At 35.2% G+C, this 60948-nt stretch overlaps 4 protein-coding genes across 10 annotated transcripts in view; 3 read left to right on the top strand and 1 right to left on the bottom strand.

Annotated features, from left to right (window-relative positions):
* Positions 1–3519: 3519 nt before the first annotated feature.
* LOC131949839 (uncharacterized) lies at positions 3520–12267 on the top strand. Of its 2 annotated transcripts, none has more exons than XM_059311851.1 (13): positions 3520–3605; positions 3711–4872; positions 5527–6790; positions 7008–7092; positions 7441–7604; positions 7828–7900; positions 8518–8720; positions 9146–9657; positions 9896–10612; positions 10919–11074; positions 11444–11622; positions 11745–11812; positions 11965–12267. In XM_059311851.1, exons 2-11 carry the CDS (start codon positions 3748–3750, stop codon positions 11522–11524), a joined length of 4380 nt encoding a protein of 1459 aa, XP_059167834.1. In that variant the 5' UTR covers positions 3520–3605; positions 3711–3747; the 3' UTR covers positions 11525–11622; positions 11745–11812; positions 11965–12267. The 2 variants fall into 2 exon arrangements, with proteins under 2 accessions (XP_059167834.1, XP_059167833.1); XM_059311850.1 differs by having other exon boundaries at positions 3532–3639.
* A 4020-nt stretch (positions 12268–16287) lies between these two features.
* Positions 16288–25120, bottom strand: LOC131949838 (targeting protein for Xklp2). Of its 2 annotated transcripts, none has more exons than XM_059311847.1 (16): positions 24909–25120; positions 23151–23192; positions 22760–22825; positions 22572–22635; positions 22360–22428; positions 21676–22261; positions 21339–21524; positions 21051–21219; positions 20725–20911; positions 20207–20429; positions 19890–19988; positions 19488–19664; positions 19260–19406; positions 17628–17742; positions 17339–17531; positions 16288–17168 (listed from the first exon to the last, which is right to left on the bottom strand). In XM_059311847.1, exons 1-16 carry the CDS (start codon positions 25003–25005, stop codon positions 17063–17065), a joined length of 2526 nt encoding a protein of 841 aa, XP_059167830.1. In that variant the 5' UTR covers positions 25006–25120; the 3' UTR covers positions 16288–17062. The 2 variants fall into 2 exon arrangements, with proteins under 2 accessions (XP_059167830.1, XP_059167831.1); XM_059311848.1 differs by having other exon boundaries at positions 17628–17739.
* Positions 25121–33235: 8115 nt separating this feature from the next.
* On the top strand, positions 33236–48558 carry LOC131949821 (prolyl 4-hydroxylase subunit alpha-2-like). The gene is made up of 15 exons (XM_059311813.1): positions 33236–33751; positions 34461–34600; positions 35062–35153; positions 35406–35517; positions 36950–37134; positions 37514–37565; positions 38497–38627; positions 39026–39190; positions 39414–39478; positions 40038–40173; positions 41309–41362; positions 42785–42853; positions 47052–47120; positions 47679–47775; positions 48269–48558. Exons 1-15 carry the CDS (start codon positions 33564–33566, stop codon positions 48406–48408), a joined length of 1695 nt encoding a protein of 564 aa, XP_059167796.1. The 5' UTR covers positions 33236–33563; the 3' UTR covers positions 48409–48558.
* Positions 48559–51594: 3036 nt separating this feature from the next.
* The window catches only part of LOC131949834 (phosphorylase b kinase regulatory subunit beta), a 20070-nt gene continuing 10716 nt past the window's right edge, over positions 51595–60948 (top strand). For 2 of the 5 annotated variants that reach the window (XM_059311843.1, XM_059311842.1), the window contains exons 1-13: positions 51595–51703; positions 53072–53261; positions 53502–53646; positions 54024–54123; positions 54441–54548; positions 55487–55546; positions 55965–56101; positions 56448–56607; positions 56832–57029; positions 57207–57264; positions 57484–57561; positions 58186–58341; positions 58878–58975. In XM_059311843.1, the coding sequence (XP_059167826.1) occupies positions 53150–53261; positions 53502–53646; positions 54024–54123; positions 54441–54548; positions 55487–55546; positions 55965–56101; positions 56448–56607; positions 56832–57029; positions 57207–57264; positions 57484–57561; positions 58186–58341; positions 58878–58975 (1410 nt within the window). In that variant the 5' untranslated portion in view covers positions 51595–51703; positions 53072–53149. Of the gene's footprint in view, positions 51704–53071; positions 53262–53501; positions 53647–54023; positions 54124–54440; positions 54549–55486; positions 55547–55964; positions 56102–56447; positions 56608–56831; positions 57030–57206; positions 57265–57483; positions 57562–58185; positions 58342–58877; positions 58976–59628; positions 59644–60402; positions 60448–60876; positions 60925–60948 lie in introns of all 5 variants that reach the window. The other 3 variants (XM_059311839.1, XM_059311840.1, XM_059311841.1) reach the window with 3 other exon arrangements.

Here is a 60948-nt window from a genome sequence, read left to right as displayed (position 1 = left end):
CAGAAACGTAGGCCTTGTTGTGGAACTGGCATAGACAACTTCACTGGAACTTCTAGAAAGATCTAGATCATAGATCTCAAGATTTTTAGGGGTCATTGCCATTTTTAAGCCTATTTCTACTTTGTTTCTTTTTATTTTTGGTAATATATAACCCTTAATATAAATATTTTATTTTATAATGTTCAAAACAAGGTAGGCCTACAATACAGGATAGTCAAGCACACTGATCAACTTTTGAATCTCTTGAGAATAATACAAGTGTTTCTGTGAATTTCTGTCAGATATGTTGCGCCTGGGGAGGGGCGCTTGAAACTTTCTGTGGGAATCGGGGAGGGGAGCACTGGTTATAGTATATATTTTCTTTAGGCCTAGGACTATATAGATCTAGATCTATATATATTTGGGGGAGGGGGGTAATCTATCGTTTTAGGTACGTAAAATCGCCCGCGGCTAGTAATGTACGAAAAAGTTACCTCATTGTCAAGGCTTTAATAGAAGTATATTGTGATATATTTGTGTCAAATATTATAGATAAATGAATAATAAACCTAAATCAATGGCTAAATATATCAATATAGGCCAGAAATTGACGTTAAACAGCAGTGTTTGCGTGCAAGATTTGCTATATAAACAGCAACCATTTGTAAAATAGAGTGGCTTCCCCTGAATCTCGCGCTGTAAGTTTACAAAAAAAAACTTATACAAGATGGCTGCTATTGTTAATGAGCATCGTTGCATCTGTTGGAAACATCGCTAGTCTTCATTTATTACTGAAAAGTTTTAATTAAATTGTTTAAAAACAGGTATATAAATGAAACAAGGAAACCTTTTTTTTTTTTCAAAACATAAATCCACCTCAAAATGTGAAATAATTATTAAAATTTAAGGAGTCACCTGTTTTTCACATTACTAGATCTAGTCGCGGGCGATTTTTCGTACCTAAAACGATAGATTATCTTTTTACAAGCTTTTATTTAACTCACTTTCTCGACAGTCTGTCTGTCGTCAGTCTGTCTAGACCGAAACGCCGGAGTGAAAATTCGGACACTTCTACTTGACCGATACGATTCACACTTGGACAGTGGGTCAAGACATGAAGACAATGCAATCTGTAATTAAATTTGACTTAATTGGATGCCTAATTAATTTTTTATGAATTAATTAAAATTTGGACCGAATTAGTAGGCATGTCTATCCAACCACACCACACGCGTCATCACGTTCAATAGCTGCGCCATCACGTTCAATGGCTGCGCCATCACGTTCAGTAGGCGCGCAATGGTTTTTAGTCATGTAACTCTATTGTAAATAAAACATATAAAGTACTGAAAAAAAATTCATAAAAAACGTTTTAATAACAAGCTTTTATGTAATAATGCACTAAAAAGTAGAAAATAAATTATAGACTACTATTTAAATAACTATATAGAAAAGCGTAGGTGTCTTCCTTAAAATTAGTAAAGGTATCCAATAGATACTAAAGTGACCCACGCTTTTCTTTATAGTTATGTAAATAGTAGTCTATAATTTATTTTCTACTTTTTAGTGCATTATTACATAAAAGCTTGTTATTAAAACGTTTTTATGAATTTTTTTTACAAGCTTTTATTTAACTCACTTCCTCTGTCGTCAGTCGTCAGTCTATCTAGATCGAAACGCAGGAGTGAAAATTCGGACAGTTCTGCTTGACCGATACGATTCACATTTGGCACGTGGGTCAAGACATGAAGACAATGCAATCTGAAACAAAATTTGACTTAATTAAGTGCCTAATTAATTTTTTATGAATTAATTAAAATTCGGACCGAATTAGTAGGCATGCTTATCCAACCACACCACACGCGTCATCACGTTCAATAGCTGCGCGATCACGTTCAATGGCTGCGACATCACGTTCAGTAGGCGCGCAATATGTAACTCTATTGTAAATAAAACATGTAAAGTACTGAAAAAAATGTCATAAAAAACGTTTTAATAACAAGCTTTTATGTAATGATGCACTAAAAAGTAGAAAATAAATTATACACTACTATTTAAATTACTATAAAGAAAAGCGTGGGTCTCTTCTCAAATATTAGTAAAGGTATCCAATAGGTACTAAAGTACTAAAGTGACCCACGCTTTTCTTTATAGTTATTTAAATAGTAGTCTATAATTTATTTTCTACTTTTTAGTGCATTAGTACATAAAATCTTGTTATTAAAACGTTTTTTTATGAATTTTTTGTTTGTTTCTATTTCGTTTGAATAGATGCCTGAAAGAAGCTTTGAATAATACTTTTTAAGCACCTGATAATTTTAAAACATTGTTTTTAGGTTTAGATCTAGCTCTATATGCCATATGCTAAAAATTGGTTTTATTCTTCTTTAGAAATTCATTGAAAAATAACGCTTCTAAAAAATATGGATGTTTCTAAAATTAATTTTTTGGGTGCGGTATTTACAATAACCAAAAGGCAAAGAGCGTTCTCGATTAGTTTTTTGGAAAAAAAACCTTTTGGATAGCATAACTTATTTTAGATAATTTTTTTAGGCCTATCGGGATCGGTAGGTAACTAAACTAACTAGATTCTAGAATCTAAATCTGAGATCTACATATTCTAGATCTAGATTTATATCTCACTAGACTTGACTGAATTCGGAATTGTAAACTTTATTGTCTTTACTTTATTCAATTCACTCTTCCTGCTGATAGGCCAGGGTGATGCTGTCAGCTGTGAAACTAGACTCGAGTACTAGAGAGATCTAGATATCTAGATCTAGCTACTATAGCAGCATAGCTAGAGTTAGGGTAAAACTCCATTTTAGTATTTTAGCGTATTTTATTCTCCGCTTCTTGTTTACCTCCAGTTGATCGTATTTTATTATAACAACCGAAACACACCAACAAAACTAGGAAAACACGATTTATTATTATTTGTATTGTATTTTTGTTTTAACAAATGAATAAAAATGATTAAAAAAAACAAAGAGACAGACTTTTTTTTAGATTTTGATAATTTACATTTTTCTTAAAAGTTGAGAAAAATCCAAATTTAGAATAACATGCTGGTAATTAAAGTCAATGTGAACTCACTGTGAACCCGCGACTGTGTAAGGCGTGTAAGGATTTTTCTCGCGCTGACGATCACACGATAGTTAATTGGAACAGTTCTAATGCTTTTTTATGGTTTTTTTTTACCTTTTCTAATAAAAAATCGCATTTATAAAAAAAAAATAAGTAGATCTGTGTTTTCCTAACGTTTTTGTGTGTTTCGGTTGTGTTTACAATAAAATACGCTCAACTGGAGGTGAACGTCAAGCGGGAAATAAAATACGCTAAAATGGAGTTTTACCTAGAGTTAGTTACTGACTGTAGTAAAGCTACTATAATGATACTACTAGACTAAGAAGTTAGAACTTACCTTACTTGTGACTTTTTACTTCATTACTACTTTACTAGATCTAGATTTAAATCTATCTACTATCTACTCTATATTCCACTGGTAAAAGTAATATAGGGGCCTATAAATTCCATTTTGTTCCAGGGCGGTAGACTTTCTTTAACAAAGAGATGCCGCGAAGAAATTCTGTCTAAAAGTGTAGACCTCTCTAGTCTCAGTAAAGGTATTGTGATGTCGCCTAGCTTTTAAACTTTCAGGTTAGCAATCATTCTAATGCTCCTTAGTTTTACTCTGTCCTTTAAATTAATAAAGCATTTTTTTCTTTCAGATCATTTAATAGACAAATTTCAATTTAAGTGAACAAAATGGATGGCATATTGGATGTTCACATCTGTGGAGCCTGTCGCCTAGAATTCTCTGATATTTTTCAGTTTATAAATCATAAAAAAGAATGCTATCTCTCAAATATGAGCAGCTTACAGCCTTCTGTGAATTCACTTGATCCAGATAAAAAGATGACTCAATTTTCAGCTGCTGGTGCTAGAGGACAAATCTGTTACTCAAATCAATCTGATGTGCCCTCAGGAAAGAAATCCTCCGTTAAACAGAAAAGCAACAGGCCCAGGAATGTCACCACCACATTACCTTTGAGCTCAACCCCAGCAGGTGTAAGTCACAGCTTGTTAAGTCTCTCCAGCCACAGCACTACACAACCTGGCCATAAAAAGTCTTCGAGCAGAACACAAAATAATTTGACACAAATAACAGAACCAGGTAATGAATGTTTATATAAGAAAAGGTCTTCAACAAGACATGTTAAAGGTATTTCCACAGATGATATAGCTGTGTACGTTGTCAGTCCGAACTCTTTTGCATCTTCAATAAAAGATGAATGTGACAGGTTGGATTCCCAGAAACATTTGTGTTCCAGGAACCTGTGGTCAGTTTCTACAGTTGACCACAACAGCTGCACACAAGATTTGTACACGTCTAACTTGCCAAAGCCCCAGGGGTCTTGCATTAAGACTGAAGACTTCACTTCCCACTCACAGTTTGACACCAATCATTCATGTGGGATTGACACACCCCTCTCACAACACAGTGACAGGGTGCAAATATTCACTTCTGATGTGGATGTGACCTCAGACTCACATGGTTCAACCCCATGTCCAGAGGACTTAGAAGTAGGTCAGATATCTGCGGCCATGTTGGGTAGAAAAATCACACCAGAGATGCCGCGTTCCCTGATGGGCCTGAGCCAGAATGTCAGCACAGTCTCACAAGCCAGTGACTCCATCTCTCACAAGGTTCCTGACTACATCAGAGAGAACACAGCCAGCGCTCCCATTATGAACGTGGATGCTAAAACAAGGAGACGTGTTTCTGTGGAGAAAAGGGAAAGGCTGCAGGGTGTCTCCGATGACTTGCTGTCCTGTTCTCCATTGCTGGAGTTTATCTCAGATCCCAGCAGTAAAAAATGTGTAAGCAAGGTATGTCTTGACCTGATTCTCATTTTTTTATTAATTAACTGTTCATTTTATGTCAAAACAAACTTTTTACAAACATTCATGGTTTTAAAATGCATCTCCGATTACCAAAACAATAATTGCTATTTTTACATTTAACTGAAAATTCAATTATTCAATAAAATTATTTTTTTTTAAACAAAAAAAAATTTAATTATTAATTTTACTATTAGTTCTAAAGAAAGAAAAGCTAGTATTTCTTAATTTTACTGCTTTCTACTGATGCAAGTTTTATTTGTAACATAATTTTAATTCTCTCAAAAACAATAAGCTGGGTGGTTATCAGTAGTGTAAATATTGTGATTCAATATTGCAAAAGCATATACAATTATATCAATTAAGTTTTTTTTATTACATCTATTTATTAGGATTGTGCAGTATTTTTGTTTTTCTGTTTTTGGTGTCACCAAAAATGTTAATAACATGATTTACTAGTGAGGTGTTATCTTTTATCTGGCAAAAACTAAATTAGAATAGGTGTAGTTTGACAATGGAAGTTGTCTGTATAGTACCTTGGCACATAACCTCTCTGTCAAAGCAAGGTAAAGAGGTAACTTTTATGTAGTCTTATTATTCCTGAGACTGAGTCAGCACTAAAAAAGTTGTGTTCACTTTCAGATGTCTTCCAGCAACAGAAATTTGATTGAATCTTCTCAGCAGGCCAACCAGACTCAGCCAATGGCAGGCTACAAGGCCATCTTTACCAGTCCATCTAGTGCTGGCCATCGACTGGCTCCTACCATTGCAGATCAGCCCTCTGCTCTTGATGAGCACCCTATCATTTCTCATGCCCAGAAAAGCTCACGGCCATTGGTGTATAAAAATATTTCAGCATCTGCTAAAAGTGCCAGTTGTAGAACCAGGTTACAATCTAGTGCAGCTCTTAAACTTGAGAAAACAGAAAAGAAATCACCTTTGCATAATGAAAGTTCAACACTTGCGGAGTCAATATACATAGATAGAGATGCTTGTCCTATGTTAATACCGTCCGAAGATGTTTCTTATCAAAGTGCAGGGGTGGTTAATTCTGAAGGAAATCTTTTAATGAACTCAGTTTCATCCCTTGAATTTAACTCAGGTGCTCCAGTATACCTAGAGGCCCAGGACTTACTGAATGATGGAGGGGAGACAAGGATCAACCCATCCACAGCTTTTCATCTGGTCACCCACAAACCAGTAAGTCAGAAGATGCCAACAGCCTCATTAGTTTATCAGACAATACCAACAGATGACATCTCTAAATCTAAGTTGGCCATCCTTTCCCACGGTAATGACACAATTGGTTTGTATTCACCCACAACGTCCGCGTCATATGATGAAAATTCTGTCATAATTTTGGTTAAAAACAGCGATGGCAGTATTTTAATGCTGCCGAAATGTTCAGACCAGCCTGGTACCTTATTGAGTGAAGGAAATATCAGGGAGGGGAGTTCTCTAGATGCAGGATCTGTCTTCGCCTTTGCCACTGGTCAGAATATGTACCCCAGCAACGGGTTGACTCAGCAGCTTGGCAACGAGCCGAACACATACATCTGTGTGACTCAAAATACTGCCCCAGAAGTGGCCATACCTCAGTACCTGTTCAGAAACCTGGCCACTGTCACTCCGCCCTTCCCCCATTTTATCACAGTACCAGGAGAATCTGTGGTTGGGAATTCTACTGGAGCATATGTCATCACTCAGCCTACTCACACTGTGGTGGAGGAGAACCAGACACCTGTAGCTAAAATTAAAGAAACCAAACCACTGGTTGTGGAAAGAGAGAAATGTATTAGGAAGCCAAGGAAAGTAACTGGCAGTGCACAGCCTTCCACTGTAAAAAATAGTTCTGCAGATGTGAATGTAAAGAAACAACCTGCTCCACAAAATGTCCTTGGAGAGAGTAAGTTGTTTTATGTATTCTTATTCTTTGTTGAATTATATCAGCTTATTTCAGTTTTATTTTTGAACCTTTTGGGTGTAAGTTGATAAATGCTGGGTTATGTTTAATGGGTTGCCAGATTAAATTTTGTGTTTTTAAGTATAGGAACTGTTGTATCTTTTCACATTTCATCTGTACAATCAGGTGTAGTAAACTTTTGGTTAATTTTTACTACTAGCTCCAGAAGTTGCCAGCACAGTGTCAGAGGACAAACAGGAGATAAAGAAGGATCAAGTTTTCATATGCAAAGTTGATAAATGCAGGTATTTAACTCTCAATGGAGTTATTTTACACATTGTATTATTGTGGAAATGCAGGTATTTAACTCTCAATGGAGTTATTTTACACATTGTATTATTGTGGACATTTTGTTACTTGGGCAATATATGAGATGAAAGTTCCAATTTAAAGGAGGAAACCTACCGTAATAAATATGCTTTGTGAGTTTTTGAGTTTAATATAGCACTGTGTATAAGTACATTTGTAGTCTACTTATAAAACTACAAATACCACAATATTTTCACCTAGCTTTAAAAAAGCACTGTGTATAAATACAATATTTTCAACCAGCTATAAAAGTACTGTACAAATACCTCTATATTTTCACCTAGCTATAAAACCACTGTGTACAAAGACTTCCAGAGACACTACAGAATACACACTGGTGAGAAGCCCTTTCAGTGCAAGGATTGTGATAAAAGTTTCAACAGGTCTGACAAACTCAAGATCCACTCCAGGTTTCATGAAGGGATTAAACCTTTCAAATGTCACCTATGTAAGTTGCATCCTTTTTCTATTAATTAACCCAGTGTTAAATAATCATTAGTATTATTTTGATTTGGTAACTTTTTTTATCAAGGTGTATTTTACTTTTAACTTGTAGTTTATTAAAACCTAAGGTTATATGTTTCACTAAAGTACGCAGTGAGAAGTTGGTGTATATTGTTTATATGTTTTTTGTGTTTGAAAATAAATAAACCCTCCCTGTATTACAATAGGTAGCTATGCTACAGTGGATGGTGGCAGCCTTAAGAAACACATGAGAATACACACAGGGGAAAGACCATTTAAGTAAGTTTTGCTGTACTGTATACTAACACTAGCCTTATTTCATGGGGATAAGATCTCGATGTTGGACAAGAAAATGTCAAGTGTGGGATCAACTTTTTACGTCAACCACTAAGGGAAGAATAAAACAGGGAAGGCCAAGGGCAAAGTGGAGGCACACAGCAGTAAAAAAAAAAATTACAAAAGCAAGACTATCTTGGGGTACTGCTAAGAAAATCACCAGAGACTGGCAAAAGTAGAAAAAGCTTTTTCTGGAGGCTCCCATGTGTCATGGGCACAAAAGGGAAAAGATGATGACTAAGTTGCACAGAACGGCATGGTCATACAGTAGAGTATATGAGTGCTAACCAAAAAGTCTTGAGTCTGTAGGTCTTCCTTGAGTACACTCGATTTACATTTGGGAAAGTAAAGGCAGATAGGTGCATAGCTGACCATGCTATTCCTTCAAATATCACAGAGTAGAATACTGATGTCCTATGGACCGAGTGGTTCAAAAGGGTAACTAAGTCATAGATATGACATCATATTTCCTACAAATTTTAAGTCTTAAAATTGTGTTTCTGACTTGATTAGAATCTTCTTTTTTCTACTAAAATGTGTTATTCCCCCTGATTTTGTAGGTGCCAAATCTGCTCCCACGCCAGCAGAAACTCCAGCCAGTTGGTGGTCCACCTGCGCACACACACAGGGGATTCCCCCTTCCATTGCAACACATGCTCTGCCAAGTTCAAGATCAACTCTGACCTCAAACGCCATATGCGCATTCACACAGGAGAGAAACCTTACAAGTGTGAGTTCTGTGACTACAAGTCATCTAATGGAGGTGAGCAACCAGTGGTTTCCTACAATTTATCATATTTGTGTTAGTAATGTTTTCTTACTTTTTAATGGAATAGGTTGATTAACAACTGTCATGTATTATAATTAGGTGTTGATTTATTCAATTTTCTGTAAGAGAAACTAGATAAAAAAAATATTATTACTGTAAATAATTAATTGATTAAAAAAAAGTAATGTGCCCTTCCAAATCAGATGGTCTGATAAATTATAGCTATTTATTCTTAAGACCGATTGCCATGCCGTTTTATTTTCCCTGACTTAAGTACGCTATTCATTGGGGATGTGTTGACTGCGAGACTTCCTATAAACATGAGTCTGAATACTAACTCATTAGATTTAGGGTAAGCAATTAATTCATGTTATGATATCCCCTTATTTACATTGTCATCTCTGTTTACCTCCATGCAGGCAACCTGAAGAACCATGTGAAGTTCAACCACTCCAAGGAAAATGAAATAAGCTGCAGCGAGTGTGACTTTGTCACCTCCTCCAGGAAACGGCTGAAAGAACACTCCAAGCTGCACGACCCCAAGCAGATGATCAAGTGCCAACAGTGTGACTACACCTGCACTAGTCTCAACGCCCTGCGCAGCCATAACAGCATACACTTGTCCGTCAAACCTTACCGCTGTAACTACTGTACGTTTACGTCAAAACAAAGTGGTAGCCTGAAGAAACATGTCCAAACTCAGCACATAGACAAGATGCTGGCTGCAGCGAAGGGTAAAAAAAGCACAGCTGCAAGCTTAGGAAATAATTTACTGAAAGAAAATAAAGCAGCTAGAGAGAAAGTGGACGAGCGCAGAGCACGAGGAAACGTGTCCTGTTACAAAAGGGTGCATGTTTGCAAGGAGTGTGGATCCAGTTTTGTCAGGGAAGATTCTCTAAGGAGTCACATGAAACAACATGGTCAAGGGGAGGTAAGTCTTTATTTTCCAGAATCTCCATGCAGCTTTTACTGTTAGGTGCTCTCCCTTGAATTAACTATGTTTAATGACCAGTGTCTTTGTGAACAAGATTTTAAAAAAGAAGAGTGTAATAATGTTAAGTTTAACTGTACACACCAGAACAGTGCAATTCTAAATTGTTCAATTGTTTAATGCCGTTCTCTAAACAGGTCAAGTCAAAATATTGTTTCATATTTTTTCATCCTCCCAGAACAATGCCCCATTAGAGCAGAAACAAGACCAGTTTAGCACACATCAGGCCACTAAAACTGGTACACAGCCTGGTACTGCAAGCAAGCTACAGGGCAATCCTGATGGAAAGTTGTCTGATAACACAAATGTCAGTGTGTCCGAACCTGTGACCTTGACCCAGAAGTCAACAGGTCACGACACGTCAGGCTTCCCAGAGCTAAAAACTGAAGATGGCAGTGAGGACCTGAAGGCTTGTGTCCCTCAGGAGTCTACATCATTACCTGGAGGTCAGCAGGGAGGTCAGCAGAAGGCTGTTACCCACCTGCCCTGGGAACATAGGTCCTACACCTTGTCAGTCTCAGACAAGGAGAAAAGTTCTCCCCAGCAAGGCACATCCAGTGAAAACATGCACGCGCCGTCTCAGAAAAGAAAGTCCACCAAGTATGACATTCACGGGGTCGAACCACTTGCCAATAAAAACCAAAGTTTACATCAGAATGTGGCTCATGTTAGCCCTGGTATTAATGCCGCACATGCTCAGAAGAGGAGGAAACACACGGGTGTGTCACCCCAGATATTGTCGCCCACACCAAAAAACTACTCCACCCCTGTCATACTGTCACCTCAACAGCCAGCCTGCCAGACACAAATATTTTTGCAGCAACCTTTGACCTCCAATGCTCCAAACTGTGATTTGTCTTCAGAATTGAAGACGACATTAATTTTAACAAATCAGGTAAAATTTCCTTTTTGATTGTGGTCACTTAACACATCATACATGGCAGTACCTGATATGCATGCTAGCTGGCTAACCAGATGCTACTTGAAGGATTAATAGCTTAGTATTAAAGTTGGTACTTACCATAACAGGTGTATAATAAAAGCAATTGAATTTAGATCAATTGACAATTTGTATAATAGATGATACCCCATCTACATTGTATTACAGAGATGTCTGTTTATCTGTCAATGTCATTTAGTTTCAGTCCATAGCAAACAGTGGTTTAAATCTATGTGTGCTGTACTGTTTTTTTTTTTTCAGAATTTCTGCCATCAGTTGAGTTCACCACCCAACTCCCTTCTTCAGTTCCACCCTGGAGCTCAGATCCAGATAGTTCTTCCAAGTACCTCAATACCTGGGATGGTCCAGGATAGCAAACAACAGGTCTTCATACCACATCATGACATAGCACTTCAGGTTGGTTTAAATATAGGCCTTGTTCAAAGTCATTTAGGTGTACATCATACAAATCATGGGACGGCATGGCCTAGTGGTAGAGCGCTAGACTGCTAACCCAGAAGTATCTAGTTTGAATCCTGGTTAACATCAGTAGAACATCCACCCAGCTCTGATGGGTACCTAACTCATGTTAGGGAAAATAAAGGTGGCTAGGCATAGTTCTAACTACACTATCCCTACATATGCCGAGGTCACAGAAACAGGTGAACTCTTACTTCCCTTGTCCCATGGACCATCAGGATCGAAAAGGAAGCTTCACTTTTCTTTACATACAAATTATTTTGAAAATTTTAAATTGTACTTTGAAATTTTTGATCCTGTATTTAGGCAGCTGGTCAAGTTGAAGCACAAATGTTTACCATAACAGAGAATCATGAGGTTATGTCATCCCCTTTGGCTCAAATCTAAGTGATAGAATTATTCTGTGCCTTCTAACTCAAAGGAAAGCAATGAGCTAAAGATGTCAGTAGCTTAACACTGGCATGTGTTGAATGGATATGTTACTGGTAAATGCTATTGTAATAATTCTTTTACATACTTTAATGCACATCATATTTTTTTGTATAAATAGTCATCAGTTAACATTTAATATAAAATAAAAATTATCTCATTATTTAACCAATATCAGGTCCAACAAACAGAAGCTCTATCCATGTTCAGACATCAGTTTTCTTGCAGATAGTTGATTTTTATCTGGTAAATTCCATTATATATCAACTACCTAGTTTTTTTGTTGTTGTTTTTTTTAAATAAATATTATAGAAAATATCTTTAAAATTTAAAAATAAATCTTTAAAATAAATTTAATAATAAATCACATTCAAAATGTTAATTTATTACTTTTTCAGGTGAAGTCAGTCTTAAATGAGGGAATATTCCAAGAATCTTCATTGAGAATTATCATTTTGAATGAACATGTATTTTCAATAGCTCGGGATTTTAAAGTGTAAAATATTATTTTATGGAAAAAGGTTAAGTAGTGTCCTATAGAGTGTAAAAATACAATTTGAAACAGTGCCTCCTCCAACCATTATACAATGTCCATTTGAATATCTTGATGATGTAATTACAATATTTTATGTAATCATACTCATTATAAATGGATGTAAGCCAACAGCTGGTTGACATTTATGATCCTTTTTTTTTTTTAGCAAAGTTTTATTTAGTGTGTATGGCTTATTTAACTGTTGAGTACATTAGCACAGCAACTTAAATATTTTAAATGTTTACGTTTTGCATGCAGGATGAACTGTTTGTCAAACCAATGAGCATATTGTCACATCTTTCCCACACCCCCCCCCCCCCACCCCTGTCTTTCATTTTTAAAAATCTCAGTTGATGTTAATGACTATTAGAATAAAGTATTTTCAGACACATCAGCAGTATTTTAAAATTGAATTAAATTATTAACATTTTGTTTTTGTGTCTTTTTGTAATTTTGTAAAAATATAATTTAATGTCCTGCTCTTAATCAGTACTGTATTAATAATATCTATATATATATAATTCTCTTCTGGGATCAGTTAAAAAACAAGCTGCAAGCGCGCCTTTGCAGTCCCCTCTCTTCCTCTCTATCACTACCACCCCCACCCCACCCCCACATGATCTGGTGAGTGGTGTTCACTCTGTTTACATTTTACAATCACAGAGACGGGTTTGGTGACGGTTATTAGGGGCAGATAATTTAGTTTGAAACGATTTTAAACTTAGAGGAGGTAACTAAGAGGAGGCTGCTTTCACGTGGGGGGGGGGGGTAGTGTTTTTAAGCAAATATTTTCAATGGCAGCATTGGTACTGTCGAATTCACAAATTATAAATTACTGAAAAGTAGAAAAAAACAACTAAATAGCGGCGTATGATACGCAGCGGGTCGGCTCGTCTGGTTTATTCAAACAAAGATGCCAGCCTTGCCATAACTTATAATGGAAGTGTTTAAAATTGTACACAAACATTAAAGCATTCGGTTGCTGAAAAGGGATAGAGCTTACTTTAGCAGTGGCCACTTGTAATAAAAGTGGTGTACCTAAACCAAACTCAGGTAGAGGGCAGTGTTTCTTTCAGGAATTTCCTGACAAAACAGAAAAGTTGATATAGACCCTCCCCTCAACCCAGAAATTTTTGTCTCTTTTTCCTGCCTGAAAGAAACTAGATAGATAAATCCATTTTAAAATTCAGTTTTTTCAGCGATTGTGACAGGGTTATATCTCTGGTTACACAAGTCAGGCTGAAATAAAACAAATATAAAAAACCTTTAGAGTAACAAGCTTTTAAATACACTGAAAATGAAAGAAAATTAATTTGCTTTCTTTAACAAAAGCTTTGTAGCTAAACTGTAAAACACGGGTTCCCAACCTGGGGGTCGCGACCCCCAGGGGGGTCGCGAAGGGCTATCTGAGGGGTCGCCAACTGGTATACTAAACCCCTTAGTAATTTGATACAAAACATAAATATTTAGAAGAATTTTTGAAATTCGGCTTTACTAACATCGCTGGAAAGGGAATAGAGAAGAAGCAAAGCGTACTGTACAAAGTTTTTCTCAGACACGAGTTTATGAAATCTTCAAAACTAAAACGTCATTTCAGACGAGTCATTCGAAACACACCAAAAAAGATATGGAGTTCTTTCGTCAGTATGAAGCTAGTTGCAAACGTCAGAGACTTGATAGAACAGGAAGTTTTCACCAAGGAAACACAGCATTAGTGCAAGCATCACATGAAGTCGCGACAGAAAATGCCAAGCAAAAAAATAAACACAATAGGAGAAAATCTCATCAAACGCTGCATGTTGAAGATGGTGAAGTTAATTCTTACATGTCTGTAGATGTTAAATAACACATTTTTATTGAAATTAAGCTTTCACCATTAGTTGCTTTTCAAGTTGATAAATCAACAGACGGGAGTTCGTGTTCGCAGTTGTTGGTCTTTGTCTATATTCATTTAGATGATAGCAAAGAAGAGATGCTCTTTTGTGAAGAAAGCATGGAGAAAATAAATACGTTTTTTTTTTAAAATTGGATAATTAAAATGGGTTAAAACGGCTGTGAGGGTTTGTACGGATGGTGCACCATCTATGTTCCGTTTAGGTCAAAATCGAGCTTTCAGAAAGCAGTAAAAAAAGATTTAACTCCCTAACCACTGCCCTCACCAATCGCCATCAAGACTCCATTGCTAGTATAAGTGGTAAATTATATAAAATCTGGAGCCTTCAAAGAACTGAGCAAAGACCTGAATAAAGATCCCTAGTTTCTGCTCTTCTACACTACAGTGCGCTGGTTGTCAAACGAATTGTTGTGAATCGTGTTTTTGAATTGAAATCTGAAATCAAATTGTTCTTGGAAATGCAAAGGAAACAAGACCTTTTGGTATGCTTAAAACGACATAGAGTGGTTGGGGAGAGTATCATACCTAGCAGCATCAACATAAGCATAACCTGAAGCTTCAGGGAAAATGAACGAATATTATCACTCTCCATGATAATCTCGGGGCATTTTTATCAAAGCTGCAAAATCGGCGAAGAAAATAAATCTTGGAAATATTGTAAATTTGAGAAACTCTGCAGTGTGGTAGATGAATCTAATTGTGAGATAATTAAAATTTTGAAAGAAGAAATTTCTGGGCATCTTGAATCAAGTGAAAACGAATTGCAGCGCTATTTCTCTGAGCTGAAAAAAAAAAGAATCTGCATTTACGCATTACCCATTCTCTTCTTCCCCCGATGTTGCCAGCATTCACGATGAATTACAAGATGAATTCTTTGATTTGTAGAATGATTCCGAGAAAGATAAAAAAACTGCACACTCAATTTTGGTGTAGTATTCACCATTCATACCCAAACGTAAAATTGATTGACTTTTCGAGAATAGATTTTCAACACTATTTTTCGATTAAAAACAAAATTAAGATAATGATAATGACATAGGTTGGGGTTAACAAAAAAAAATTAATCACGAATGTTTAGTGAATAGTATGCAATTTTACTCATGTTATTAAAACAGTTATCAAGAGTAGTTCATATTGAAAGTCTACTAGAAAATGTTATTTTAGTGCTTATTAATTACCATACTAATTTCGGCTTTTTAATTCAATGGGGGTCGCGGGTCACTTAATTTTTATAAAAGGGGGTCGCCAATCGTAAAAGGTTGGGAACCACTGCTGTAAAAGATCCCACTAGCAACCAAAGCTTTTATGAAAGAAAGCAAATTTATTTTATTTAATAATTTTCAGTGCATTTAAAAGCTTGATACTATAAAGGTTGTTATATTTGCCTTAGACCGTCAAATGTCAGATATCATTAGATCTAACAAACAAAAAATCCATTCTTTTCTAGTTTACTAAATTAGAAAGCACAAAATAGGGGTTATTACTAAAATATAGGCCCCCTATGGTGATGAGGTGAGGCAACCATCTAAAATCTTAGAGCAATAATGCAGACATCCTGGACACAAAGTATGCCCACCTATTGGATGAACAATAAGGTCCAAACATCTTTTTAAAAGAAAAGGATGTTACACAATGTATTTGCAGTTTCTGTAGCTTAGTTATTTAATATAAGGCAGAGTCACTAGCACTGGGCTCAGCCCTCTTTTTTAACCCTGACTTGGGAAGACCGGCGGTTTGTGCAATATTGACCACTTGTAATTTTATACCATATTAATGTGATTGTGACAAGTCTGCCAAACTGATAAATTCTTAAGTTTTCAATTACACTTAATATAAATGAGAATGTATTTACCAGATATAAATTTTGTTGACTATCAAACACATTGAAACATTTGTTTCTGTATAATGCTGAGGTCAAATTAAACAGATTATTTTTTTATATTAAGTAGTTTTTTTTCTTTCTCAATGTTAAACTTATGTCTAACTGAGCAATTTAATGAAGTTAGGCTGTCTTGAATTTTAAATTTTTTTATTTAATTAGAATCAAGGTCTAATAATACTATCAAACTTGTCCAGTTGAATTTAGATAACTGGACCAAGGGAAGACCGGTGGTGCCTCAAAAGCCTACGAGATTACTTGACTTGAAACAATTCATTTGTCCTGTCTAGTCTAGATGGTGAGAATTAACATAACTGGTCACTCTGGTGTTATTAGAATGACCTTTCATTAATTTTAATAACTACCCATACTGTCTCATTCTTGAACATTAAAAAACAAAAGATACAAAGTCGTACAAAATGTGATACTTTTATATAAGTTGACATTTTTCTTAAAAATATTAGGCACATAATAAAATTAATATAGTAAGTAACAATACATTCCCAATGTACTAAACTTTTGCAATAATGGAAGACACTTAACCACGTGACTGAAGAAAAGGACTATGTACAGTTAACAAGAGAGAGGAAAGATTTACCGCCAACTCTAATCTTAAAATTCTAAAAACATTTTCTGAATAACCAATAGAAAAGACACATGAAAAATACTCTTATGTACAGCAATCAACAGAAACGAACAATTTTTAAAATGGGCATTAGCTGTTAGTCAATTAAAAATTGATTAAAACAAAATAGCTTGGTCCCCATTAAATAAGGTTTAGGGTAATCCTGCAATTTGGAGTGAAAATGTATACAACAGAAATCTTGATACGTTCAGTTTTAGTATGATTAATTCATTCTTTATCCTCAAGTTAGCATGTTGATGACTGTAGATATGATAGAATGATTGTGAATAGATGTCTTTACAATTTTCAACTTCATCATTATAATAAAACAGTAAAACATTCAAATTTTTTTACATGATTTACAATAGAACCAATTAAATAGCAGGCAAATAAGACAGATGACAAGCTGATGCAGGAACCAGAGGTCACATCAACACAACTGGTGGCTTGTTTCATCAGGTAACACTAATATCTGAGGGGGTTTTAATTTCAGATGTTATTAGTGTGAATCTCCATGATTCATCCTGTACAAAAATTTATAACAGGTGTAGAAAATTGTGTATTTATACATCAGTGCTCTCATATTTTGATCTGATGCGCTGTGAGAACCTTGGAGACTGAGCTTCTGTTAGTGGTTTGTCACTAGGCTTTACAACAACAGCTTTATACCTGAACAAGGAAGAATACATGTAACATTGTAAAAACACAAAGTTCAAGATTATTTAACTTTTCAGCTGATAAAAACATTTTTTACTCATGTTAACCCATTAGATTAAAATATATTAAGATAAACTTTCATTTAAAAAAAGATCCAAAAATAGTGTACACTTGTGACTTACTTTTTAATGCCTGATGCTTTATGAACAGCTTCCTGTCTCAGACGAGCCACAGCAGCCTTTTCTTCTTGTTCAATTCGCTCTTCTCTCTGCCTTTTTAAAGCTTCTATCTCTGCTTCACGTGCCTTAATGTGTTGGTCAAAAACCTCACGTTGTGAGGCCCTCTGGTCAGTGTTGAGAGCAAATCCATTGATCTCTGCAAAGTTGATTCAGTTGTTGTAAGGAGTCGTGATAGCCAAGTTTGTTTTTATTATTAACATAACATTACATGTGTAATTATGGAACAACATACCTGTAAGGGGTTTAGATGATTTCTGGGCTTGGAATGGCTCTTTGTGTATCACATCATTAGGTCTAGCCTTAAACTGAGCTGCCTCTCTGGCTGCTCGCTCTTCTTCCTCAATCTGCTTGTAAACAGAAATAATACAGGTCAATGTCTAAAAACAATGGTTTATAGACATTCAGCTTAAAAGTCTGTAAAAAACAAAATGTTATGCACCTACAGGACCTCAAACATTTTTATGCTCAGACATAAAACATTTTAAACTTATTGTATCGCAAACAATACATTTTTAAAAATTTCTATATATAATTAAAAAAATAAAACAGAGCACTGTACAAAAAATTGTCTAGGAATATTTTGTTTTAGGCTATATAGCTCATTAATTTTACAATTGCATAATACAATTATTTTAAAAAATCAACTTACTAATATTTCAATAAAACTATTTCAAATGCTAAAAAGAACTACTCTTTTCAAATGTAATTTGATCTATATTAATTAACTTAATATCAAAGTCACATTCAACAGCGTAGATATTTTAATTAATGGTACTAATTATACTAATTTTATCAAGTTAGAAATCATCTTTTAAAACTATGATCAACTTCATAAAAATTCTTGAAAATTAATCATTGGTGATGGATCAACAAGAAAACTAATTATTTCTGCCTTCAGTTGCTATCTTTTGTCAGCAGTGAGACTTCCATTACTACATGCAAATAAATGTGCTATAAATAGTTTAGGCACATTAGACAGTAAAGCATTTATCCAAATGGACACCAGCGAGAAAAGTCTCAAAGGTATTTGAGAGGTGTATAAATTCATTTAAAAATCTTGCACGGCGTAGTTACAATTAATATGGTTATAAAATCCTGTCTGTCTGGTTTTTTTCGGACTTTACTAAAGATTGGATATATTTGATGTTTTTAATATTTTCGGTAACTAAATAAAAAGAAAAAAAAAAGAAAAAACAATTTGGTTTTCACGTGTAATGGCGACATAAACAATGGCCGACATAAATTTTATTGTACACATTGTAAGCTAAAAATAGAAACAATAGGTCATGGTGTTTAAATTTGCATAGTTACTTAAAAATTTGATCTGCAAAGTTTTGTAAACAAAATAACTATAAAGTGGGGCTGTCAGAAATCGATCACGGAGTTCCTTTACAGCCAATCACTGTTTGTCTTACGAAAGTGAAACATCGGGTTATAACTTAGGCTTGATGAAAATAAATAGAAATGTAGCCTTAAACTCAACAAATTATTTTCAAGTTCTCTGGATCTGCAACTTGTATAGCATTGATTCTAAAACTATTACATTTCTGAATTAATTTTAGGCTTAAGTTTTTAATAAAATTTTATCTTTTATTAGTTTTATGGTCCTAAATCTAAAAAAGCACATTTTTATTCCATGTCAACAATATTACGGAGGGAATCTCGTCTACTCGCTGGTGTCCATTATATGTATTCTGTCTTTATCCCTAATTTAGGCCTGGGCTGTACAGAAAAGTGAGTAGTATTTTATCGATCGATGCTAAAAGAATAATTTTATCAATTGTCTAAGCAACCACATTTATTACAAAATTTAACTGGTCAGAAGACTAACTTTTAATAAAGTATCTCTTAAAAATCAACCAACCTTTGCTTTGAATTGCTCCTTGTATTTTTGCCCCCTTTCATCAGCTTCCAGATGAAAAGGTTCAGGTTGAGTAGGTGGACGGGTTTGTTTTGGTGGCAGTGTATCAGGGCTATCACTAGGTAAATCCTGGGCATGGAACTCTCTTGCCTGTAATCAACAACTTTTTTTTTAAAAACTCATCCAAGCTAAAAACTAAAGATTTGTACTAGAGTAGAAATAAACACAAACCTTGCGTTCCTCTTCCAGAATTTGTTGTATTTTTTGTTCCTTTCTAGAGAGCATTTCTCTGCTTCTCTCATCCACTGTGAAAGGTTCAGGTACTGTGCGGTGATGTGCTAGTCTTGGCTTGAAGGGGATACCAGTATATGGTACTGGATTCACTTTAATAGCATTCTTGCTATCATCCTGTGGAGGAAATTAGCAAACTGATTATCTAATTTTGTTTTTACATCCTTGTTAGCATATGATAAAAACAACTAAATACAGCTTACAAAACCTCAAATACATTTTTTTTTAGGGCAATGAAATTATGAAATTTAAACCCTGTTTGTTTATTTACATGTAAGTTGTATAGCCCAATAATTGACAAGTCTTTTATCAATAACCAGCGTCACTTCCTAGTAAACAAACCTGTTTAGGTACTTCAATAGGTATTCTAACTCGGTTTTTTAAGGCAAATGCTGGAGATTCAGGAATAGTAATGGCCTGTGGTTCAACTGGCTTCACACCCTATTAAAAAAATTAAATGCATGCAAATATTAAACAAGTGTTAGAGATTAGTGTAATACAGTGTATACCTTAAAGTAATTGGTTAACAAGAGCAAACAATCACACATAATTTATCTATTTCAACTTTAACTACTTAAATGTATTTACTAACTATGCAAGACACTACAATGGGTTGTATTTTATAAGTAAAATGCCTAGAAAAATGGAAATTCACTCACCACCGTTCCTTGCAATATCTTAGGATTGACAGGTCGTGCATGAAATTCATACTTCTCCTCCTCTTCTGCCCCTGCCCCTCTTATATCCCCAACACTCTCAGATTTCTTGTGATGAAAGCTGAACTCCTCAGCAACAGTGGTGGGTTTAGGGGTCACTTTTGGTACACCAATATTTGGCACCTCAAATATTTTGTGATTAACAGGATGAGCCTTGAACTGTTGCCTGAAATTCAGAGAGTGGTAAGTGTACTTAAGTAAAATTGAGATGTATAAGATGTGTATTTATATTTGTTTAGTGTGATTTCCTAGCTGAGTGTCAATACTATTTGATCATTAACCATTGAAGTGAGCCTCATTTTGTCAGTCAATCACAGCTTGTTTGTGGTAAAAATAAGGGCAATAAGTTGTATCCAAATATTTATTTCCTATTTGTATAGCTCTACCTCGTAAAAAAGAATGCGCCTCAAACAAACTAAATAAAGATTCTAATTACATTTACAATATAAAATGCAACTAACTTTTGATGTTCATCAAATTCTAACATTTCTTTTTCCTCTGTTGTCAATGCATGTACAGGTCTTGATCTTCCCCTTGTTGTTAAATTCGGTGTTTTTGGCACAGTTAGCTTGGGGGATTGTGATCTCAGTCGATGACCAGACCCGGAGGTGTTAGATTTTGTAGCTGAACGAGATCGTTCTTTGCTTGCTGTAATGTCAAACAGAATTTTTGTTTAAACTTGTTAATATACTTAAAGTTTTACAAATTAACTAGACATGTAAATTGTTTTTCTACAGCTGTAATAAATATTGAATGTTTCAAAAACTACAAAATAATAAAAACATACCATTAGGTCTACTTCTGAAACGATCAGGAGTCTTGTTATGAAAAGCTGACACTCTTTCAGCCATTGACTCATATTTCTGAGGTTGTACAAGTGAGCCAGTGCTCTTTTGTGTATGAAGTTTAAAAGGTTTGGGCTTTGTCAGTCCTTGGATTGTTGGTTTTGTTGGAAGCTGAAAAAAATTAACTTAGCATCAATAATGTGTTCAAAACCTGACTAGATTAGCTGAAATTTTTAAGCTAAAATTTCAAGCAACAAAAAATTTAAAGAAGCCTGATTTTAAAAAATTACAGCTGATTGTGGAAGGGCCTCTCGTAATGATTTAGCGAAATCCTTCACTCTCTGTTCACAGACTTGACCATCTGGTGCTTTTATTCTTTCATCGGTTTTAAAATGAAAGCCTAGAGGAAGAGTTGAAGGTTGATTTGATCTTATTGGTACGTATCCCTGAGCGGTCATTGCCTTCTTGTATGATTCCTATTTAGAAAAATATTAAGAATAAATATGTTTCAGGATCAAACAACAGAATAGGCCAAAAGGGTATTAAAGTAGATGATCTTATATTGTAAAGTAAGAAAATGAAATAGTACCAAAAAAAAATTCTTTTCCAAACCATAAATTAAATTACCTGTGCAAGCTTGCGTGTTTTTGCCATCTCTTTTTTTAATGCAGCAATCCTTTCCAATTCAATTTCCTCCGAAGTCTTCACTTTGCTATTAAGATTTAACATGGATCCAGAATTCTGATCAGACAATTTACCCTTAGCAGCATTACTAGCTTCAGCCTTTGCTAGAGTCCCCATGCTGTTTGATTTAGACATAGACTTGACCTTTAAGCTCTGTGATCTCCTCAAAGCAAAACCCTGAGCAGTTGAATTATGAGACTGGCCTGGAGATTTAACAAGCTTCCTTGGAGATCGCCTCACAGCTTTCTGACCTGAGCTGGTCCCTTGTTGTCTTATCACAGGTGAATTACTTCCTGCCATTCTTTTCCTTGGAGAACCATTGCGAGATCCAGAATGAATTAACTTGCTGCTATTTAATGTCTTCTGTCTAGTGTTTGCAGCTGGAGAATCTATTGGTTTATCCACATTAGGGGTGTGGGATCTTCTGACAGGGGAACTTAATTCAGCTTTGTCTACTGTTGAGGTATGAGTAGTTTCAGGCTGTTCTTCTGACATCTTCTGACGCTTGCTAGGAGATGGGCACAATTTTCTGTAAATAATAAGCATTACATTTTCACAAATTAATTAAAAGTACGAAATATTAAAATTATAAAGACTTGATTGACAAGTAAAATTTTAATTTCTTACGCAGAACTGACAGAAGAGTTATGTTTCTCTGCAACAGACATCCTAGCTGATTTTTCTTTAGATGATGAACTGTGGAATAAAAGGGGTGATGATTTACAATAATACATTATCAAATAATTTCCAACTATCAAAGTAAAAATGTGTCATGTAATATGGTTGTTTTTTGTTTCAATTTTGATAAAAAAATAAGTTTTATTTTGAGAAAAACATACCTTGGAGATTTCTCCCCAATTTCCATTGGCTCAGCCTTATTATTTTCAATGCGCACAGCATTACCTGGGTAATTAAAAAGCAATAAAAAATTAATAATTACCTATTTATATCTCCCACTATACGCAAAAAAAAAATTTAAACAATAGTCCACATTGAGCAAAAAATAAAAAAAGAAACAGAAAATTACCTGCTGTTTTTAAAATTCTAAGAGCATTTTCTCTGTGTGATTTTTTTGCACAATCGTTGCCACCACCTATATGAAAATAACAAATCTGTTAATTCAGATTGAAATGAAGAAATTGGAATTTAATGCTGCTGCGCAAATATAATAAAAGACTATATTGGGGTCCGATAAGGCCACGGAAGTAGTGGAGAGCTCTTAAAAATGAGTGTTAGGTTACTGGTAATAAGCTACATAAATACCAATACTGAATATAACTTGATAATTTCAACACAAACCCAACTCACACTAGAACCATAACCCCAACAGCTACTTTCCAAAGTCCATTGCAGAACAATGGAAGAAACGATACTCCACATTTAAAGTGAATAGATTTTAAAATGCTTAAAAAATGTACCTCCTTCCTTGCCAAGTCCATTAATTTCATCTTCTTCAAAATCTGTATTAAAAAATATAAAAAAAAAGAAAATTTAATGGTGGAACCTTGACATGACAACACATACGTCAGAATTGTGTGTGTTGCTCGTGATGAGATTAATTTTTACTTTTCTATTATGGCTTAGTAGCTGACTTGTGATTATCATGATGGGATGTCATGTGATTTCTTTCTTAATATTTAATCCCTTCAAAATATGTCAAGCACAAGAAAAAAGTGGTCGGACTAATCTGTATTGTATAGTTTCATTCACATGTTTAACAGAACTTGACGAGGGTCAGCGTCCCCAAAGTCAAACACCATCAAACTTTTATTTTTTAAATACTGTATATAGAGAAGATTTGAATCGCGCCCTGTTGGGTTGCCACCCATGCGATTTTGAAAAAAAAAAAGCGGAAGCGTCCCCAGGAGTATTCTCAACAACTTCATAAAGTTTTATTGCAATCGGATGAAAGGTGTAGTAATGCAAAAAAAAAAGACAAACACACACATTGAATTATATATATTCTATAGGCCTATAGATTTAGGCCTAGATCTACATGTAATTTGAAAAATAAAAATTCATTGTTCCTACTAGGGCCTATTACTTTTAAGAATGGTTTGGTGAATGCACCTTTCATGTCATATGAAGTAAAGTGAAGCTGGTGATTTTTGATACCTCCAAAAAGGCTAAGAATAAGAAGCAGTGCAGTGAAACTTCACCTTCAGGTATACTAGATCTAGAATGAAATCTTTGAACAAACTCACTGACTAATAAAGTCTAAATCTTCCTCTAACTCAAGAAAATTAATCAAGTCCTAGATCTACTGGTAAAACTTATTAATATTTAGAAGGACAATGCTAAAGATATGCATGCGCAATGGAGAGAAACTATGACTTTGCATCGCGGCGATGTTTTCTATGGTACTGCGCATGCGCGTGTTTACAACCGCAGAACCCTAACACCCAAACCTAATCCTATCCATAATCCTAACTAACCCTAACCCTGGGTCACTGCGCAGAGCTATCTTTTGCCGACTAAGTGGAGACATGGGGAGAAAAATCTTCCGAGTAGTCACTTTGTATTTAGAAACCTCCATAATCTATCAATTTAGTTAAGTAAATAATTCCGCTAAAGTTAGATCTAGATTAGATCTAGTAGAATAAGTAGAAAAAATATAGATATAGAATCTAAAATGTACTAGATCTAGATCTAAATAAGGTGGAGAGGTAACCAATGAATTGATGATGATTGATTGTGATTTGGTAGGCCTATTCAGGCCTATTGACTATTGAATTTTCTGCTAAATTTTGTAAAATATGCCATAACCATGCATAAGTTATCTAGAATTAGTAGAATGTAGACCTAGATCTAATTTTTCTATACAAGCAGTAGGACTAGATCTATACTATAGACTATAGAGATACGGATACAGACAGATTACATTCTTACGGAAACTCCAAACCAAATCTCTTTGGACTCCGTCACACACTCTTCCTCATTCGAATCACCCACACAAATCAAATCCCAACCCGGCCATAGGTCTACCCAATCCGTATTTTCACATTTTGAAACAAGGGAAATCTAGATCTAGATCTAGTTAACTTACTAGATTCTAGACTAGCACCAATTCTACATCTCTTGATCTATAAATCTAGATCTCTAGATTTAGATTAGATCAGTGGGAAGGTTTGGTAGGCCCACCTCACCGACTCAGTAGTACAAAATTTTCAACTTACGACGATCAAACCATGTGTCATCGTAAACACTTTCATACTCATGAGGCTGCGTAAAATCCACAAACTGCGGTGCATCAAATTCCCATTTCTTGTCCATGTTATCTATGCTATTTAAAAGTTCTTAAACTAAAATATATCGATATTTTTAAAACTAAATAAAGGAAAACACTAGTTCGCCATTTGCTAAGCAAATTTCAATCTGCCCGCACATATGAGTTGGCCAATCGGAGCCCTTGGGCAAAGGTCATGATGGATAATCTTGAATTTGATTTGTTAAAAATAAGTGTGTTTGTTATTTATTTTTTATCATTCAGTGTGTATTATGTATTATATGTTTGTCTTTATAAATAGGAAAAGCCTAAAAGACATTTAATATTGGCATATATCTATCAGTCTAAAATAAATAAACTCTGATTACATATTGTGCATGACTACAATAATAAGGCTCCTCGTTAAGGTTGACAATGGTTATGGTCCACAATATTATGTGCCATGTTGTAATCCTCGGCTGGCCCTCCCAATTTTATTTTTATGTTTGTATGTGTTGGCCTAGGTTATAATTTTTTTTAAAATTATTATCCTAATTTAAAATCGAAATTCCAATACAAAAGTTAACACAGGATTCATGCTCTAAAACTGAAATCTAACCCACCGCATTCTCTATTGTCCAAACCAAACTTAAATGAATGGCCGTAACTTGGGAGAGGGGTGGCGGGGGGGGGGGGCATCAAAACGGGATACATTTTTTAAAAAAAACATTGTGTTTATCACCTTTTGTATCAAAGACCTGGGGGGGGGTGTCCCCCACCGTCCTAAAATGGTGTGAGCTTATTGCGGTGTTCCATAAGTCGGGAAAAAATTCAGCTCATAGCAAAGAAACCACTTGTACAAATATATTGTCTAAGCAAATGCGAAAAAATGCTTTTCCTTCCACTCGCATGTATTTCGGTGTTAGTAAACCACTCAAGTAATAGTTACTAAGTGCTAAAACGTTGCAGGACAGCTTTTACTTAAATGTAGAGTGTTAATAACCAGAGTTTCTTCCCTGCACCTCTTGGGTCGCATGTACCACCAAAGATCTGGGGTAGCCTTCATGATCGCCACTGTTCAGTGGAGAAAGACTTGTTTGTTTCCAGCCATCCCCTACTTCACCTGCTACCACCTCCCACGACGAGGACGTAGGGTTGGGATTTGGGAGGCGCTAAAATATTAAAAACAATAATTAAATTTCGGCTTAGGCCTGTCCTAAGCTCCATCACGACTAGTCAAGATAGAGTTCAATCATACGAGTGCTCGTCGCTCGAAGGGCGCCGAAGAAAGTGAGTTTTTAGTTTGACATAAGTTGGCTATGGCGCACGAAGTTTGGCTTACATTCATGAGACACCAACCCAAACAAAGGCTACATTCTCTTTCGGCACCACCGAAAACGTCAAGCACTTAAGCTTTCTGCTCGCAGATCTTGAAATCATGGTTTTGGTCTCAAATTCCGAAGGAACCTATTCACCACCGGCGCAGTAGTGCAGTATTCAGCTTATTTCTTGGTGCTCTGATGAGGTCAGTTGTAGAAGTGGTTGGGAGTCGAGTCCGCACTAACTATTCTGTTTGATAAGATACCAGTCGAGGTGCCAAGGTCGTCTGTAGTTATCAAAGAGATGTTCTACCGTGCTGCCTGACAGGTCAAACCACACTCAGGCTCTACACATTCCTCGTCAGGCGTCTGGGGTCGGACCAACACCTAGGGGAACTCACTCAATTGTCACCGAGGTAGTTCCAACGGTCCCCAACTTAAGGCCAAAGTAAAAGTATGTCCATATTTATCTTGTCGTTTCCTTATCAAGGCGCGGACGGCCGAGAAATGTATTTCCTTCCTGGTTTTTGTTTTACAAACACGCCAGTGACGTCAGAGAAACTTGGAGATATCTTGAAAGTTATTTCGGTCATATAAATCAGATATATCACAGAAATGAGACAGCGTATGTATAACTGGGACTACAATTACTAAAACAAGTTAATTAAAAAAGTCTAGTGACATTTATGCGCAATTTCCTTATGTTATCTAAAAATAGCTCTGACGTATAATGCTGGGATGCGTTCAAGCTAGAAGAACGATCGGTTTGTAGGTGTTTTTGTAATTTTAAAATTTGTGACCAAACGAGAGGATATTTTTGAAAACTTTCTTCGGCAATATTGTTCTAAATTATGGCAGGAATCTATTGGTACATGTTTCAAGTCGCTAAGTTGTCTGGTTTCTGAGATATGGGCCAAAAACTGCATTTTTTCGAGGTTTTTTGGCTTTTCCGGGAAATACATGAAAGAAACCCGGAATTTTTATGGCCTATGCTTATTCTCGTAACTTGCTTAACATAATTGCTTTTGGAACTAGTCATCGATATTGCTTCGTTGAGGAGGAGATACGACTTAAAGCCCGGACACACATTCATCCATACATTCATTCATTCATTCATTCATCCATCCATTCCCAGAAATGACGCGTTAATAAACGCAATTCTCCAGAATGGAAATTGCGCTAAAAATACACAAGAAATGGACCTTGTAATTTCAGAGAGTAGTTCTTGCCCGCAATTTGGTAGCTGCCATGACGGTGTTGTTTTCCTTCAATGATACGATCTCCTGCCCGACCACACCGTCCCCACACGGCCAATGATGACCTGTGGTCTCTTGACCGACCACACCGTCCCCACACGGCCAATGATGACCTGTGGTCTCTTGACCGACCACACCGTCCCCACACGGCCAATGATGACCTGTGGTCTCTTGACCGACCACACCGTCCCCACACGGCCAATGATGACCTGTGGTCTCTTGACCGACCACACCGTCCCCACACGGCCAATGATGACCTGTGGTCTCTTGACCGACCACACCGTCCCCACACGGCCAATGATCACCTACGGCCTCCTCCCCAGGAGTATTATCACCAACTCCTCAATGTTATGGCAAATGGTTGAAAGATGTGGTAATGCATAAAATACATACTTTCATGTACATAGGCTATATATATATATATATATATATATATATATATATATATATATATATATATATATATATATATATATATATATATATATATATATACATATATATATATATATATACATATACATATATATACATGTATATATATATATATATATATATATATATATATATATATATATATATATATATATATATGTATATGTATATGTATATATATATATATATATATATATATATATATATATATATATATATATATACATATATATATATATATATACATGTATATATATGTATATGTATATATATATATATGTATATATATATATATATATATATATATATATATATATATATATATATATATATATATATCCTTAAATTGATTAAATTTCACTGCTCTAAAGATGTTTACTGAAATGTTTCTCGAATTTTTGCGGTTTAATTTGAGGACTTGCGATAGTATGGGTTATGACAACAGAAAATATATTACAATTTGATCTTTTCTTATTTTAGGCCGGAAATTTCTATTTACTTGTATTAATTGCTGAGTAGTGTGTAAAAGGATTAAGATACAAGCTTATTAAAAACAATACTAATATAAAAGTATTTAATGAATGTAAAGACGAAAAAATATTTTCTTGTGAACCTTTTCCTTTTTTAAGATGATTAGAACCACGATATGCGGTTGTTTTTTTTTTTTATTTCTCTTAGGAAATATTTCGTATATATTATTTTTTTTTAATCTTTTCAGCTCCTCTATATTTCCTATGTTTATTATTTTATACTATTAATATGTAATTAAACTTTAAACTCCTGATTATAATTAAATAATTAAAATACTAAATGAGCTACACGATCTTCTCCAGGCGGACGTCCGGGTAGTACATCATCTTCTTTAGACGCGCTTCCAGCAACTGCTTTAGCTGAATGCGTCGTGTATAGGCTAGTCTAAAACAATTAAATTTCACAACTCAGGGTCACAACATGGGTCTTTAAGAGGGAGGGGGGCAGTCAAAACATGGTAAATAAATTTTTCTTTGTTTTTTTTAATTCATTCACCAACTTGGCTGATCCCATTGTACTTATCTTTAATGGCTGAGTAGTTGTCTCCGTTGTTTACAATATTCTTTTACTTTCTGGTCATCATCATTCCTATGTGGCCCCTGGGGAGTAAAGGGCTGCAACCACACATCTCCATCGGACTCGGTTTTGGGCTGCCCCCTTTATCTGTGCCCATGTGTGCCCAGCTGCTTTAGCCTCTTCTTCAACCGTTCTTCTCCATGTCTTCCTTGGCCGGCCCACCCTCCTTTTTCCCCTGGGGATTCCAGTATAAAGTATGCCTTGCGATGTTTTCTTTTTCCTTTCTTAATGTGTGTCCGATCCATCCCCATTTTCGGGCCTTGACACATGTCTCTATTGGCTGTTGCTTTAAAGTTCGCCACAGGTCTTTGATATTTTGTCTGGCCATTTTAAGTATATGTCGTAAGCATTTGTTTACGAATGCCTGTAGCTTATCAGTATTTGTCTTCGTGACCCTCCAAGTGTCCGAGCCATAGAGCAGCACTGCTTTGACATTTGAGTTGAAAATCCCAATTTTGCTCCGGAGCGACAGGGCCGTGGACCTCCACATCGGGCGCAGTGAGTTGAAGGCCCATCTAGCCTTGTTGATACAACATTTTATGTCCTCGTCTGCTCCCCCGTCCTTATTGATCACGCTTCCCAGATATGTGAATGTGTTTGTTTCACGTAAATCTTCTCCATTTAGCTGTATGGGCAGGTCCTGGCTGATTGATTTTGATGACCTATGTTTTATTTTTATTGATTTTAGTCCAACTTTGGAGACAGCCGATTTAGTTTGGCTTGCGTATGTTGATGCTTGTGAGATAGTAGGCAGATGTCATCGGCAAAATCAAGATCCTCCAGCCTTTTGGTGAAACTCCACTGGATTCCTGTGTCGTTTTTTTGTAGTTTTCAGCATGATCCAATCGATTACCATCAAGAATATCATTGGCGATAGCATACATCCCTGTCTTACTCCCGTCGTCACGTGAATGGTTTTGTTAGTTTTCCCTTGTGTATTACCTGACTGGTGGAGTCTTCATATAGTTTCTGTGTGATAGATATACATTTTTTGGGTATTCCATAGTGGCTCATTAACTTCCAGATAGCATCTCTATTCACACTGTCAAACGCCTTTTCAAAGTCAACAAAAGTCATGTATAAGGGGGATTGCCACTCAAGGGACTGTTCGATAATGATGCTTTTTCTGCACTAAACTTTCACAACAGTTAAGCTACTGATTTTTCTAGACGTAGAAAACACCAACTGTGCAAGACTCAGATATTCATGATTGACAACCAAAAAGGATATTAATATGCGTTTTTTTATCCTCTTATTGTAGTAATATAAATATTCATAATTCTATACCATCCGAAACTGTCTCTTTTATTACATGGAAATCAATATTGATCCTAACACACATTTCAACAGTCTTCAATAGAACGCTGTGTCTTGTTCGTATTGATTGATAGATTCTTCAGTGCAAAGCGGACGAGGTCATCACAGAATCTATAACTTAAGCTACATTTACGCGGCTTATATTTTTCTGCTTGAATTTTAATATCACTCACGTTTTTGACAAGAAACATTGTTACCAAGTTCTGACTGGTGTATGTTTTGTTTCTGAACCAGCATTTTAAAAAATCACAGCAGTTTGTTTCAGAAATAAAATATTTGTTTCATGTTTTCTGTTATTACACTAAAATAGGTTATCTAATAGAGTAAAATGTTCATCTACGATCAACGTATCCTAGAGTTGTCTATTTAGGGCTACAGCACATGACATATGGTTCACTGAGTTGTTACAGTGTATGGGGTGATTGTATGTTGGCACCGGGCCTGGTCAACCCATATTTTGTGATGACTGTTGTACAGCGGAGAAGAAGACGAGGTTGAGGTCTGCGCTAAATCCGAACTTAAAGCAACAGGATAATTATGTAAAGTGAGGTAAGTTCCCCTTACAGACCTAACCATCAATAGGACGGGACATATAAAGTAGAGGTCATGGTTTTTTTTTACTTTTTTAATCTGTTTAACGTGAGTCAGGTAGGCCTACTCATCACTGCTGGTTGGACTGTGGGATATCTTGCATACAAGAATCCGGGTTGAGATTCGAACCGAACTTGAGTTTTTCGGGTTAGCAGTCGAGCGCTCAACCATCCAACCATGCCGTACCATCAACAGGACGGTTTAAGGAAATCACAGAATGTATCAAGTCATGATAATCCACCACCCCTCCATATATATATATATATATATATATATATATATATATATATATATATATATATATATATATATATATATATATGTATATATATATGTATATATATATATATATATATGTATATATATATATATATATATATATATATATATATATATATATATATATATATATATATATATATATATATATATATATATATATATATATACTTTTGAAAAGTGCAACTCTGCGGTATACGATCACGATGACCCTACTGTCAGGGCAAGCTGTTCTTTAAAGATAAACGAATGCTATCAAGAAATTATTATCACTTTCAAAGTTTAGACAGGGCTTGCATTCATGGCAGTGCAGAGTATTATACAGTTTGAACACAAAAAATTATATATAGACATTGTATGCCCGGTGGCCACATTTAGTGTCGACCTCGCTCTTCTTAGAGTTCAAATAAGAGTTTAAAATAACTAACGCTCGTTCTATTCTGGTCTAATGATTTTATTTATTTATTTATTTTTTGTAAAATTTCAGCAGAAAATAAAAGAGGCACTAAACGCAGTATTTTTCACAGAGGTCCATGAATATAAAAGCTAGCTTTTTAAAATTATATCTTCGCATTAAAGTTCATTATTGTGACGATCAATTAGAAGTTTGTAAAAATGTATCCTAGACATAGAATAAAACAAACATAAAAATCCCTTATAGCAACAAACGTTTAAATGCACTAAAATAAGAAAATAAAACTAATTAAAACTAATTGCTCTCTTCAATAAAAAGCTTTTTGTCGCTAAAATATGTAAAGATCGCATAAGCGAATAAAGCTTGTATTAAACAAAGAAAGTTAGTTTTATTTTCTTATTATCAGTGCATTTAAAAGCTTGTTGCTGTAATGTCTTTTATGTTTGTTTTATTTTCTACTTTTTAGGGATTCCAAATATATGAAGTCGATACGACTAAAAATGTTTGCTTCAAAACACCACCAGTAGCTCGCGATATCTAAAAATCGATTATCTGCCCCGTGAATGCAGCCGACCGTGACCACAATTTACAAACATCATCAAGCTGATATAGTGAAGGATAGTTCTGAATCTTACTACACCCCCCCCCCTTAGTTTCAAATCATTTGATTAATTTTGAAAGACTAATTAAATATCTAATTAATTTTTTAATAGATAGACGTGTATTGTAATCGAAGTGGAACGTATCTGGAAAGTTTGAACGAAATCGCTGCATTAGAGGTGGGTCAAAATAACGTTACAAGATTCGCCACGAACCCACAAACAAACAAACATACGTTGCGAACTAAAAAAAAAAAGCTTGTAAAAATGCGAGACTAATATTGCTCAAGCGCTGTGATCAAAGCTTATGACAAAAACACCAAGCTCAACACATTTTTAAAATAAGAACATAGGAAGCATTGTTCCAAACCCATGATTCATTGAACGATATTTTTTTCGTAGTTTTGGTTGAAATGGCAATTCGACTGTTGCTTACTCATGCACACACAAACACACACACACACACACATACACACCACCCCCATCTCAAGACACTCACCCTTACACACAAACACACACACACAGAGAACGGGAGGGAGAAAGATGTACATGACGTGTTTTTTCTACATAGGTTTTAAAAATGTGATGCAGTCAAAGGCGGACACTATAAAAATCTTTTACATTAAAAACAACAGACACCCACTGACCATAAACAATGTTGAAAAAAATACTTTCTAAAACTACGTTTTAAATTTTAAATTGTAAAAGCGTACACGATTTCCGCTGTAACATCGTATGTAGGTTTATCGCATTAAATATATATATATATATATATATATATATATATATATATATATATATATATATATATATATATATATATATATATGTAAATGATTTTAAAAATTCCTTTCTGAACTATTTTGCAGCCTCGCCACTGTATACCAATATCCCGCACCTACGTGGCGACCTCTGCGGCGTTGCGCGCTTCCCAACGCGGGGTTCTGGGTCCCGTGTGAAGCCAAGCATGCGTTGCTCAGCGCGTTCCCCAACCTGGGTTATGGTCTGACGATAAGCATGAAAAAAAAGCAACAGTCTAGCGCTTTGAACTTAGCTATAAAGATACAATTTTTTTGTTTTTAAGAAGATAATCCTTACTCTGAATGAATTAAAATTTTAATCCAGCTCGTTAGGAAAGCACTTGGGACAATAGCGTCACTCTGTCGAGGGGGGAATTCAGCCCGTAGAGTTTTTGTGATGTGGCTGTGTACTTCGATAAAGAAAAGTGAAAGAAATCTTGTTAATTTGGTTTTCCTTTTATGAAAAGTATTGTATTATAATTCAAATAAATTCTGAAAGATAACTAAAATGGCGGATAAAAAACAAAACAAAATGATGTTGCTGCTGTGTGTAGTAGGAGTTTCTTTTGTTTCCTGTGACGTATTCACCTCCATGGCTAGGATCAAGGACATGGTTATCAACGAACTTCAAATTTTAAACAAAATCAAATCAGCGGTGCCTGAATTGATCTCACCAGAGCACAGGGACCTATACAAGTACGTGATTTTAGTTTGAATTTACTTTTAGAGCAACGGGGTGGTATCGAAATTAAGTGCACCAAGATAAAATTAAATTTTGGTTACCATAAACTTCTAATCCCTTTGACCTCTCGGGGTCACAATAAATTTTGAATCGTCTTGACCTATTAGCCTCCCCTTGTATGAGTGTTACAATAAATTTTGAGTCACTATTCTTCTCATTTATCTTTGAGAACTGAAGGATCGGTAGTTTTATTCTGGCACTAAAAATGTCCGCTACAGATAGAAGGCTATTCCCCCGGAACACAATCGTAATCAATTCCTGTACGAAACAAATTTTTGTTTCATTTTGGTCTGGAATTGACTTATCAATATGTGGCCTATATAGCCATATTCTCAGCCTATGTCGCTGCAGTTTTAAACCTGTTTTACTTTACTGTAGGTATAAGCTGGCATTTATGAAAGAAAGCAGATAAGTTTTATTTAATTTTGTTTTATTACTTCATCTGTGTGGATTCCATGATAGTGTATGTGGCTTACTACAAGCGATAAAACTACCCACTTGTGGCTTAATTAGTGATTAGTGTGGCTGCAGCTATTCGTAATATTTACTCATCTTCACGTCTCTACACTAAACACGACTCACTATTAACTGTACAAACTCACTATTATCTGTACAAGAATAAAACTACCAAAAATGTTTGACGCAGCTGTATTTATATTCAAGTTTTTATAAGCGAAGAATAGAAGAGATCCAGGGGCGGAATCTAACACAAGAGCTGGAGAGGCTGAACCACCCAAATGGGGCCTATTACATTATACAGGAATACGCCATGAGCTACCAGCCGTTGAGACAGGCCGTGATAGGTAGGCCTAGTTATATATAGATACATATAAGGCTCTCTTAAAGCAGAAAGTTAATACTAGACTATTGCACTATTGCAACCCAGCAAGTATCGGGACTACCCAATGCTAGGTGTTGTTTCTTATTGGTGTTAAGAATCTTGGTTTTTATAATTTAAACAAAATTCAGTTTTAGTTACAGCTAATTTCACACTAAAGACATGTTGTTGTTTTTTTTTTTTAAATCTCATTTTGACCATAACCGTTGCCATAGTACTATCCCCCACACTAACCCTTACACTATCCCTAATTTTAACTGTAGGCTTTAGTCTAATTTTGGAATTACTCCAGAATTGAACCATAAACCTAACCATGACCCTAACAATGTTCCTGATAAGAAGAACCGCGATACGATACTGTAGTTTTGACCAACCAAAAATTGTGTTCTAATACTGACAATGTTGTCACCATTACTCGTTGGACAGCTTCAGGTAAACCCAATGCTCTAACGGCCATGGCAGAGATAGCAGACGACGAAGACGTGAGTGGCGCCCAGGCGTCACTTCTGCGACTTCAGGTACTGTATGACGTCACTCTCCTAGCTAAAACAGCAAAGAGAATTTTTTTTTAAAAAAAAGATAGAAAGCAATGTTATACGTTAACAGTTTCGAGAAAGTCGGATTTCAACTTAGGTAGATCTAAATATTACCTTTAATATATTTTTAAAAAATTTTATTTTCCTATTTTTTATGAGAATATCTGTACATTTTAGATTGACGTATTGCATTACGGCTGTGGTTAAGTTTAGGGTTAAGGTCTTTTATTTCAGGAAGTTTTTACACTCAACCCTGAAGACATGATCAAGGGAAACTACCTTAAATACAAGGGCCCAGCACTCAACTCCACCGATTGTTACTTCGTAGGGAAAAGAGCTTTTGAAAGTAAGAAAAATCCGATGTTATTTTTAGCAATTTCCTTACTTAATTCGCACTTATATATTTTTTTTGAAAGTTTTTTCTTGAATAGAGTTTAAAAATAGTTTCACTGTCTAACCGTGTAACAAAGCTGAATACACGGCAAGTGTTGATGATTGATTGACTTGACAAAGTAACAGTTTGAGATTTTTTTTTAAATCAAAGAAAGAAATAAAGTTGTATCGGCATTCATTGATTTGGCTGTGGCATTTCGCACGTTTCAAAAAGTAACAGATGTTATCGATAGGCTTGTTTTCGCATCAAGCAGTCGAGAATTAGCTTCGATCGTCACGTGACTAACGTTCAATACCTCGGCAATCTACGGAGCGAGGCGAGAGGTAACGCCCACTTGAACAGCGTCAACACAACAGGTGGTTGTTTTTATTGGAAGGTGAAGCAGAGTTTATAAAACCTGTTCAAGGTAAACAGGGTGATTAGCTGTGTGTAGCTAGCCCTGCTTGACCTGCTTTGTACAGCCAGGGTTAGCTGTGGGTGGCCAGTTTTTTTTTTTGTGGCCATATATATGTGGCCAGCACTAGATTGCCAGATTTTTGTGGCCAGCTTTTTGTGCCCAGCTGTGTGTTATTAGCTCCGATGTTCTTGCGACGGGGTGAGAAATATCCGCTAGACTTGGACTTCCCTCTATTCAATGCATGTTTATTATAAACGTCAGTCTTTGGCTACACCAGCCACTATCTAGTCACACACATACACACATACACACATACAGATATATATATATATATATATATATATATATATATATATATATATATATATATATATATATATATATATATATATATATATATATATATATATATATATATTTATTTATTTATTTATTTATATTTATTTATATATATATATATATATATATATATATATATATATATATATATATATATATATATATATATATATATATCCACTCATGTGCACTGTATGTATCAAATTTTAGCGAATCAAGTATTAGCTTATGGTAATGGCTGTTGAATGCATTATTAAATCAGAAACTTGACCTGGAATCACTAGGTGTCAACCAGTGCGGTAGTTAAGGTAGTTATTCCCCCCTCCTCCCCACCTTAAAGGTTGTTTTTTTTTCCACAAAGGCCATTAGAGTTATGAAACCAACAAAATAAAGAAATGTAAAATAACGACTGGCTTGATAGCGTGCTTTAAAGAACGTAATGACATAATGTTTCTTTAATAAAATAATGAATTTAGAAAAATAAATAACGTATTACAATTTGATTTAGTTATGTTGAAAACTGAATGTTAGGTCTAGATTTGTTTATTGATTAATGTAAACATTGCAGTTTGATCGTAAGTGATTGTGTATAGGCTTACATCTGTCGTGTAAAATGATAATCTGGTATGAAAATAAAATCTGATCCAGTCGGTAAATACCACATGGGAGAGAAGTGGCTGACTATTGCTTTAGAGCTGAAGAAGAAAGAAAGAAAACCCGACCCTAATGTCCAGGTGCCCACGAACTTTGGCCAGGTGGGCGGTGAGGCTCCCAAAGACGACCCGGCCCCAGAGGCATGGATCAGGGGTTTACTGGGGAGGACATTGCTCCGAGTGAGTCACGCTTTTATTGAAAGCCTCACACTAACTCAGTGTTTTATTGGAAGGTTATTAGAAAAAATTAATAGCTATTTGTTTCTTATCATTTCAACTTTCTATATTTTTTAAGTTTTAGCATGGAACTAGTTATTAGTCATTACATTGGCCAAGTTATCATAATTTGTACCTGCCCAGACTTCACTTTATACAATGATTGATTGAAATTGACAACCGTGCAACATATATAAGATTTGTAGAGGTCAATAAACGTCAATCTTGGGGCTTAAGTCATTTCTCAATTGTATCGAATACAATTTTTTTTAATTTAGTTGTTTTCATTGCAAACAATGGCAGGCATTTTTGTTAAGATTATTTGCATTACATTTTGTGACAGGTCGGGGAGATCGAGAGAGCGAGAGAACTCTACAGGACTCTGACACCGGCAGGTAACTCTAACATTTCACGCGTGTTTTGTCCCCTTCCACGTGAACGGTTTTAGAATCGTTGGATTAAAATAAGTCAGGGAATTTAGCAACGGCTAAGGATGTATTTTTTGTTCACGGGGCTGACGTCAAAACATATGCATTTAATCTGCTCAGCAACATGTTTCAACATAAGTATCTCCTGGAGTAGTATCATGAGCTTACAGTTACACGTACGCACAAATACATTTAAAACCATTCATATATCAAAATGTATCCACATATATTTTTATGTATGTACGTGTATTCGATATATAAAGATATATTTATATTGATATAGTTATGCATGTACGTAATAAAATTATATACATACATATATATATATATATATATATATATATATATATATATATATGTATATATATATATATATATATATATATATATATATATATATATATATATATATATATATACATATATATATATATATATATATATATCTTATATATATATATATATCTTATATATATATATATATATATATATATATATATATATATATATATATATATATATATATATATATATATATATATATATATATATATATATATATATGTGTGTGTTTGTGTGTTTGTGTGTGTGTGTGTGTGTGTGTGTGGTTGTGGCTACTAAGTTTCGCCGAGTAACTGAGCTTTGCCAATGCTGAAGCCTCTGTATACGCAAATATGTGTGTCTGTGTGTGTGTATGTGTGTGTGACACTACAGAGGCTACGTTTTTACGTCATTGGAACATACCAGTAACAGCGAGGCCTGGAGGTCACCGTGCCGAGATATCCGAAAGGTGCGAGAGTGACATTGCCCTTCTACGTACTACCAATCGTCCAATAAATGTCCAAAGAAAGGCGACATGTAATCCTAAGCTTGTCCCTTGCGTGTCTCTCGCCTACAGATCACGCCTTTGGGGACGTCTACTCCTTTGGGCAGGAGCTGCAGAACGTCCCGAGGGTGGAGTCCGACAACACCAGCAAAGACCTGAAGGATTTTTATCGACTTTGTTCGCTCCAGAGTAAAACTGTTGGAGTAAGCTCTTATATTCAACGTCTTACTTATCTGTGATAAATTTCTGTATCCGTTATTGCAGTTTTCAAAACCAAAGATGGGGGGGGTCTATAAATCACGTCATGTGCATGGATTAGGGGTGATGGGATATTGCGAGGATGGGGTACAATAGAGCGTTTTCAAGATATGTGCCACAGAAAATATTCTTTAGTCCTGTAGGGGATGAAAACGTAAGAAGCAATTGCTAATGGGATGGATTCAAAGTCACATTTCGAGGAATTGGGGATGGCAGTGGGTTACGAGGTAAAATAGCTTACGTTGAATATGTCATTGACGATTGTAGTTTATTCTTTCCCTGATTTAAAGTAGCACTGTAATTCTGGCAACTGATAATGTAAAGATTTGTTTGGTTCTCCCAGAAATTCGCAGGTGACCCCCGCCTTAAGTGCCGATACGTGTCTGTTTACTTGCCCTACTTCCGGTTTAACGAAGAAATCGTCTCCAACTTGCCGTACGTCAGTCTTTTCTACGAGGTCATCAGCAACAGAGAAGCAGACGCCATTAAACAGGAAGCGATATCGAAAGTAAGAACCGTGTGTGTGTGGGGGGGGGGGGGGGTGGGGGGGTCTGAATTGGAAGACAGAATGGTGTGGTAAGAGACGATTCTCATTTAATCGTATATGAACATTATTTTAGCTGGTCGAAAGAATTCGCAGGAACATAAAAAATTATAATTGGTGAATAAATTTGAAATAAATGTACAAGTAAAATAATCTTAAAATAAAATTGACAAAAATATTTTTTCAGATGTTTCGTGGTGGTATTGTTGGCAGTTCTGGGCACCTTATTTCAGCAGTTCGTACCAGCCACATGTGAGCTCTAGTTACCATCTTTAATGGGCTAACAATAGGTCAGCGGCGCAACTATAACACTTGCGCTCAATCTCGACGGTGGATATAACCACCGCATTTACTTATGACATAGGAGGAAGCTTACTTCATCACCCATGCCCATATGCAGATCTAATGAGTGCCCCCTCCCCTACATATCATACCGAAATAATTTAACAAAATATAAAAGTAGAAACTAGTTTTTTTATTTATTACAATTAATTCATTTTTTGTTATATGTAATTGATTACTTCTTAATAATGAAAATTAAATTACCAGATCGATTGCGTGTATGTGTGCATGTGTGTATGTATGTGTGTGTGGTGTATTTATAAGTACCTATATATTATATACCCTCAAAAATGAAGCTAAAGCCACAGGTGTCTTTACATAAAAGAACACGTTGAAATTACTATATTTAGCTCACAAGCTTTAGACGAGGAGTCCATGACAAAAAGTCATATTTCCAGCTACTTAAGTATCGCTGTTTGACTTGCAAAATAGCTAACGCTTGAAAAATAATTGTATTCAAATTAAACAGAGCATTCATTGAAGACAGAGAATCGAAAGTTGCCAAATTTATTTCCAAGAGGATCAACTTGTTGACCAAATTAGAAACAAAAATTAACGATAAAGGTTTCCATGGAGACCATCAAAGTGCAGCAGAACCGTTACAAGTAGGTGGAAAATGTTAACGTCCCATGGGTGGTTGTGGGTAGTGGGTAGGGGGTAGGGGTGTGGGGGGCGGTTGTGGGTAGGGGGTGTGGGGGTGGTTGCGGGTAGGGGTGTGGGAGGTTTATTTGTGGGTAGCCGGTGTGGGGGTGGTTGTGGGTAGGGGGTGTGGGGGCGGTTGTGGGTAGGGGGTGTGGGGGCGGTTGTGGGTAGGGGGTGTGGGTGCGTTGATTGTGGGTAGAGGGTGTGGGGGTGGTTGTGGGTAGGGTGTGAGGGTGGTTTTTTGTGGGTAGCCGGTGTGGGGTGGTTGTGGGTAGGGGGTGTGGGTGGGTTGGTTATGGGTAGATGGTTTCGGGGGTGGCTATTGTTGAGGTGGTTGTGGGTAGGATGCTTGAGGTTAGAGGGTAAGATGGTTATGGGTAGGGGGTTGTGGGTAAGATACTTGTGGGTTCGGTGGTTGTGGGTAGGGGGTTAGAGGGTAAGATGGTTATGGGTAGGGGTTGGGTGGTTGTGGATAGTAGAAAAAACTGTGAAAAGGAGCTTAAGTGTAGTATTCGCACAGCAATGTTAAAGGTTTTCAGATTGTTATAATACGATATCCTGATATCTTTTAACTCGATACATTATTACAACATTTATAGAACTACTCTACTACAACCGTCCCAAAATGCAACACCAGGTCTCTGTACCTGGTTCTTACAGCATTTAAGAAATCTAACTGATCCCGTATTGATTGTACTGAGTAAATAGGCCAGGTGTACACTATGATTGTACCGAGTAAAAAGGCCAGGTGTGCACTATGAGCAAATAACAAAGCCCATTGGTAGTTTAAAATGTATAACATTTAAGCTACATCCGCTTTCTTAATACATAAGTACTTTATCTAGATTTCTTTTTTTTTTAATGTGCAAACAGTAGAACTCAAAAGTTATCGAAAAATCAGGCAGTTCGCAGGGCTATCGTATACCTGAAAATTTTAAATTTTTCAGCACTAATCTTTCACACATTGCGTATTTTGTTGTTTAATTATTTTTTTTACATCATCACAATTACAACTAACTACTTAATTTACTTTAAATGCTTATACAGTTTATCTGAGAGCACCTTACAACTTAAAACACTATTCTCTTTTTGCCTCAGGTCGTCAACTATGGACTTGGCGGCCATTATTCTATACACATGGATCACTACGAGGTAAAGCGAGAATGGAGGCATGAATTGGTGACATACAATTTACAATACTTATTTTATAGTTCTATATATAGTGCAGATGCATTCGTGTAACGGAACAGACAGAAAAAGAAAAAAATATATACAAACATGTAAACAAACTTAAGTTGGGCTACAAGTTAAGGCTACAAAGCTCCAATTCCTGTAACATGGGGCTGGGGAGGGCGGAGAAAAAAGGTGGTCATCCACAATATCTTGCTAGTCACCCACAATATCTTGCTGCTTTCGTCACCCACAATACCTTGCCACTTTTGTCGCCCACAATACCTTGCTAGTCACCCACAATATCTTGCAACTTCTGTCACCCACAATATCTTGCTAATAAATCAGCCAGCCGTAGCTTTGTTTTTGTGCCTACAGCCTTTTATCGTTATGCCATCTGTTCATTAATCTTAGTATTCTGGCGAAACCAGTTAGCTATTTCTTCTCCCACTTATGTTACTGTTTGAATTTACCAATTGTCTATCTATACAACTGACCCATAATACTAAACCTTGCTGCTTTGACCACTTGTCTCCCTGTCATACTAAATGATGTTAGGTTAACGAGTTTTCTCACTATAATACTAAATCATACTGCATTAACCAGTTCTCTCCCAACCATACTGTATTAACCAGTTCTCTCCCAACCATACTGTATTAACCAGTTCTCTCCCAACCATACCGTATTAACCAATTCTCTCCCAACCACACCGTACTAACCAGTTCTCTCCCAACCATACTGTACTACCCAGTTCTCTCCCAACCATACTGTACTAACCACAGTAACCAGTTATCTCCCAACCATACTGTATTAACCAGTTCTCTCCCAACCACACCGTACTAACCAGTTCTCTCCCAACCATACTGTACTAACCACAGTAACCAGTTCTCTCCCAACCTTACTGTACTAACCACAGTAACCAGTTATCTCCCAACCCTACTGTACTAACCAGTTCTCTCCCAACCATACTGTACTAACCAGTTCTCTCCCAACCATACTGTACTAACCAGTTCTCTCCCAACCATACTGTACTAACCACAGTAACCAGTTATCTCCCAACCATACTGTACTAACCACAGTAACAAGTTCTCTCCCAACCATACTGTACTAACCACAGTAACCAGTTATCTCCCAACCATACTGTACTAACCAGTTCTCTCCCAACCATACTGTACTAACCAGTTCTCTCCCAACCATACTGTACTAACCACAGTAACCAGTTATCTCCCAACCATACTGTACTAACCACAGTAACCAGTTATCTCCCAACCATACTGTACTAACCACAGTAACCAGTTATCTCCCAACCATACTGTACTAACCAGTTATCTCCCCCCCCCCCCCATAATTCTGGACCACATTTGAGATTAAATTTATTTCTGTATTTTTTTTCCCAAATTGTAGAGCAGAACGACGGATACCTCAAGAATTCTCGATTATTCTGGAAACAGAATGGCGACATTTTTAATTTATGTAAGTAGTTCAGTACTTTTAAACGTAGGCTATTGAAGTAATTTGTATTTGTAAGTATTTCAGTATTAAGCTTAAAACAGCTGCTTGAATAATATGGTCCTTGGAGAACGGTTGTAAATGAAGTCGCGCAATTTTAGCTTATGTTTACTTCTACCCCCTAACCCTGAGCGTCACAAAAGTCCAGATAACCCGACACCCCCGTCTATTCACACACAAAAAAAGTTAACTTCAGGCTCCGTAATACTGACAAATTATAAACAATATATTTTAAGATATACAATACGCTGTCTCGTAAACTTCATCCAACGTAATTCATCTTCAACAAAAGGCGCACTTCTCATCACCAATTACGTTGTCACAAAAAGACCCCCCCCCCCTTCCATGGGGAGTGACGCCAACCCCAAGCTATTAGAGATCATGTAATTTGTTTGTCCTGTCAGCGACAAAGTGGCCTTTTCTCTATGAACAATATGCTACAATGAACTCAATGAAACGCAAAAATTAGAATTAAAAAAAAATAATCTAAAAATTGTTTCTGTGTATACATTTCATTATTTATTCATTTTAATTTCGTATCCTTCATTTTTTACTTTCTCGTATATACGAAGTATAGAGAAAGTATTGTAATCGTGCACAAAAATCACTTGAAATTTTAACAATTTTCACCGTATTACACCTCAGTCCTTCATCACATCCGAAGTATAGAGGACTTATTTTAATCGGGCAAAAATTATCAATCCAGATGTATCAAAATTAAGAGGTTTTGTGCGTAATCCAGTCTGAAAAACTGGGCTTTGCAACTCTGTCCGTATGTCTGTGTGTCTGTGTGTGTGTGTCTGTCCGTGTGTAAACACGATAACTTGAGCACCGTTACAGCTAGGTTGATGAAATTTCATATATAAGTATTTTATCAAAATCGTAGAGCCGTGTCAACTTTTGAGCGATTTCCGATAACCGGAAGTGGTACTTTTTCTACTTTGAATTTTTCAAAAGCCTATAACTTGAGTATTATTTCACACAGATAAATGAAATTTCACATGTAAGTAAAAGATTTAATTCTCTACCTTCTATTAAATTTTGAGTAATTTCCGTTGCCCGGAAGTACTAATTTACGCTACTTCCGATTTCTCAAAAAACTAATGTAAATTTTTAAAGTACTAATAATATTGCGCACTAGTATGCAATTTTTATTTGGCGTTCACTTGGTGTGCAATTAATTTGTCTACGAGGTTTTATTCTATTTTTAAAACTTTAAGTGTTTAAAATGGATTAAAAATCATGTCTATAGCCCGAGTTCCCATCCCCTGTTGTTTTATATAAGAATATTTCAGTTAGATAAATGAAATTTAACATGTAAGTAAAAGATCTAATTCTCTACCTTCTGTTAAATTTTGAGTAATTTCCATTGACCGGAAGGGGTAATTTACGCTACTTCCGATTTCTCCAAAAACTAATGTTAATTTTTAAAGTACTAATAATATTGCGCACTATTATGCATTTTTTATTTGGCGTTCACTTGGTTTTCAATTCTTTTGTCTACGAGGTTTTATTCTATTTTTAAAACTTTAAGTATTTAAAATGGATTAAAAATCATGTCTATAGCCCGAGTTCCCATCCCCTGTTGTTTTATATAAGAATATTCGAGAAAGTTTAGCGGAGAACACTCTCGGTTTATTTTTTTTGTTTCCCCAAGAAAGTAGTGACCCTAAGATATAAATAAATACCGAAGGACCACTTTTTAGGCTGCAGTTTCAGAAGGTTTGATCTGGCAGCTTTAACAAAGCTAACACAGACACGTAGAGCCGCCTCTCAAAGCGAACGTGTTTCGCCAAGTCTAGTTACCACAACCACACTAAAAAAATGCCAAACGTGACAGCTGGCTGTTTTGTATGTTGGCTGGAGTTTCTTCGCTTTTATGTTTTACTGTTAAAAAAAGAAATCCAATACTTCGTCAGTTTAATGGTTTGCATTTCGATTTTTACAAAACGAATGCGCCCAAATTCGATACTCACAAGCAGTTTTTTTGTCCAACCACTACCACATATGAACTTATAAAACCGTATTATTCTCCGCGAGGGATGTAGAAATTCAAATCCAGTAAGCCATGATTAACTTATCATCTTAATCCTTCTTAGCGTACGTGTGGAATTTCTTTTTCTCCTGTGGTGGGTTTTTGTGTTTTGGTGACATATTGTTGATGGGGGTGCTGCTGTTGTGAGCGCTGTTGGTGATGTTGGTGTTACCGTTGTCATTATGAATATTGGGTGCCGGGGTATGAAGGTTGTTGGTATAATGGGTATTGGTGTTGTTAATGTTGGCGATGTTGGTGTAGTGGATGTTGGTGTTGTGGAAGGTTATGGTTGAGGCCCTATGTTCCACAAGGAGTAAAGCCATGTCACGATGTTGGTGTTGTGTTGTGAATGTTGATGTTGTGAATGTTGGTGTTGTGAATGTTGGTGTTGTGACTGTTGGTGTTGTGAATGTTGGTGTTGTGAATGCTGGTGTTGTGAATGTTGGTGTTGTGAATGTTGGTGTTGTGAATGTTGATGTTGTGAATGTTGGTGTTGTGAATGTTGGTGTTGTGAATGTTGGTGTTGTGAATGTTGATGTTGTGAATGTTGGTGTTGTGAATGTTGGTGTTGTGAATGTTGGTGTTGTGTATGTTTTCTTAAATGTTGGTCTTACTTATTAAAAGTTTACACATCTTCAATCAAAGAGAGGCTGATGACACCCTAACCTATATATATATATATATATATATATATATATATATATATATATATATATATATATATATATATATATATATATATATATATATATATATATATATATATATATATATATATATATAAATCGATCTTATGACGTCATTGCCTAGACCAGATGCTAACAAACAACCTCAGTGTATGCAAATTCATGAGTACAAACGTTTTGCCTAATCTATAAATCTGTTACCAAACACGGGAACGTAGGACTAAAAAATTACATTCACATTTTTACAGTTCTGCCTAGCAGAAAGTAAACAGAGAGGCAGTGTTTACTGTGTATTGCTTTACACGTCCAAATCGGTTGATAAATATATTAATAGTGGAATGTGATGGGTGAATGGAGAGAAGGGGTGGGAAGCAGATTTGGGTTTAGATTAGAGATGGGTGCAAGGGATTGTATATTGTGTCCTATTAACAAATGTTTTCAAATCTATTTCAAATACAGAACTGTATGGCATCTGCAACCTTAAATTACGAATTATCTATTTTTAATATTGTAGGTTTTAGAAATATAAAATTAGATGTTTGATATCAGGTCTGTATGCTGGCAGTGGTGTCACGGGTCTCACCCAGTGCGGTGACTAACTAATGGTGTCACAACGGTTTTGTATTTTCGATTTTGGTGTCACCCCCACTTCCCTACTATTTTATTATCCATCCAAACCCCCCCCCCCCCCACCCCCCCCCCCCCCCCTTGTGACGCTGCTGTGTGCAGGCCTATATAAATCGATGGGAATGAAAGAATGAGTCAGAATAGCAAATTACTTTTGCAAACCTTGAAGGGCTCGTCTATAAACGACGTCCACTCGTAGGGTGGTCCGTAATTATGTGACGATGTGTTCAGAGAGGCGGGGGGGGGGGGGGGTTGGGTTAAGATAGTACGGCATCACATTTTTCTATCTTTTAAAGTAATGCTAGAAACTGATTTGTAGCCGTTATTTCGCTTTTTTGAAAACTGTTTTTTTGTATATGAAATAGAAATTGCTTAATATGTGTTTTTGAAAGAAATCGATGTTTAAAAAAATATTTTGAGGGGAGGTTGTAGCCTAAGATGTGAAGTCATTTTCGAGGGGGGGGGGGTCTGGCTTTGGGGCCTACAATGTCTAACGAGTAGAGTGGGGAAATAAATCGTCTGTGTATGTATATAACTAGTGTGTGTAAGCATTTTTTTTTTAAATTCTGAATGCACAAAACATTTTGAGGTGGTTATTTTTGTAGATCAGCTGCTGCCACTGTTTCACGTAGGCGCATGTGTCCTTCAGCGACCAGCTATGTGTTTTGAATCGACTTATGCTAAATGGGAAACATCTTGGAAACTTTTAGAATTAACCGCAAAACTGCACCATTTGTTTAGAAAAATAATTTAAAAATTGGAAATTGCTAGAAATGTATGCACGATTGCTCAAAATAAATTTGAATATTTTCAGTTGACGGACGTAGAAAGGGGCGGGTCTACGGCATTTCCGCGTGCTGACCTCGTTGTCTCGCCTGTCAAAGTAAGTCCTAGTTTGTGTTGTCCTGTCATGCTAAGTCATAGTTGGCTTGCTGTCCAGCCCAGAATACGGTTTGTTTGTTTGTTTCCTTTCTACATATGCTACTTATGGCAATGCTTAATGCTTTCAAATGTTAAGAACATTTCGTGGTTGTTTTTTTTTAAGAAAACATTTCTTCCCCTCTCCCCCCCCCCCCCCCCCCCCCAATGGCGATGTGATATTTCTTGATGTCGAAACACATCTGAAATTACGCCTCAGTTGGTAATCAAACAGTAGGGCGCAAGACTATTTATCCGATGTTCTCGCGCTTTAGACGTCCCTTAGTCTCCCACCCTCTTCTGATGGGTCCACAACACGTCTGCTTAAGGTCACAAACTGAAGAACTTTATTTCAATCGTTGATCAAAACATTCTCTTTTGGGTTAAACCAATATCTGGCACATCAATTATAAAACAATCCCAAATGTACACGGTTTCGGGGGGCCTAGGTAAAAATTACAGGTGAATGTTTTTATTTTAACGATGTTTTTTATTACGCATGAAGCTTTTTTTTCGTCTACAGAGAAGTGCTGTGTTCTGGTACACCTTCAAACCTGACGGCAGCGTGGACGACTTGACCCTGCACGCTGGCTGCCCCGTTTTGGTGGGGGAGAAGTGGAGTAAGTCTTGGTTCAAAAGGCTACTGAGTTGTTCGCCTTACACTAGGGGAAACCAGGGTTATTGTTGTGTTGTTACCAGGATTGTCCGTAGTGGTCGAACTCGTAATCATTGACGTTTGATGGAGAAAAGTATTGAAATTCAACAGCATTGGCCTAATTTTTTAATATATATATATATATATATATATATATATATATATATATATATATATATATATATATATATATATATATATACATATATATATACATACATACATATATATGTATACATATATATATATATATATATATATATATATATATATATATATATATATATATATATATATATATATTATATATATACGAGAAAACTTAGCTTGTGGTTATGTCCCCTAGTTCTTTTTTAAATAGAACAATACAGGGGGTTGCCTAATTGCATTGACGTGTAGCTGCGCCCCTTAGGTATCCCCATACTGGTGTTACATTACCACAGCCCCGTTTGTTTCAGTCATCAACAAGTGGGTGTTGACCAAGGGCAACTCGTTCACACGAAGGTGCGGCCTAAAGAAGAACGCGACCCAGCTGGACATTGACCCTGAGATGAGGAGGGGCTACAAGCCAAAGAGAAAAAAGAAGATGGCGCGATAACTCTGCCCTTGAAATTATGTAATACATGTTATTTAAAAATATAAATATTGCCAACTTGTCCGTGCTGTGTTCGTGTTGATTAGATTCTATGTTGATTTGTTAAACTTCCATACTATTGACTTTGTTAAGATAAAATGAAGGTGATAATAAACAAAATTGTAAAAAACGCGATGTGTTGTTTATTGTCAAACTTGAAAAACGTGAAAAACTATTTAGCTGAGTAGTGGATGGAGTGATGCTAGAAGTAGACGGTGCTGAATCTAGGTATGGTGGGATCCATATGTACTGGGTGGTATTTTTGGAACAGTCTCTGTGATATGGTAAGTAGTTGGATTATACGCTTGGGCTACGCCACTGATGACAATAAGCTTAAGAAGATAATGTGAAGATAATGTGATCGCCGCAATGCGCACACTCAGACACTAAGAGCTGGAGGGTGGACCAGGACGTTATCCATTTGAAGCGTTTACAAAAATTGGAATATTGACCCTTCCCCCCCCCCCCCCCCCACACATACATATTTAAGTCAAACGATTATAGTAGCCCACCGTATTCACAGAGTATGGTCACCGGATCGCGTATGGGCTTGTTGAATCAAGCAGTAACGCCCCCCCCCCCCCCTGTGCGTGACGCCCAATGCCAGGTGTTAAAATAGCCGCTAGGTCACTGGGTGCCAAACCGTACCCTACTGCCGGGGCGCTGCCCTTCCGAATTTGATAATTCTCAACAACTTTCTCAAGTTTCAAGGCGATCGGATGAAAGCTGTGATAGTGCATAAAAGGGAGACGTACACACATATACATTCATTTAAATTTTTATAGGTGAATATAGAATACCTATAGAGTCCTTTCATATGACGTCACGTCCGTTCGTGATACCTACGCCCGCCGCCACAGTGGTGTACACCAGACGTAAACACAATCAGCTGTTCGCCAGCGCTGGACGTGTTCACCAGTGCTGGGCACTGGACGTGTTCACCGTATGTAAAGAATCGCGCCCGCGGAAAAGGAAAAATATGTTTAAAAACTTGAACTCTTAGGAATTGAAGATCCTTATACTGTTATTGACAGTTTCGTAGATAATATAAATATGTGGACAAAATTTCTAAATAAAAATAAATAAAAATACTGTTAGTAATACTGTTTGCGTTTAGAGTTAAAGTAGCCGAATCTGATCAAATGCAGTTCTCGATACTTTGTTTCAGGTAAAATAATAAACTTCATTTTAATTATAAAAGATAACTATTAATAAAACAAATATGCTCGACCTTCACAAATACTAATAGTAAAAGACAAAGTCAAAAGTAATAATAAGAATAATAAGATCTAATAGTAGGCCTAATACCTGGCTCCGCTGGGTAGATTCTAGAATCTACTTCTTTACTTAAATTTAATTACTTTAGATCTACATTCGATTCAAAATACACCCATAATAAATCAAAAGTAGTCATAATAGGCCTAATAAAGCATTTAATTGTCTCTAAGATCTAAAATCTCGCTCTATAATCTAATCATTTTTTTAGCAAACGAAATTTTCTGAAATTGAAATAGATTGTATGACTAGACTTAGATCTAGAATCTGCTACTTAAATTAAATTGTAAAAACTTTATACAAGCATGTAGTTGATATTATTGTAGTAGAAGGCTTTAATAAATTACTAAGGCCTACCTACTTTGTTGTCTTTTTACAGCAATATGTATCTGATATTGGACTGAGTTTAATTAAATTCAAATTCATATCTAGTAATTGGTCTACTAAGTTTTTGTAGCCTAGTAGTACAATCTAGATCATACCAGCCAACAACAAATAACCACATTATTATTATTTGGTTAATGATTAGGCTAATTTTTTTTTAAATCCACTGTTTATAAAAGAAACAAATCAAGCTAGAAACATTATAAGTGAGATGGTTTAGAATAATAACAATGGACCCAGTCTACAATTGATACAGGTCTACATAGGGCCTACAGTCTAGTAGTTTACAGTAGGCACCTAGTGTGTAGCTAGTATACTAGTGTGTAGCTGTCCAGAGTTAAGATTCTTAATGCCTTAATGCTTTCCCCTGATAAGCCGTGTGTGCTATAAATGATATAACATGACATCGAGGTGAGAAATGTTGAGGGGAGAGCAGTGAGAAATGTTGAGGGGAGAGCAGTGGGACTTTCCCCTTTGTTCTCCCTGCTGGGCCCTGAGGGTCAAATTATATAAGAAATACTATCTCTGTGGGGCTGGGTATCACGGAGGTGAGACATTTTCAGGGGAGGGCAGGACTCCTCTTTGGTTTTATTGTGGGCTAGATACAGGTGGGGGCAGCCATTATGAGGGTTGAACGTCAGTATTAATGTGTCTGATTACTTCCCTGCTGGATTCTAAGGGTCTTAAATTGTATAACATGCTACCCAGATTGGTTATTACCCATGGATTATATTAGCCGTTGTAGTGTGGGTTTTGTAGGAGTTAAGTGGTCTCACGTTTGCTACAGTAGATAACCTATAATATATTACTGCATTTAATCAGCTTCGTCTACTTAAACTCTAAACGCAAACGGTATTACTAACACTACAGTATTTTTATTTAGAAATTTCGGCCACATATTTATATTATCCACGAAACTGTCAATAACTGTATAAGAATCTTCAATTCCTAAGAGTTCAAGTTTTTTAACATATTTTTCCTTTTCCGCGGGCGCGATTCTTTACATACGGTGAACACGTCCAGTGCCCAGCACTGGTGAACACGTCCAGCGCTGGCGAACAGCTGATTGTGTTTACGTCTGATGTACACCACTGTGGCGGCGGTCGTAGGTATCACGTGATTTAGGTCACGTGTTTGCAAGGACTCTATACTTAATACTAAACACGATTATACGAAAAAAGTTTAGGGGAGATCACTCCCACTTACTTTTTACCTTGTATTTACCAAGACGAAACAATACTGCAATCAATATCTTCCAACAGAAAATTATATTTTTTCTGTAATAAATTATTTTATATTGTCAATATTTTTATAATATATGTTTTAAATTTTTAAAATAGCTATATCTTCTTTTAAATAATGTTTACTGCACAATAAGAGTCCAGTAAAATTGAATTGTTTCACTCATTTATTTTATTTTGATTGTTGGCACTAAACTGCTCTCCATTATTTAAAAACACAAAAGCTATAGGGCCACGGTCATGGCCGTGACCTCCTATTTCCAGGTTTCATTTATATTACCAGGCTTAATAAAAGTAATAATAATAGTGAAATGAAAAATAACTTCATTCCTTTTGTTACTGTTAGTTTCAATTCATAAGTAGATCTATGTGTGTAAGCCTACTTACTTATTCTTATTTTTACTATTGGCTAGGGTTTAGACCAATAATTAGATAGACTAGATCTAAACTTCTAAATAAAATAAAAGTAAAAGGCCCATTTTTTTACCATTTTCATTTTGAATTTTCATATTTTCAATTTTGTTTTTTTTTATGTTTACAACTACACATCTTAGATCTAGATCTAGACCTAGTAATTATTAAGATCTAAATCTAGTCTTCTAGATCTAGAATTAGAATCTATCTAGGAATCTACTAATCTAGCTGGCTAGTTAGCTAGGCCTACTACTAAAATGAAATACTGAACTAGGCCTGTGTGGTGTATTATATTTATTACGAAGTGACTACTCGGAAAAAGATTTTTCGCCCCAGCGTCTCCATTTAGTCTGCAAAAGATAATTCTGTGCATGCACAGTATCCTTAATAGCTGAGCTAGGGTTAGGGATATGGTTAGAGTAAGGGTTCTGATTTGTTTGTAAACACATGCATGCTCATTACTCATTACCATCGAAAACATCACGACGAAGTTGTAGTTTCACTCCATTGCGCATGTGTATCTTTTTCTGGCAAGAATCTGCCTATTCTATTTATTATTTTAAACCTAATCTAAAGTCTATCAGTCAGTAGACGTAGATTTAGATCTAGACTAAACCTTATAGTAAATCTAGGTTTAGTTGTAAGTAGTAGGCCTTCCTATAAAGGCCTAATACTTTATACTAGTACAACTAGATCTAAATATTTTAAATTTAGTTTTAGTAGTGCCTATAACTTTTCCTATAACACTAATAACAGTTAATGAGTTGCCATCCCCCGTTGTTTTATATTAAAATATTCGAGAAAGTTTAGGGGAGATCACTCCCGGTTTATTAGTTATACGGAGCAAAGAATAAATCAGTATTATCTTTTTAAAGTAAATATCTATTTGCTCATATCTTTACATTACTTTACAATATCTGAATCTTAAACTATGGAAAATAAAACCATTAGCCTATTAATAACAATTTCTTAAAATCAATGAAACAAATAAAATGAGCATGATATAATATAAGCATTAGATACTCTATAAATCTGGTCAATATACTTTGCATAGGGCGCTTTTATTTTATGTAGCCTTAAGAAAAATGATAATTTTAGAATATTTAAAAGCTTGATATTATAAAATAAAGGTTAAGCTTTTCATTATCACTAATACACACAACAAAAATTCAGTACATTGTTATATTTCAAATGTAGGTATGGCTTTTTAATAAAAGTAAAAAGAAATTACTTATCAATAATTTGCTAATTAGTGAAAAAAATATTTTTCATCAGTGACAAAATTTCAACTTTTCATTGCCTATTCTTTATAGATTTTATGAAAGAAACCTCAGCTAGATGTAACCATGGTGTGAAGTAGTATTTTATATTAGAAAATCAGCAAATTAGCTATGGCTGCCAAACCTTTTACTCGCCATGACGCAAGAATTGGAGAATTGATTACTCCAAGAGAGAAAGAACCCCATATTCTAAGTGTTAAGCTTGATGTCTACTATACCTTGTGTATGTATTTTTGTTAGAGATTTTTCATGCAGAATTTAATAAAGCTTTTGATAAACTATAGAACATAAAAATTATATTCTGTAATAAAACTGGATTAAAATATTATATTAGCTACTAATCTTAGCATGTAAAATTGCACATTTTCAAAAAGAGGAAAATTGAACCAGTTTAAGAAATCTGTTATTATGCATTCACATTGTCCACAATTCTTTTTATATCAGTAATACATTTTTTTCCTAGTGAAGAGGCAGATACTTCAATACCAAAGTCCAACTAGTGGTCTGTTTCCATCAATTGGGTCAGAAAAAAACACAAACAGAATAGCACATGTACGAGACACAATATACTGCGCAGTCTCTGTATGGTCTTTGTCCCAAGCATACAAGTAAGTTGTAGTCCAGCCTTAAGTGGATCCGGGGGATCTGTGTATTATGATGTTATATTTAAACCTCAGCTCAGATGTCTCCTGGCCATTCCAAGGAGGATGGGAAATTAATTAAAACACTATAGTAAAGTAAAATATTGAGGTCATAGCAAGATCTACTTTTTATGCCCTATTAACCATCAGTCAACCATCTGGTCACAGAAGTTAAGTTACTGCTTAAAAATTATAACTTTTTTCATATTGACATTTTTAAATGTTCACTCTTTAAATTTTTTTTTTTTTGATCAGCTTTGCAAAACATTGTCATTTTCTTGCTTTTTTTCTATAACTGAGTACACTAATCGCTGTGATATTTATTTCTCTAAAAAACCTCACAGAAAAATTGATGATGATCAAGGGAGAGCACATGAACTGGGACAAGCAGCTGTGAAAAGTATGAGAGGAATTTTACAATGTTGGATACGCCAAGCAGATAAAGTGAGTTCACCATAACAAAAAGGCACTTAGATAACTTGTAAAGATCATCGTTATATTTTCATGATAGGCTGAATATTAAAGCAAAAATTTTTATAATTCTGACCAAAATGTTTTGCAACAAAACAAACGCTAAAGACATAAGGATTATTGCATTAGTAAAGTGAAAGTTCTCAGATCATTCTTGTAATATGCACATTAATCTTAAATTAGCGCTATTAATCCACCTAAGGTATTTAAAACTGGTGTACTTCTGTGGTATATTTGTTTATGCTGGCATTCATTGAGAAATTAAAATGAAGGTTTTTTCAAATCTGTAGGTTGAAAAATTCAAGTCCAACCAAAGTCCTATTTTTGCTCTACATTCAACCTTTGATATGTTGACTGGTGACCCAACCTACAGGGATGATGAATATGAGCATTTGCAAGTATGTCCTGTTCTTCACTTAGCTCTGCCAAAGCATCCTTTTGTTTGGAATATTTTGTTTAGTCTGTTTTCAACAGTGTGGTAGTATGGTGGAAGGCATAGCTGTCTGACTAACTGCTGATCATTTTAAGATTTTTATCCTCAGAACCCCCTGAGCTATCCTCAGATACTGTTAAAAGTATAGCATAATTGAGCTTGGACATAGTTATTATAATAGTTCAACTACCCAATCAGACAATTGAAACACTACAAAAATCTTTAAATAAATATTTAAAGAGTAGGATCTGTAAAACTAAATATATTTAAATTAGGCCTTCTTTTTTTCCCCCTCATGCTAACATGGTTGAAATAAGACAAAAACTATACAAATGCAGGTTTGTATTTTGTCCATCTTAACAGGAATCAATTGTGCATTTTAATTTTACAAACAACCATGACTTTTCCTTGTTTTGTCTTTGTTGGGTAAAATGTTTATAAAAGTTAACATTATTTTAAACTTTGGTGATATTTCTAAATACAACAATTTTTACTGAAAATATATGCATGATTTTGAAACCCTTTTTTATTTTATAAAAGAAAATAAATCATGTGGACTTGATTGCTAAGTAACATTTGTATACAAAAACCAATTTATAAATACTTATAATTATAAGAACAGTGTTGTTGTTAATGGAAATTTTGCATGATTTTGGTACCCTTTTTTAATTTTGTTTAATAAAAAATCACTTGGTACTGATTTTTTGTCACTCATACCTGTTCACAGCTAATACTATGATGAAAACTCTTTAATTATTTGGCTTCACAAAATAAAAAATAAATTTTCAATTTAATTTAAAATGCGTTTTTTAAGAGTATAGATGGAAAAGAAATCAATATTCAATAGTCACTTGTAAATTGTGTATTTAAAAACTTTGATTATATCTACTTTTTTTTTTACAGATTGATGCTGTAGCTCTCTACTTGTTGTTTCTTAGTCAAATGATTTCATCAGGTTTACAGGTACTTAATGTATATACTTCATATTATAAGGCTTAAAAACAAAGCTTTGAAGTTTATAGAACATTTGAAAGAAAGCATGTAATAACATTGTGCTGCTTCTTTAAATCATTTTATAACCTCATTTTAAGACTTTTTAATTATACATATAATATTTGTATAAGGCCTTAAATGACAACCTTTTTTTTTAAAAGTAAACTTTCCTTAATGACTAAACTCTATTCTAGAATATAATTGTTGGAGATTTTTTATTGCTCTTATATTATGACTGATTTTACTATACAAATGTTTTTAGTGAATTGAACATTTATTTTATTTTCTGTTTTGACATTAAGCTTTAACGGTCTGGCTCTTCTATCACACTGCATTTATAGGTACTTAGTCAATAAACATGTTTTAAAAAAACTATAATCTTTACCAGGTCATCTACTCAACAGACGAAGTAAACTTTATCCAGAATCTAGTATTTTATGTAGAGCGAGCTTACAGAACACCAGATTATGGCATGTGGGAGAGGGGAAGTAAATACAATAATGGGAGTACAGAGATACATGCCAGGTATAATAGTAAAGTCAGCAAGGTGTTTTCAGTGCAGTGTGTGTCTTAACTCATACCTAAGATCTGTCTTTAACCTAAAAGAAATATAGGCAGAAAAAACAGTGTGATCCAGTATTGTTTTATAAGAATCTATTTGCATATCTTTTTTTAACTAAAAATAGCCAGCCAATTTAATTTTTCAAGTTTAAATTTTCCTTTCGAAAATTTAAATAAACTTTTTATCTAACCACTTCTTTAGAATATCAATTAAAAAAATAAAAGTATTTGTGTGCGATTTTATGTCATGGCAAAATTTATTACTTTTAATACTTTGTGAACTAAAAGTAGAACAAATGTTTTTGTCCAGTTCTATTGGCATGGCAAAAGCTGCGCTGGAAGCTGTGAATGGCTGTAATTTGTTTGGTGAACACGGTGCTGCTTGGTCAGTTATATTTGTTGATATTGATGCTCACAACCGTAATAGAACGATCTTCGAGACCATTCTTCCCAGAGAGTCCAATTCAAAGGTACCGACTTCATACTTAATAAAATTTACTGTTAATGTAAAGAAAAAAATTACATTACTTCACATAACAATTACATTAATTTGTTTTATAAGAGGTTTTTGTTTTTTTTTTTGCTTTTCTTTTGATGACTTTGTTCAGATATACATTAGGTTAAAGATTTGTGAAATGCTGTATAAATTGACAGAAGGGTCTAACAAAACTATTGCAACATATTACATTCCTAGAACACAGATGCATCTTTGCTACCTACGGTCAGCTGGCCTGCCTTTGCTATACACGAGGACGAAGTCCGACACAGGACAATAGAAAAGGTTACACGTAAACTCAAGGGTCATTATGGCATCAAACGTTTTCTTAGGGATGGCTACAAAACAGTTATTGAAGACAGGAACAGAAAATATTACAGACCTGCTGAAATAAAGGTATGGCTAAATTATTATAGACAACATTCAAAAATATTATAGACCTACTGAAATTTAGGTATGGCTAAATTATTATAGATACCAACAGAAAATAATACAGACCTCAATAGTAATAATAATATTATTAAAAAGTTGATTAATATACTTTTATACATCTTTAATTTTATTTCTCCTCAGAATTTTGATGGCATTGAATCAGAATGGCCTATGTTTTTTGTTATCTTGCTTATTGACAGTAAGACTTTTGTAGATACTCAGCTAAAAATGTACAGCATTTCAAACTTTTTAAAACCCTTTAAAAGCTTTTGTAAAAAAAAAAATCACCAAGTCATTGATTGCTCATCAGAAAAATATAAAATCAATTTTAGCACATATATATTGGCTTATTAAAATTAGAAACAGAAAACTGTACTATTTTTTGAAGCTCTAGTCAATTTATTTTCCTTTCTCTCAGGCATCTTTCGTGGTAATAAAGAAGATCAAAAATATTACCAGGAGCTGGTCGACAAAGTTATATACGAGTCCCCTGATGGTAATTAATTTAGGTTGCTTTTTTTTCAGTTTAAAATTATAAACACAAATTTTATAAAGTGTTTATGTTATAGTACTTGGTTAATTCGATTTTAATTAATGTTAAATTTACCTTAATCTAATAAAACCCTTAATTTTTCAAATATCTGTTTTAGTCTATTGAAAAAAGTTTCTTCTTTTTTTTTTGGCCTAGTCATGAATTATTGATCACTATATTTGTATGGACAAGGCAACCTACTGCCCATATCTGTATGTTTTCCTAGTCACCTACTGTCCATATTTGTATGTTTTCCAGGTCACCTACTGTCCATATTTGTATGTTTTCCAGGTCACCTACTGTCCATATTTGTATGTTTTCCAGGTCACCTACTGCCCATATTTGTGTGTTTTCCAGGTTGCCTACTGCCCATATTTGTATGTTTTCCAGGTCACCTACTGTCCATATTTGTTGGTTGTCCATGTCACCCACTGCCCATATTTGTATGTTCTCCAGGTCACCTACTGTCCATATTTGTATGTTTTCCATGTCACCCACTTCCCATATTTGTATGTTTTCCAGGTTACCTACTGTCAATATTTTTATGTTTTCCATGTCACCCACTGCCCATATTTTTATGTTCTCCAGGTCACCTTCTGCCCATGTACTACTATGTGCCAAAGAACCTGATAGAGCAGGAGAAGATGGTACCTGGCAGCCAGGCCAAGGTCCCATCACTGGAGGGGACAACAGCAGGGGTTTTCATGTGGGGGCAAAGTTTACTCTTTATTGCCAAACTTCTGTGTAAGTTTGTCCACTTTGTATAGCACTTTAATACTTACTTTAAAACTTCTTACCCCTACTCTTAAAATAATACAGTACTAATCAACTGTCTAGTTTTTCATAATTTTATATTTTTAAGGAATTTTATTTAAAATATAAAAGTAAAAAAGAAATAAAGAATTCTCTTTAGACTTAGTGATCCTTTGAGCAGATGAAGTAGAGTTCATATGTTTCTTTACCTCATCACCACTTTGCCCAGCCACCTTTACTTTCCCTAACATAAGTCCTGTACGTGTCAGAGCTGATTATACTCAGGGCTGTTCTACTGACTTGGACCCGGATTCGAACTCGAGATTTCATGGCTGCACCCTAGTGCTCTACAGCTTTAAAATGCATGTTCCCTTAATTTTGTTCCCTTTACCAAAACAACATATTTGCAACCAGTCAGAACCCTTCCTTCCCCATATAAGCATGATGCTATTTATCAACTACCCTAAAACAGATTCCTCCTGTGTTGTAACCACACCAATTAATTAAGCCAGCTTATTATCTTCCAGCTGATGGTCTGCTGGGCATCAACGACCTGGACTGTATACGGCGCCACCTGCCTGCCACAGAGAGGCCCACATTTAGTGCTCGTTACTCCAAGTTCCAGGTAACCTCATCACACCAGCTTGCACACTTCCTACCTGCATTGCTTACATTTAACATGAACAGTTTAATGCTTTTTTTTTTTTAAATGTATAGAAACTAACGTGTAAAGTATGAACAAATGGCAGTGATATCTGTGGGAGGGAGTGGAGTGTATTTGGAAGTCTGTTGTTCCCACTCCATACGGGATAGTGATTTGTATTAAGAGGGTTTTGTAATGTAGCCTGAAAAGGGCTGTATTGATGACTTGGCATGTAGCAAACATTTATCTTCTCTGTATAAGCTTGTCTTCCACATCTTATGGAATTTATCACACCTCATCTTGTGAGGTAAAATATACTCTATTCTTGAGATTTCTTCTCATTAAGGTTTTTACTTTGTATATGTTTGACAAAAATCATATTTTCATCTCCTAAATAGGCATTAAGTTAAGCATTGCATATAATTTAAAACAGATATATGCTAATTTACATTAGCATTTTATTTTTGCTCTTTGCGGCTACCAGTTGTGATTGAATAGAAAATCATTTATATTTTCGCACATAATGTCAATAAAATCGTTAACAAAATAGTCGAAGTAAAATTTCGGACTATATGTAAAAATCAGATAATTATCATGTGAGAACTAATGCTGATCGTCTTGGTGAAATCTTCTAGCACAGGACAGCTGATGTATGTATGTTTTGTATGGTCCACTGCTGGGCATGCTGTAGTCATCTGTCTCTGCTCTGTGGAGCTTTCTTCTCACATCTCCTAGTCGTTGTAACCCTATAGCTGCCATTGTTAGCCATGAGCTTGGGAGTCACGCTGTATGTCAGTTGATGCTTTGACTAAAAAAATTTCTTGTTTTGCTCACGTTTTAAATATTTTACTTAGACTAACCTCCTGAGTCCACTCGCACATTTAATGCACTTGGCTGTTGACAGATATATTTCGCCTTTTTTTTTTTTTGACTGCATGACTTTTTATTACTATAAAGAATAGCATTTTTAAAATGCTTTATAAGCAGAATCTTGCTGGCTTGCCCAATCAGAAGATTTATTCATTAACAATTGAACTTAAACTTATCTAGAAAAAAATTTGGTCCTTAGAATATTAATTCAAACATAACACTGGTTTTGGACTATATTTAAATTAAATCACTATGTGTTTTGAGAAATGTACGATTAAAAACAAAATAAATCATTTGACCAAAGAAACTCCCAAAGTATATATGTGTATCAGCTGAATCAGACTGTTGTCCTGTAGTTGTATATCTCAGTAACCTGGTTGGTAGATATTTAATTAGCTCTTTGTAATTTGTTGATATATCTCAATAGCCTGGATAATAGATGTTTAATTAGATCTTTGTAATTTGTTGAACTAGCTCAATAACCTGGTTGGTGGATATTTAATTAGCTTCTTGTAATTTACTGACATTTTATTTCCTAGGGCCAATTAGTTGACAGAAGACCAAAATCTAATGCAAAGTCTAAGGTTAAAAAAGTGTTACCTTGAAATAATTTTTGAAGGTCTTTTGTTCATATTTTATTGAAAATTGAAGTTAATGCATCTTTTAATTTTAAACTAAATTTTCTGTGCATGGAGCTTAATAATTTTTTAAAATGCCTAATGTTTTACATTTAGCACGAAGTGTGTTAATCAGCATAAATATATTGGATTCTATTTGGTTAGCGATTGATACATCTAAATTTTTTAAGATGAATAAACAACTAATATAAGCAAACTGTTCATTAATATTTTGGGATCCATCAAAAAATAATTAAACTGTATGTGTTATTGTGTTGTATGTTTATTTAATTTCATTTTTTACATTGAATATCTTTTATAAAACTTTCTATCTATAATCTGCCATTTGCAAAATGAAAGATTATCTTGTTTTGGTTAAACTTTATATTCGTTCAGGATTTGAGTCACTTTGTTAAAAAATTGAACCATTTAAACCCCAAAAAGGTAATGCCCTTGATTTTATATAAA

This window comes from Physella acuta, unplaced genomic scaffold (genome assembly GCF_028476545.2).
Source record: "Physella acuta isolate Inbredline_101_S28 unplaced genomic scaffold, ASM2847654v3 ptg000716l, whole genome shotgun sequence".
In the NCBI taxonomy this organism is placed as follows: Eukaryota; Metazoa; Mollusca; class Gastropoda; family Physidae; genus Physella; species Physella acuta.
The sequence above is the reverse complement of the archived record's forward strand: the minus strand, read 5'-3'. Positions and strand labels throughout refer to the sequence as shown.

Coding starts and splice junctions, on each gene's coding strand:
- LOC131949838 (XM_059311847.1), bottom strand. CDS start 25,005: ATGGACAAGAAATGGGAATTTGATGCACCGCAGTTTGTGGATTTTACG. Junction 21,220..21,338: donor AGGCCCTTCCACAATCAGCT/GTAATTTTTTAA, acceptor AATTTTTTTCAG/CTTCCAACAAAACCAACAAT. Junction 20,912..21,050: donor TTTCAGAAGTAGACCTAATG/GTATGTTTTTAT, acceptor TTGACATTACAG/CAAGCAAAGAACGATCTCGT.
- LOC131949839 (XM_059311851.1), top strand. CDS start 3,748: ATGGATGGCATATTGGATGTTCACATCTGTGGAGCCTGTCGCCTAGAA. Junction 8,721..9,145: donor CTACAAGTCATCTAATGGAG/GTGAGCAACCAG, acceptor ACCTCCATGCAG/GCAACCTGAAGAACCATGTG. Junction 10,613..10,918: donor CATTAATTTTAACAAATCAG/GTAAAATTTCCT, acceptor TTTTTTTTTCAG/AATTTCTGCCATCAGTTGAG.
- LOC131949821 (XM_059311813.1), top strand. CDS start 33,564: ATGGCGGATAAAAAACAAAACAAAATGATGTTGCTGCTGTGTGTAGTA. Junction 33,752..34,460: donor GAGCACAGGGACCTATACAA/GTACGTGATTTT, acceptor TTTATATTCAAG/TTTTTATAAGCGAAGAATAG. Junction 35,154..35,405: donor CGTCACTTCTGCGACTTCAG/GTACTGTATGAC, acceptor CTTTTATTTCAG/GAAGTTTTTACACTCAACCC.